The following is a 72,089-nucleotide window of genomic DNA, read 5'->3' as shown; positions in this document are numbered from 1 at the left end:
GAATAATATTTCCTGTCATCTATGTCTTTCCTTCCTCTTCCAGCAGTAGGTCCTCAGTCAAACTCTGCACTGGATCTTGTTTTTGAATCCAAACATCATCTATCAAAACTTTTTCAGCAATGCCTTTTCAGAGTCGTACAATCCTGTGTCATAAACTGCTGTATGACAGTTTGACTCATTCTGGACTTCCTGGATTGTATTGCATGTGTACTTGCAAGGGTCACACCCAGACCAACACAAAATTCTTAACCGCTGTACTATTATATTCGGTCTGAACACCTACTATAACAGAGATGGACTCTGAATCCCAACAATCTTCAATCCTCCTCTTTGCCGCAGGTCCATGAAGCACGACATTTGACATTCGTCCTTCAAAGTGTTCCCTCCACCTTCTAGCAAGACTGTATGGAAACATCCCTACATTCGGCCAGTGTTTCCCTTCTAGAACAGTTTGAGTCCTAACATTCCCTTATGAACCAAATTGGGCTTCCTAAATCTTTGCAAGTTATTACCATGACCTTTCCAAATTCCTGTTTCATTTCTGTATGTCTGAGACTACCACAAACTGTAACCTCTCTGGCCTATTGGCCTCTCTGGCCTTCTCTGTTGAAGTCTGGAGTTACAACTACTCAGAGGGCTAATTTGTTCAGCTTGACATCCTACACCAGCCATCACCTTCTGATTCCCCAACCTCTGTCCATACTGTATTTACAAAAAGTTGTTCAAAGTTAAGGGGTGAAATATTTCCCCAGCAGTCCCCAGCAGCTTTTACCAGCTAAACCCTAACACATATTTTGGGCATACCAAGCCGGTCTGACAGCCTCCTCTTCAATCTGATCCATCTCAACACCAGATAGAGATAAGCTGACATTCAAGCCCCTTCTCTTTAGCTGTGTCCATTAAAAATGCAACTAGGTCTGATGATACAACTACAAAGTTGCCCAGGGTGCACTTGTACTCTTTACCTATATGCGCCTCCTTGTGTTTGAACATGGTGATTTATGGACAGTCCCAAAAAAATGAACTGATTGATATTGCTGGCACAAAGTGGTATAACACACAACTGAGGGTCAGAACAGATTTCACACCCTTCCAGGTATCCCAGTTATTGTCGATGTCAGCAATATGTCTCCCAATGGGAAACCATCATTCAAGCTAAGATTCTGCATGTTTATTTTTCATCTTAAGGTTAACAATTCAAATATATAACATGTGTGAACAATAAATACATGAAAAAATACAAATTATGCCTTTAAAGGACAATATTGAACAAATATATTGGCCTAATCCTACTTTAAAGTGTCATCTCTGTAAGGCCCATCAAAGCTCATATAAAACGCTGTGCAGCTGTGTGTGTGTGTGTGTGTGTGTTGGTGTGTTCATGAGTTAATGTGTACTGAATTCCTAATCTGCCCCCCAGCCCAAGAGGTTAAGCTTAATGTGCGGTATATGTCGCTAAAGTTAAAATGTCTTTTAATGGTAGACATGCTGAATGGAAGGTTACTTAGGTAATCACAGTTGTCTGAGTAAAGAAAATAGCTTAAAACCCCTCTAAACCACATTTCAATCAAGTTTAACCATCCTAACAGCCCACTATCCAAGGAGTTACGGTCATATTGGACGATTTCGCACCTCACAATTTAAGTCCCTCGCTAAACTTAAGTGTCAGCGCAGGAAGTATTATGTCCCTTATGTAACAATGTGAAAAGTAGAAGTGTGGAGGTCAGGCTTGTGGATGGATGTGTAGCATGTCAGACTTCAGGCAGACTTTAATGCAGAAGACCAGCGTCCCATCACAATCCTGCAATTAACCTTCCCCTTTTTATCAACCTAAACCACATTCTGCCCTTAACCATGTCTTTTAGTAGTCTAACCCTAACCATAGTTTAGCCATGGCCTTACCATAGCCATGGCAATTTGTAATAACCACAATCTTTCCCTGTCCTTGACCCATGGTTGCCATTCATAGATATTGTGGAAAACAAGAATTTTAAAATAGTTGACATTGACTGTAATTCAGGGTTTCGCAGGATCGTCCAGTGTTAACATTTTTGTTTGGCTATATGGTTGATCAGGGACAGGCACAGACATCTGGAGGGACTACTGCTCTAACCTTGTGGTAGGGGCCTCATCTTAAATAGAATGATTAGAATCAGAATAACGTAACTTATACAGTATACTTTATTTTATGCTGCAAAAAAGCATTAAGACAACTGAACACTAGCGCAGCCAGTTTGTCTATATAAACTTAAATATAGGTCATAATTGCACAAATGACCTCTCTGGGAAAGTTTCTCAGAGAAGGGCAGTCTCTTTAATATTAATCATCTCTCTTTCTGTGTTAAAGGTCACATGACGCAAAGTGTAGTTACATTTCATGTTATTCTGTATATGTTAATAGTTTAACGCTATGAATTACTTTAATAATTACTGCTAAACAGCCTGCAGTCTAAAACAAATTTAAAGTTTTTAACTTAAATTTAACTAATTACGTTTTAAAAATAGAAATTCTGAAACTCGCAAGTTGAAATCGATGTTAGAAATTCGCATGGGGGAATGGAATTTGGAAATTTGAAAGTTGAAATCGATGTTGAGAATGCGAGGTGACGGTCCTTATAGGGGCCTTTACAGTTCGCACCTCACAATTTAAGCCGACAAAAAGGAACCGCCATGCGGTGGCAACCCTTAAATAGTACTCTGGGGACAGAAACACACGTTTCCTGGGTGAAAGTCTAGTGTTTTACCCCAGAACACAAACTCCACTCCCCTGTTCGAACGCCCTGTGTTTTATGACGGCAGTTAAGCTTAGGCACAGAAACGACTAGTTAAGATTAGACAAAAAGATTGTGGTTTGGATTAAAATACGGGTCATGTTACTTCCAGGACACAAATACATGTTTCCTGGTTGAAAGTCTTCGGTTTTTCCTGGGACACAAACTCCGCTCCCCCACTTAAAAGCCCTGCTTTTCATGACACACCCATCTACCCAAACCTCCTCCCTATGCCAACCAGAGCGATCGTATACAGCAGCAGTCAACGTGGTGCATACAGCAATAAATACATGGAAGACATACAAATTACAATGCATTACTTTTTGTAGCTATATGTACGAATGGTTCATGAGAAAAGCCTGTCTCTGGACATACTGTATGGAATAAATAGAATGGAGAACTGGGCAGGAAGAAAGGCATACATTTTTAGTCTAAATTAAAATGTCTATAAATGTCGAAGAGAACATAATACTTAATACTTCCTTGGTCCTGGATGGATACTTACTGTTCAAGTCTGCTTTTATGTGAAACTAATTTAAAACAAGTGCCTATCTTAGGCAGTTATCTTATGTGTATGCTTGTTGTTGTGTTGCATTTTGTGTAGTAAGTAATACATAGGAATGGTTAGGTTTTAAGTTGATAGAACTGATGAGTGGTTAACTGGATGATTTGTTTGACAGTTGTTGAAGAAGGAGAAAGGAGTATCAACAACGTAATCAATATTGTCATTATTTTCAATATCATCACAGCCATAATGGTTTGCGTTAACATTACGTTTGTTTTATCATGTTTTATATCGTTACATGTTGTTATATCATTTAAGGGCGACAATCAAACAAATCAGCTAGCCAGCTACTTGAAATGGTTTGAATATGTGGCAGCTAAAGTGGTCCACTTGGGAGAAATATGTAACCAAACAGAGAGGCTATTCTTCTCCAGAGCTCATTTGCATTTTCATTGGTGTAAGCAACTCTGCTTCACAAACTCTTCCCCTCACTTACACATACAGACACACATGCACGCACGCACAGTCACACACACACACACACACACACACACACACACACACACACACACACACACACACACACACACACACACACACACACACAGTGAGGGGTGTGCGTGGGCAGATAGAAAAAAGAAGAATCACTGATAAGCCAGTAGCCTGGCGGAGGGCATAGAGAGAGGAATGGCAGCAATGTCGGGCATTCACAACACTGTGTGGTGTCACCAAACAAAGCCTTCCCTTCTCCTGCCTGTCAAAGACACCATTGTGGCGTGAGGAGAGAGCCTTTATATCACACACACATTCCATGCATGCTCCCCCCCACCACACACACACACACACACTCACAAACACAAAAAAACCTACCATGTAAACCTACATATATACAGATAAAGATGCAAACCTGAAACCATTTATATGCTCTGTATTTTTACTTGCAAGATAACAATACATATACAGTACATGCATGCACAAATACAACATTCATGTGAACAGTAACAAACACAAAAACTACATTTGAACACGCACAAATGTGTACAAACGAAAAGGCACGTGTTGACAGGATGGAGACTTCCAGCAGAGAGGCTGGCATTCCCAGCATGGAGCCCCTGGTGAGAGTCACCTGTGATGGGGTGGGAGCGAGGGGAAGCTCCCCTGCTCATTGGAAGTCTGGGAAGTAAATGACAGCTGACACACTCACTGGGGGGCTGACAGTGAGAGTGTATGAAGGTTGTTCCTGTAAGAGAGAGGGAAGCTGACTGTGTGTGAGTGTGTTTGTGTGTGTGTGAGAGAGAGAGTGAGTGTGTTAGACTCTTCCTGTTGCTCTGACAAGCTCCTGACTGCTCCTGCCACCTCCACCTCAGCCACAAAGGACTCATGGGAAGGCAGACATGACAGGAGGGCGGGACTCCCATATGTCTCATGTCTGACTTTGCAGAGTGACTCTGCAAACACCTGTCAATCACTGTCGAGAACTACAGTACAGCTGGAATGTGCGTGCTTGTATGATTGAGATTTAACAGTAGTATAAATTAAATGGGATTTGAATGTTGAAGGCTTGGGGTGTGGGTGCATTAAAATGCGTAATGTGATAGTGTGTCTATTTTAGCAGAAAGAGAAAGAGCATTTGTGCTGATGTTGCAGAGCATTCAGTTTTTGTTTTATTTTAAGATTTTTTTCTTCATTACTGAAAGTTCGTGCCAAACGTTTAGTAGTTCATACTGATACTATTTTAGTTTGATAGATTGCTCTTAAGGTGAGGCATGTAGGAAGGATCATAGGTGGATAATGCTAACTTTATCTCATTAAAAGATATATTGTAGTGTGGGAGATGTGTGTGTGGAAAGGGGTGGGTGGGCAGCTGCTGACAGGTTGAGATTATTTGGGGCCGGCTCTCCTGTCAGCCTTGTAGAGAGCTTCCCAGCATGGGGGCTCACCATCACAGAGGAAGCTCCCAACTTCACTTCCCCATGTTACAGTGACAGGGCCTACCAGAGCTCTGGGCCTGGACAAGAAGTCCTGCTGGGGGGTGCTTTCTGGCTGCAGGGTGCCTGGTTAGATTGGTGGATAAAGACCCAGACAGTAGGGGCCGAGTACAAGGACAATAGAGGGACAGTAGAGGGACAGTAGGGGAGAGGGGAATTACCTGCCAATTAGGCAAAGTTAATGTGAAGAATGATGGATGTCAACCTGTCAGAACCCGGGAGGTGGGGGGATCAGCTGGATAAGTACCATGTTATCCCTCAGATTACACTCTACACTGACATGATCACACACACACACACACACACACACACACACACACACACACACACACACACACACACACACACACACACACACACACACACACAAGCACACCTTCAGTTTGAGATTGCACATCAATTACTTGCTATTTTAATTTACATGATTGATTCAAGACATTTACAATTATACATGTAATCTTGTGCTTGACCAAAAGCATGGTTTAAACAATACTATTTTGCAGGATAAATTAATTTTTTTCTTTGTTTTTTGTTTTTCTGCGGCCTCTTCATGGTCATTTTTGACACTATCAAACAGACAAAAGCACAACAGTCACCACCACAGTTGACAACAGTTGATATTTTTCAGTCATAAAATGGTTGTGTTTTCTCTTTGCAGGTGAAACAGCAGTTGGAAAATGAATTGCCTTCAGTCCAAGTTGATGTTTCATGAATAGTGGCAAAAATACACCAGACTCTAAATGTTTGCCTTCAAACACCACATCATGCCAGCTCTGGTTTAAATGCAAACACCCTACACTCAATTATCTGTAACAGTCTTAACTGCATTCTGTAATGCTGCACAGCTTGTGTCTCCACATATTCCTCAGGAAACCATCCTTTAGTTGTTTTGATACCCAAACCTGGTCTCAGTGACAGCTTTAAAGTAAAAAAAAAAAAAAAAGAAAAACAACGATCTGGGTCAATGGTCCAGGAATGCCCCTCTTTAGCTCTGGTATGTGTGGTATGGTCATTATGGTCAGCATGGGACAGTAGCAGCAGGTAGGGTCACGTAACACAAGCAGTGATGATTGACAAGCAGGTGGCAGAGCAAGGGTGTCCCCACTGCTGAGTAACTGTGTTTTCAGCTCATTTTCAACTGATATGACACTGGGTAACCACAATAGGAAATTCTTGACATTTTACAAATTCTAATTGAAATTGCATTGTATTGCAATCATTTTATTATTGTTATTGTCATCTTAATTAAGAATAAAAGTATATTTCCCTTTAGATTTGTTTCCAGCTTATTTCACAGCCATCAATATATGCACTGATTGTGATTTGTTTCTGAAATACAGTTAACATATTTTTGATTAATGTCGCTCCAATAGCATCAAAATAGTACAGTAATAATAGTAATGCCATCCCTCTTGATAAAATCCCTGAAAACAAGCAACAAGACAGTGATAGATCAATGCTAATAAAGCAATTTGAATTGAGAGAGATAGATAGAGATAGATGGTTGTATGTTTGTTCTTATGCTTTGGCAAAACAGATGTATTTTTTTTATCATGCCAATAAAGCAACATGAAATTGAAAATGAAATTGAAATTGAAAAAAATTGAGAGAGAGAGAGAGAGAGAGTGAGAGAGAGGGTTTAGGGAGATTTAAGTCTATATGTGGTTGTCAATGGTTGGGGAAAGCAAATGGAGCGACATATAGGGAAAAACTATATATAGAGACAGGCATACAGAGACCCAGGCATTAGTAGTAAACCACAAGTTTTGATGTTAGAATGACTTCCACTAGGATTTATTGGTAGAAAAGATGCCATTCAACCACAGTGACTTAGATTTAAGCCCCTATTGTGGTTGTTGCCCCATTGCAGGGTCCTTGGGAAATTGAGAAGGTGCTCTACTCCAACATGACCTCAGAGCTCCCTGTTGGTTGAAAAGAAAGAGGCTCATAAAAGCACCACACAACTCATGTCGGTTTGCCATTTATTCAGAACATTATTAATGGCTTGACTTGCTTTTGAGCATCAGCAAAACATTGTGCTAAGTGCTATGCACTTATTAAAAATGACCAGGATAAAATGGTAAAAGAAAGTAGAAATTAAAAGCTTCTGTCAAAATCTGTCGAACATGTTTTCCAAATAATTAGTGTTCTAGGCTGATACAAACCTTAAAAAGTGGATAATAAAATAAAATTTTACTTTTTGTAAATATGTAAACTGCAATGTAAATCTAAATGTGTCATAGACCACAGTTAAGTTAGACCAGTCGACCTATGAGAAGTTTTACGGAGCATTTCCCTGATTTTGAACGGAGTTGCTGTTGATCCACAACTACTTAGCTACTACTACTACTTAGCTTAGCTAGCTTCACTATACCTCTAAGCCCCATACAAAGAAATAACAACTTAATTGTCCCTTTAAGGAGCCACTAATCCACTGTCATAAAGCTTCCAGTGGAAAGTTTTAACATCCTATACAGTTTGAAACAAACCTCAAGAACAGCCTTTTTTCATCTTCGTAACATTGCCAAAATTAGGAATATCCTGTCTCAAAACGACGCTGAAAAACTAGTCCATGCATTTGTTACTTCCAGGCTGGACTATTGTAATTCCCTACTGTCAGGTTGCTCAAATAAGTCTCTTAAGACTCTCCAGCTGATCCAGAATGCTGCAGCGCGTGTTCTCACAAGAACTAAGAAAAGAGATCATATTTCTCCTGTATTAGCTTCTCTGCATTGGCTTCCTGTTGAATCCAGGATTGAGTTTAAAGTCCTTCTCTTGACCTACAAAGCTCTAAATGGTCTAGCACCATCGTATCTAGAAGAGCTCCTAATACCCTATTGTCCTACTAGAGCACTGCGCTCCCAGAATGCAGAGTTACTGGTGGTACCTAGAGTCTCTAAAAGTAGAATGGGAGCCAGAGCCTTCAGTTATCAGGCTCCTCTCCTATGGAACCAGCTCCCGATCTGGGTTCGGGGGGCAGAAACTGTCACCTCATTCAAGAATGAACTTAAAACTCTCCTATTTGATAAAGCTTATAGTTAGGGAGTGAGGAGTTGCAGTGTTCACCTAACTGGCCCAACTGCTTCTCTTCATAATTGTTAGATTAATAATACATAACAAAGTAGAGGGAGGCAGGCCAGCCAAGCCAGATCCGGCAGGGGAGAGTTCTAAGCCCGAAAAAGCTACCTCTCCTTATGACCTGTCTCTCTTAGTTACCTGTTATAGTTACGCTGTTATAGTCCTAGACTGCCGGGGGACTTCCTTCCTTTGACACACTGAGCTGCTCTCTCCTCTCCCTTTCTATTACTGTTTCTATTACTGTTACTATTACTATTTGTGTGCAGCCCGTCCCAGAAATGCTTGTTACTAATCCTAGCTTCTGGGGAGTTTACTCCCCGGAGTCCTTATGCTTTTTTTTTCCCCCAGCGTATTTCCTTGGAGAACGTTGGCACCAAGACCCTGGTTGCAGCTGTCGCCGTGGTCCTGCTGCACTCCCTGCTGAGCTCAGCGATGCCCTGCAATGTCCCGCTACATCCAGTCACTGTTCCATTATTAATGTGACTACTATCGCCACTGTTCATCACACCCAACCGACTCGTCAGACACACGCTACCAAGAGCCTGGGTCTGTCCGAGGTTTCTTCCCAAGAGGGAGTTTTTCCTCGCCACTGTCGCACTGCTTGCTCTTGAGGGAATTACTGGAATTGTTGGAATTGTTGGGGCTTTGTAAATTATAGAGTGTGGTCTAGACCTACTCTATCTGTAAAGTGTCTCGAGATAACTTATGTTATGATTTGATACTATAAATAAAATTGAATTGAAAATTGAATTGAAATGTTATGAATATTTTGTTGTCATGGCTTGGAGTGGGCTAACTACCACTGTAAATGTTGGCAATAAAAATAGTCTAATAGCTTCATTCCAGAAATACCGGTACTGAAGTATAAAAAAGTAATATGAGTTGAATCCCAGCTCCTCTAGATGCAGGCAGAGCTGTGGCAGAGCAGCCTACATTGGAGACAGAGCAGGGGAAACAGGTGTTGGTTGCTAAATGTGCTTTCAGTGAGCAGAGGAATGACAGCTATGTACTGGCCTCTGTGGTTGCTGGCACATTACCCAGAGTGGAGCTGACAGAAACAACCTACTGCTGCTGCTGCTGCTGCTACAACTCTGGCCTTTATGAATGGAGTGCCTTTCCCTATGATGGAAGCAAACAAAAGCAAGGAAAAAGTATGAAGTTATATTGTATGCTGTGTGTATTCATTTTTATTTCCCCAACCAAACAGAGCTCCATGCTCTTTTCTAGCTGTCTCGGTCCAAAATTGTACAACTCAAATGCCCAGTACAATCTCACTCTGCAGTGATATTTGGAGTCAGAACCTAATTAAGGTAAAATTCAAAAATTTTGAAATCTGGCAGTGGGAGGTATCATCATGTATCATGGCCGCTCTGTGTGTGGGCAGGCTGAGGAATGTGGCTGCTAGCCTGTGTTATGGGTGGATGTTCTTGGTGTACATTGTAAACAGGCATAAATGTTAATCTTTTTTTGTGAGTGTGTATTAAATTTTGATTTAACAGCCTGCCCTCACTTGTTGGAGGTCCAACAAACCTCATGCTTGCCACGCTCAGGATCATGGATCTGTGCAAATATTCCCTACCTTGTGCCATGTGAAACTACACATTTAAACACCAGCCCTGTTGAAACTGTTACAAATACCTATTTTTTTTTTTGCCTCTAGTCCTAGTTAAACATCCTGAAGTGATAAAAGTGAAGCCATTCTCAAAGAATTGTTCGGTGCATTCCTTTTTCTGTGAGACAACAACACAGTGAGCAGGGCTGAATGTTGGTTAGCTGTCTCACCAAACCGATACTGTCCACATTTATTAAATTCTATTACCTTTGTGAAAGGTGGTGAATGTCCTATTTATGTGATCTTGAGGAGGAAAGCCCCAGATAATGATTTTGGAAGAAATGGTTTAAATAAATATCTTTTTTATTTTGTTTACTTTGGGGCTCACAGTGTCCACTTTCTTCTTTGGATTGTACCAGGGGCGTCAGCCTGGGGGTAAAAAGAGGACTGAGTACCCAGGGCCCTCATGTGAGGAGGGCCCAAAAAGATTCTAGAATGAATAGCTGTGGATGCGGGGAGCGGCCGAAAGAAAATGCCTTTCTACAGGGCCCAGAATTTTGTGCTACGCCCCTGGATTGTACTAATGCACACCAATGTAGTTGTGCTCCAATAATGGATTCAACGGCTGCAAAGAAGAACTGGTCCATAAGATAGAGAAGAGAAAAAAAAGTGTGGTAACTTTTATTGTTCTAATGCTAATTTGCTAATAATACTGCTGTTCTCACTACTCTTCTCATGGGTGTTCCAGTCATTTTGTAACAAACAACCAGGTATCATTTAACAAAGAAGACTTTGCGAATCAAGCATAATCAGCAGGACTCTGCTCTCTGACACTCCCGGCATGCTTCATTAGGCTGCCCTGTTGACACAAACAGAGTGGTGAAAGCTGAGCCTTTCACTAATACCCCTAATACCCCTAATACTCGCACGAGGAGGGCAAATTAGCTCTAATTACTCCAGTGATTTGTAGGTGTGGAGCTGGCTCGTGGAAGTGAGAAAAAGATGTTTAAAGGGAAAAGGGAAAAAAAGGGAGGGAGAGGAGGGATTATGATTGCCATGTGCCTCTTTTACTCGCCTTTAGTGTCTCCTCTCCTCTCCTCTCCTCTCCTCTCCTCTCCTCTCCTCTCTGTCCTGATATCTGTATTTATATAGTTTTGTGTTCAGACAGCTGGTGTTGTGTTGCTGATTGTAAGACTAATCATCCGCTCAATTACTCTGGAATGTGTAGCTGGGCCGTGTTATGACTGATCAGCTTTCCCTCTCTGCCTCCCACTCTTTCTTTTCATCTCCTTTCATGGACTTTGACTCTCTCCAATTTGCTACTCTCCTTCAGCATCTGTTTTCTGTCTCCCGTTCTCTTGCTGTTTCTCCAGCACTCAATTCAATTCAATTCAATTCAATTCAGCCACAGATACACTGGATATTCCAATGGGACCTTACCAAAGCAAAAGGACCGTGTGAGGGCAAGATTACTTTGCTTCTTTTTGTAGCTGACATTATGGCTGAGATTGTTTGACTGTTTCTGTGAAGGGTCATTTGAAAACCACCTACAGCATTCTGGCTCTGCACTTTTTTGGCACAATGCCTTTAAATGAAAATAAAAGTTAAATTTTAACAATACAAAAGATTGGTAATTTAAATAAGTTAATTAATTCGTTTTTACCTCATACTGCATGTAAGCAGAGATACTGTACACAACACGGATGAGGCGGATGCAAAAAAGGACAGCCAATTAGAAACAAGTATTTGTCATGGCCATGGTATAAATAAGGACAACATGACAGGAAAGCACAACCCTAAAACATTATTCAATACTCTTTCATCATCTGATGCATTTTACACACACACACACACACATATATATATATATATATATATATATATATATATATATATATATATACTGTACATGTATCTGTTTATTGGAGCCAATAACATGGAGCGACGAAGGCTGAATCTGATGGTCTTACTCAGATATTTAACTTTTGCCTTAGTGTTCAGTAAAAAAACACTCTTCTTTCTTCCCATCCAGCTTTCCTCTGCACTACTTAAATAATAGAATAAAGAAATTACACACATGTAGGGGTTAGAGGGCAGCAATGAGAGGAGGTTTATAGTCCAAGCCAGTATCATGTAAGGTTTAAACAGGGCTCACCAGATCAGAAGAAAATGTGAATTCCAAGAAAATGAAAGAGAAAATACAACTATTTCCTCTCATTTCTGAAAATGAATGCAATTGTCTATTACAGAACAGAATCGATGGTTACAAAAGAGGCAATCATGGCAATGAGGAGATGAAGATCCAAAGCCACAGATTGGATCTGGGTTCATCCTGTTCTCATTTTCTGTCTTTTGTGCATGGAAACATGGTTGTGTGTGTGTGTGTGTGTGTGTGTGTGTGTGTGGGCTTGTAACTGGGTTTTTCTGACGTTTGCAAGAGTAAGACTGAGATTATGCTGCTGTATACTGCTGTATAGTATTAATTTGTGATTTAGAGTAGCTACATATGCATTCTTACATTATGACAATGTCAACAATTATTGCTTTGAATATCTTAAATATCCACACAAAGCATTGGCTATTTAAACTTTAATTGAAAGCAAATGCTACACATGCAACATTTCCTGCATCTCTGACTGCCCCATTTGTATCACATTTTTTTATAATTGACTTATTATTCACTTTTATATAGCTTGCAGCTCTGTATTGCTGTTTCTTAGTGTTCTTCCTGCAGTGGAAGTGCCTGTGGTGTTTCTCCAAGGCTGCCAGTGGGAGGCCTGTTAGCATATAAGTACACTACATGCTGATGCAGAAGCTACATGCTAATGCTTAGGCGCTCTGGAGGAGAGGAGAGGACCTACCTAGCTGGGAAGTTATCTCCCGATTTTTCGATTTCTCCCCTTGCCTGGCCTTTCTTGCTCTTCCTTTGTGAGCTCTGAGAATCTCTAATGTAATAAATACTGAGATGATTTCATACAGCAAATAATGAATAATACACAATTATAACGACGTGTTTGCTGACACATTTTCTGAATGAAAAAAATCTATGTACACGTTAACTGCAACCTATTATTTTGCCTTTCAAATGAACCCAAACAAAGCAAACGGCAGTATCATCACACATTAAAGGTCCCATGGCATGAAAATTTCACTTTATGAGGTTTTTCAACATTAATATGCGTTCCCCCAGCCTGCCTATGGTCCCCAATTGGCTTGAAATGGTGATAGGTGTAAACCGAGCCCTGGGTATCCTGCTCTGCCTTTGAGAAAATGAAAGCTCAGATGGGACGTTCTGGAATCTTGCTTGTTATGAGGTCATAACAAGCAAGGTTACCTCCCCTTTCTCTGCTTTGCCCGCCCAGAGAATTTGGCCAACCCAGAGAGAGACATGGCTTTCAAATGAGCAAAGTGAGCAAAGTGGCAGTTGGTCAAGGCCACACCCCCACCCTCCACCTTGCCCCTCCCTCTCTCCTCCTCAATAGCTACAGGCACAGAAATGGCACATCCTAAGGAAAGGTCATTGTGGGACTGGCTCTAGTGGCTGTAATTCTGCACCAAGGCTGAATTTCGGGAAAGAGACTTCAGATATAGTATGAGGGGACCACTAAGGCCTATAGAAAAGCATCCAAAGAGCACCATGTCATGGGACCTTTAACAACATGAGAGATACACCTACAACTACATAATTTTTGTTGCATTCTGTGTGGCAGACAGTAAGACATGCCCATGGAACAGTAAATGACAATAATAAGCAAAACTCACGTCAATTAATTCATGCTTACTCAGATTTTTCTTAGATAAGGGTGATCGCATGCTTTCAGTGGCTAAAGTTTGAATCAAGTTATGATTTTCAAATGTGTGTAAACATGGTCCTCATAAAAGGGCCTGACCTCTTACATGATGACATGACAAACATGAATAAGCAACTCATTGATTGCTTAAGTCTTTTCCCCCAGGACGTTGTTGTATTTCTGTGTCAGATAATGTTCATTCTGAGTGCTGTCCATCAATTCATACTTATAGTAATAAAGTAACTGACAGCAACTTACATCAAAGGGCTTCTGGCTGAGTGACACACCTGATGCGCATTGCCACTCAACACACCTGTCAGTCTTTTTCAATCAACCATCCTGCTTAAAGACTGATGGTTTCCTTATGTTTGCTGCCAGATTATTCCTATCCAGGTTATTCCTATCAAGTGGTAGAGAATCTAGGTTATGGTCTTTGTTTCAGTAACAGCCTATTTGTCTTTCTGTGTCACAGATCTCTAACCATGCCATCTGTAACCATCTCAACACCAGCTAACCACAGCTCACCTCCCTCCATCCTGTTCTTCAGGTCAAACCTTTGTAAATTGTTAATCATCTGTCTGTTGTGATCTGTATGCGCCTTGAGTCAATTACAAAAAGTAACATTTGTAGAAAGTTGTATTAAACAAAGGCTTAACAAATTTGCTGCTTACTTACAAAACTTTTGCGAAATAAGACTGAACCAAGCCTATATTGTTAGCTATATGAACAAATGAATAACAATGACTAGTCATTATTATCAATGACTGAATTGCACTTTATTGTTAGATTTCAGTAAATCTTATAATAATGTACAATGCAACCTGATCCAATAAGTGGAAGAGATTTTTTGTTAGTAACGAACAAGTATCATTTCTTACAAATGCAATCATTTCTGATTGTAAAATTAGCCTTATCCACTCTGGTTTCTCCACTTGCATTATGATTTGTTGATACTTTGGATGGAAATGCAGCTGCTGAGGTCCAGATCTGAAGTCCTGCTTTTTAGCGGATAAATGGGCAACGTGGGAGAGAAGGAGGCTGGAATGTTAGTGGGCTCCTACTGCTGATCATACCACCTGGTCAGACCACTCACAACTCACAACATACAACACACACACACACACACACACACACACACACACACACACACACACACACACACACACACACACACACACACAAACAGCTGTTCAGGATGGGTACAAATTATGCCGGTCCTGGCACTGGACCGAGGCGGAAATTAAATATGTATGTAAAGAAGCAGCTTTTTCTTCAGGACTCATACCAATGAACATTGTGATCAGTTTTTGAATTCTTGAAATTGCAGATTCAAATTCAAACACTGATCTCCAGGATGTGATTTTGTAAATTCAGTTTATGCATGATATATTTTACAACAGAATAAAACCAAACCAACATTAACCGCGGTACCTGACATCTGTCTTTCTGCGTGTGTCTTTGAATGTCTGAGTCTGCCACTCTCTGACAACCTTCCTGTCCAGACAGGAAATGCATTCTTTGGTGTGCGTTTCTCAGTGTGGGAGTATGCATGTTTTCACATGTGTGTTTGTGTGGAGACAGACATGTCTTGGTGTCTTACAGTAACTGTCTGTGGAATGTAACCCACTTCCCTTGGTACCATAACTCTGCTCCTGTCTGGTTTAACTGTGTTTGTACCTGAAACATTAAAGTTATTAAAGTAAGTACTGCAACAATCAATGATCTGTAATCTTATTTTTAGGAGGAACACAGCTCAGTAAAGCTGAAGATACGGTGATGAAAATTAAAAAGTCACCAGTTATTGGAGGATATCTGTGCTGTAACGAATTGGGACAAATCTTCACTTTTGCTAGTGATAACAATAACCGTTTAACAAACTGCTGTTTTCTTCAGGTATTACTAGGTCTGGTTTAATGCCACATCACGTTTGTGTCAGTCTGCTCTGATGTGTAGATAAGCGACTGATAAGAGTTAGTTATTGGAACTTATTTATTTTTTACAGTGAATGGCAAAACACTACCCGTCAGTGTTTGGTGTCTTACTAAAGGAAACTGACTTTTCCTGGTTTCACAAGAGAAAAATCACCCATCATTTAATGAGATAGGAAAGTTTTGCATGATGAGTTGCACAACACAGGTATGATTTTTGGAGCAGGGATTTAAATGAATTGAACACATTCTTTCTTACATTTTAAGTGATGTGCTCAATATCCTCTAGAAAACAAGAATTCTTTGGAAGTGAATATTTTGCTTGAGTTCTACATATGTTGGGGGTAAATTAGTGTCTGAAAAAGAACCTTCCCTTGCAAATACAGTTCAACAATTTATTACTTAAACATACAGTACCAATATTTACACTACACAATCCCTTAAGGCAAAAAAGTAAAGTAGCATTTAAGGCAAGAATTTTAGCAAAAGTCATCCAGCAAACAACATCTTAGCATGGGAAAACTGTACACACAAACATTTGCAGTCAACATTTACTGTACAAAATAAAAATGTGGATCAAAATCAAGCTCTTGAAACAGAACCACTTGGTCTCACATTGCATGAAAGAGAAATGGTGTTTTGTGCCAACAGATGAGATTCCTCCCTTTCTTAAAGCTAGTAGTCTGTTTTTATCGTTCTTCGAGGGCCTTGACCTGCAGCTAAAGCAGATCACTGTCATTGAAGTCCAAAGCCTGAGTTCATCTCCATAATAAGTTGTGTGGACAGTGCAGGAGTCATAGTCTTTAAGCTACAGTAAGCATCTACATTGTACATTACAGTGCTGGTGTTGCAGCCAAACATTGATAGAGCCACATAGTCGGTCCTTTTTGGTGTGAATTGACATTCCTTCTTATTGTCAGTACATCAGTTAGAACCAAACTGACGTCTTTGCTTTGGTTTGATCAAGAGCTGCAGGAGAGAAAGAGGTACAATTACTATTGTGCTTAGTGTCACTTACAGCACAAGTTAGAATAAAGTTTGACAAACGCTTGCAAGTCAATGTACACACTGTAGAATGTTTTTTGTATCTACCTGAGTCATACACCTCCAAGGATCCATGGAGGGACGCGGGAGTCCAGGTTACAGAGGCAGCCGTGACAGGGCTGTTGCGGCTGGGGTCCATCTCCGTCTTCACCCCCTCGCTGTGTGGGGAACTCCCTGCGCTGGCGCTTGGCTGGTTCTGGTTTCTAACACCAGGCAGCAGCAGAGGATTAAACCTGGGATCCAATGCTGGGCTGTGGGTCGGGTATGAATGGAGCATGTGGTGGTGGTGGTGCCGGGTGTGGATGTGAGGATGGGGGTGAGGATGGTAGACGTTGTGGACATTTGGGTAGCCGCTTGTGCTCTGGGGGTTCAGGCTGTAGGTCCAGCTATCGGGGAGGGCAGCCGGAGGCGGGAGGCTGGCCTGGGAGAGCACGTGGTCAGCCCACAGAGCTCCATCCGGATGGTTGAAGGAAACGGGGCTGGAGGAGAAGTCTGGATGGACTGAGACAGACACAGAGGGAAGGCAAGGACTGGCCTGGGATGGATAGGTGCTGTTCCACACTGAGCTGCTCTGACCCTCGGAGAGAGACCCACCATCTGAAACAAACCCGCCAAAAAGACATTATACTTCAGTACACTGCCACTAACAACTATTCCAGTGTCAATAATAATTACGATCAAATTCATATATTTTACTCTTGAGAACTATTTCAGATCAGTTGCCCCCCTCACCTTTCCATGAGGCAGATGGCTGAGTCACTCTGATCGGTTTGGTCTCGCTGTTGAAGGTGCTGGACTGACTGAGAGCCCGGGAGAAGTGCTCATCGACCACGTCACCGATGTCGCCTTGAAAGTAGGTGAACAAAACGCACCGGGAGCTCAAGTACTCTGCCTCTGCTGGTTGAGTACCATCCTTCAGCTCTGAATCGGGTGTGGATCTAAGACCTGATACGGTTCCTGGTGCTCCAGGACCTTGCCGGAGGCCCTGATCCCTGGAAAGCATAGCTTTTCCTCCTCCTTGTGGCTGCTCCATACACTCCTGCATCTTACTGTAAACACTCAGCCTCCTCTGGAGAGAGAGAGAGAGAGAGAGAGAGAGAGAGAGAGAGAGAGAGAGAGAGAGAGAAATTTACAGATCCAACCAGGAGTAAACTTGAGTTTGATAATATAGCAAATAAATGTCATTTTAGTAGAGGCTAAATATGGTTTTAGAGCAATACATTCCTATCTGTTTATTTTTATAGACACAATCAAATCATAAATAAATAATTTCAAAGTATCATACCAGTTATAATTTTTTTTTTTTTATCTGGGAGCAGCTTGGGAACTGTGTGTGAAAATGAGTTTCTTTTTTCCCATACTGCATTCCAACTATTTGTAAAGCTCAGTGTGCCTCATCCACATTCCTGAGTGACTGACCCGCTGTCATTACATCACCATTTGACCGCAGGATTAATAGTTCCGTGTCATTACGCCTGACCTGAGGTGAATACCGATCCTCAGGCTGGAATTTAATCATTCAAAACTGAAATTGAAGTTAAGAGGTGTATGTGTGAGGCTTAAAGAAATGTTGAGGTGGTGTCCTGAAGAGAAGTTAGCAAATATAGATAAACCCTATTAAGTAAAAAAAACAAAAAACGTAAGGAGATGGATTTTTTTTTTTTTAAGTCTACAAAATATTCTTTTGATTTTAGGACAGGTGACATTATCGAACTTTATGGTATCCCCAAAGTTAACATACATTGTTTTGTAGCCTAATACTTATTTTCTTTAGCATCATAACTAACTGTTAGGCTATCACAGTTAGTTATGCTGTTTAAGTTTTGGACACAAATAATTCACACTTCCACCCACCTCTTGAAATGTCCTCTACTCTTAAAAAAAACAAAAACAATCTCCACGTAATGTTACTTCAAAAGTTGTAGGCTATGTAGAATATCTCACCTGTTGTTGCTGGTGATGGTGGTTATAGTAGGTCGCCTTGTACGCCGCTGCAGGGAGGTAGTGCGCTCCATAGCTTTGGTGGTACATCACATCCAGGCAACTCATATCGACGGACCCGAGCGGTTAATGAGAAGAGAAAGTCAGAGGAGAGAAACGCGCACAACACAGCCGAGGGCGACTCTCCACTCCTAAACTTCAGACGGGCTGTATCCTCCGAGCCATCGGTGCTTCCATATATGCCCAAACGCATACAATAGCCATGTCGTCCAGTTTGCATACAGACAATGTGCCTCCCGCTGCGCGCTCCACCAGCACCACCCGGGGCCACAAAATGGATCAAAATGGTATGACACACACACACACACACACACACACACACACACACACACACACACACACACACACACACACACACACACACAAACACTGTATCCTAAAAAAGAAAAGAAAAAAAAAACTATTCTCTGACAAGTTTTTAGATCGCCTCTGATTGGGTAAGTAATCCTTTCCCTCCTTCTCTCTCTTTCTGTTTTGGAGGGGAGTTATATTTAGAGAGGGCTGGGGCCATTTACTCACGCCCACCAGGGAAGGGCCTGCATGGAGCAGTGGAGTTTAGCAAGGCACTAACACAGCCATGAGTCTAATGGTTCTATTCCCTCTGGTGGCACTTATTCATAAAAGTGCCATGCATTCATATAGCCTAATACTGTGGGTCATAGAAAGATCTCATAGTTCAGAGACCCCCATGTTTAGAGTTTAGGGCGGGGGCCAGGACTTTGCAGGAGTCCCTCTGCACAGACACCTATGTTTTTTTTAAACATCGCATTCATTCAGTAAACTACTCAATTATATTGGCTGTAGATTTTATACCCCATCGTGAATGTCTAAATGCTGTTTCAAAACTGCCTCCACAATTCCAGGAACAGAATTAATGACTTGTAAAATGTATTTATTTGTTGGCCTACAAACAATACATAGTCTAAAAGAAAATGCTGCAATCACACTTTAAAATATACAACAAGTTTTTAATTGTAAAATGCAAACTCCAACCTGGGTGGCTGCGTCCCCTTAAAGTAATACAATTGGCTACTTTGAATAGATTCAGAAGCAGATTGTATTACGTAAACCCTGTGTGAACAACGTCATCTGCAGGTCAACTTTGAGCAACAGGTGCTATTCAAAGCAGGTGCATTTTAGTATGTCACCTTTAAAAGAAGCATTTCAATATTTTACCCTTGAGATAGAGATAAAAGAGGGCTACAGTAAAAAGAAACAGATAGAAAACGTTTTTGGATTGAAAAGTATTAAGTACTAACCCTAACCCTATTGTGTGTGTGTGTGTGTGTGTGTGTGGACCATTGTTGACTGAATGAATGAAAGTTGCTCAAATCACTCATTCCTGCAATATTAGATCTTAAATATGTGCGTTTTCCCCTTCAATGGATAGCAGACAGTATGGAGACAAACCAGAGAGGAGGAGAGAGAAAGGGGTAAAACATGAAACAAAGATCCCCAGTTGAAATGTAATCATACACGTGGTATGTCCTTTAACCATTTGGCTGTCAGGACACCCTGATTACGGCAATGTAGGCTACATACTGTAACTGTTCCTTATCAGATTTCTTTGATTGGAGCTCCCTGACTGACTGACTGACTGACTGACTGACTGACTGACTGAGTTGAGCTGTTTGCTGCCACCTGTTGGTGATGCCTGTGACATGACATGGCTGTCAGTTTGATCCTTAAGGAGACCAACTGTACAGTACGCCACACATTCAAACCATCGGTAATAGAAGCAATTGACCCCAAGTAGGAGATGTTGATCTTTAGTGAATAGATTACTCTTTGAAATGAATGAAATATAATTAAGGACCGTTTGCTGATGATGATGTTTCAATTTCACAGAATGAATAAGAATCATGGGCAGGCAAATTTTATTTAGTATAAGTTGTTCAAATGATTTTAAAATGAAGATTAAACTCTTTTTTACCCATTAAAAAAAACAACTATAGCCTAACAATTTGATGTCACACATTCCATATGTGTTGCTATTATAGTGGCTTTGGATATACGTACATTTAGACATTGAGATTTTTTAATTCTCTTTTTTCACGTCATGTTTTCCCAGTTTCCCCTTAGTCCATTCACTACCGATTTTAAGTTTCTTCCAGTTAAGTTGAGTTGTAAATGTGAAATGAATCCAATTTGTGAATCTGTTATCATAAAGTAATTCAAATTAGGCAGATTATTCATAGTCTATTTCAAATGTCTATATGAGAAGTGATTCCCAAGCTACTTTGAAAACTATTACCATAGCTGTGCTAGTACACATGTACTGTACATATGGTATTGTCACTGTGTGGCTGTATTGTTTACCAGCTGGTTAATGGAACTTGCTCCATGGTTGCCACCAAGCATATCTAGGTTATGTACAGGCACATACAACACCAACAAGGTAGGGCTGGGCAATATATCAATATTATATTGACATCAATATGCTGTATAAGGCTAGATATCGTCATAAATTTTGGATATGGTAATATCGTGATATGACACAAGTGTTGTCCTTTCCTGGTTTTAAAGGCTGCATTACAGAAAATAGATGTCACTTTCTGAACTTATCAGACTTACTAGCTGTTTTATTATTTGCCTTTACCCACTTAGTCATTGTATCCACATTATTGATGATTATTTATCAAAATTCTCATTGTGTTAATATTTTGTGAAAGCACCAATAGACAACCCTAAAATATCGCCACAATATCGACATTGATGCATTTGGTCAAAAATATTGTGATATTTGATTTTCTCCATATCGCCCAGCTCTACAACAAGGCAATGTCAAAATCCACCTTAGAACTCTTCAGCATCTTTCTAGGATTACCTATTGCTTTCCATGTTCACCTTTCTTCCCTGTTCAGTGAGCATATTATACCAAAGTACTGTGGATTGATTTAACATTTAGCTAACCTCAGTGTTTACTAAGTATCAGGACTAGTCTTTGAAATGAAAAACTTTCTTTTGTAATGTGTAAGAGCTCTCTATTGGCAAGTTAAACTCTTAAGACTAAATGTCTTTAGCCCGACTATCATCCTTCGGCGCTTCGGTCTTCCTGCGGATAAGGGTTGCCTGGATGTTGGCATCACTCCACCCCCACGATCATCACCCCTGCCAGCAGTTTGTTAAGCTCTGCATCATTTTTGCCTGCTAACAAGATGTGATGAGGAGCAATGCACAGATTCTTGTTATCATGGCTGGCATTTCCTGCAAGCTCCATGACTTCAGTGCAGAGGTTTCTCCCAAAGAGCCTCAAGGTGCACTTAAGCACCAGTGCCACACGTTCAACATTGCCCTTCCTGAGCAGCCTATGGTTGCGGCCCTCTGAGAAAGCGATTCCACTGCCCATTTTGGCTCAGGTACATCTTTTTTTTTTTTTACCTGGCCAGAGATCTTCAGTCGGATTGAGTCAAGAGGTAAACTTGAATCCAGATTGCACAGTATGAGAAAAAGTGATCAAAAAATATGCCGGGTAATTACACTTTACACATTACACTGACTCACATCTCAAGCCAAAGAAGAACAGGTCATTAAAATAGCTGACATGAAAACATGCAGAACGTCAAGGCATGCTTACAAAGGGGATTTAAATATTTAAACACGAGTGCCAACTTCATTTTATAACACACAATTTCACCAATGACAAATGAGTCCCATCCCTGGCACCATTATTTTGCAGTTCAAATTGACACAGCAGATGGAAGCATATGTTCCCAGGGTTTCAATATCCTTTTAATAAGACACATTAAGGAGAGTTCCAAAAGGTTTAACGTTATCCAAATGTTGTTCCTTTCAGTCAAACGTTCAATGTATGTCCCGATATGTCAAAATCACAAACCTACAGCTTATATACACAGGGCCCTGGGAACATAGGGATGACCCCCAGCAGGCTGCTGCAAAGGCACACCGTAATTAGATCGATTATGACACCTGGCTTCCTGGCTGCTTGCTGTCACTAAGATATGGTCGTCTGATATGTAGAAACTGACCTTCCGTCTCACATTCAGTAAATTTTAATACATAACACTGCAAGTGAAGACTTTTGTCTCTGCTGTCAGATGGATTTTTTGCAGAAGTATAAAATGTGTTTTTATATGAGATAATTTGATCATACTGTATACGAACCCAGCGCTGTTGAGCTGCCATTAGTACTCTTTGAAGCCTCACCACACACACACACACACACACACACACACACACACACACACACACACACACACACACACACACACACACACACACACACACACACACACACACACACACTGTATACTGAAAACATTCACACAGCCCTCTCATTTCCATTCCCACACACCAACATCAACATCAATCCATCATGTACTGTATAGTCACACTCAAATGCCTTTCGGGCTTGTCTCAGTAGGAAAAGCACAGGTGTTACTAATAACATTTACGATGGCTCTGCTCTATTCAAGTGTCCCAGTAAGCCTTGACAGTGAGCCGGCATGCACAATAGCTGGACCCCGAAACTGAAGCAGCTAAAAGGAATTCAGTCATCACTAATTGTATTATTTACACCTGTGACATGTGAAAATGTCTTCTGTGGAAAAGGCCTTTTGGTCAATAAAACTCAGTCTGTCCGTTTTTCCAACATGAAGCTGTGGGACCCCACATGTAAGCTATTCACACAAAATACAGGCATTTAAAAAAAAATAAAAAAAAGTAAAAAGCTTAGGCAATATCATTTCTAGTCCATAGATCCATCTGAAAAGACAATGCATCTCTGCGTTTACAAATGAAAAGCAAAGAGGCTAAAAAACATTTGTTATTTAGGATATAGAATTGCTTCAATATCTAAATCAAAGCTATCTTTTTTTCTCTTCTCGTTCTCTCTCTCTCTCACCTTTCATCAGTGTGTTTGCCCCACTGTTAGATCTGGTGAAATGTAAATGCTGGCTGCCAGGTGCCACATCTGATGAGACCTTGGAGACAATGGCAAGTGCGAAACAGTCTCGCCATTTCCCCTCATGTTTCATTCACTTTGATTTCACAAAGGGAGCGTGTATTATTCAGTCGCAAGCTGATGGTGAGATTAGACATCTTGGAAGTGGGGCAGCATTCTGAAAGAAAAGTACTTCTACAGGAATTACAAAAAAACATTTGGAGTTTTGCTTATTTCAGAAGAGCTCAACTGTGCCCATCAAGGTCCATGATAAGAAAATGCTTCAATTAACATTTCCCAAATCTTTTCACATGATACACTCTCCATGCTGAATTTCCTCACTTTCAAAAATACAATAGTGTCCTCCAGAATTGAAATTGTATTTAAAGAATACTAATAGTAACAACAAATGCATGGTCAATTCACTGATCCATTCCACAATGAATAAGCAATTAAAAATCTATCACAACAAAGTTGGAAAACAGTGACCTGGCCAGATATTTAATTTAACCATCAATATCCGCCCCATACATCATTGAAATCGTACTGCCGCCTGCATGTCTTGACTGACACTTGCTCATTCTGACAGCACCAGCAGACAAAGAGACTGATTATCAAATTGTGCAGAGATGGCAGAGTTAGTCCGCATCTCCATCTAGTGTTTTCATAGAGGAAATCGTGTCCCTCGCTGCCTTCGCCTGCTGTGGAAGTGGGGCAGTGGAACACTCAGAGTGATGCCTGCAGACAGTGCAGGAAGTATCAACAGACAGATTTATAACGGTGTCGCATACACACATATGCACACGCTCGTGCAATCATGCACACTTGATAGTGCATATTACAACATGCAGATATACATGAGCTCTCTGACACAGACGCTGGACCTCAGGGGTTTTCCACTAAACATCTGGAGCAGCCTGTGCCGCTACTCCTCTGCTTCTTAATGAGGCACAGAGATGATTATTAGTGGATGTTTTCGAGGGGGAAAACGGAGGGAGGAGAAGGGAAGGGACAAAAAATTAAAGTGCAGTTGGAGAATTGTTTGCTTTTCCTGCTGTTAGAAACCCTTCAAAGAACAAAGTGCACCTCCAGTGCTAAAAGAAAGATCTAAAGAAAGTTCTCATGCCTCTCAACTTCCACTACTTTAGATCACAGACACATTTCAGAGGCACATTCTTCTCTGGGAGGAAGGAGGTTTTGGGGATACATCCCAAGAAACCAAAAAAAAAAAAAACAGGTCACAAGTGTTGTGGCCCAGATCTGAGTCTCAGAGGTAGAAGAAAGTTCGACCCTCCAAGTTTGGAGCCATTGACGCCGGCGCTTAAAACTATTTTTATGAAACATAAAGTACAACGCTTTTTGTCTCTTTCTCCAGAAAAAAAAGTGCAGCATCTTGCCAAATTAAAAGATCTACCTTTTTTTTCAACCTTACACTGCACTCCTGATGAGGCAGGTGCGAGATAACGCTGAGTGCTGTTGATGATGATATCTCACATTAAGCAGACTGCAGCATCATGAGTTTTGCACTGTGGTAGCTATCGTTCTGTTGCCCCGGGGAGAGTTTATAGAAACGCACACCTGCCTGAGCTGACTCTCTGGACCACCTAAAGATGATGATGATGATGATGATGATGATGATGATGATGATGATGATGATGATGATGATGATGATGATGATGGGATGATAATGACGATGATGATGAGGATGATAAGGTTTCTGTGCAGGCAAACAAATGAACACTGTACATGCGCTCCCTCACGTACATTTGGATACTCGAAAACCATTACCAATGTAGATTTTGTAGAATTTAGGCAGTTTTATTCCTGGAAAATCCTACAAAACAACATTTACAGTATTTTAGGGTTTTGATGATAAAGATAAGTTTAAAATTGTGGATGAAAACATTTTACAGTGGGTACCACCATACATTTCATATTTCATTGTCATATATCATTGTCATAAACCTCTGAGACTTTAAGTCACAGAAAATACATCTAAAAAAGACACTAATAGCTGACAACTGGTCAAACTCTTCTATTATTTCACACATACACACTTGCTATTTGTGTGCCTCTAAATTCAGTGTTTAATTCCATGCAGTTGCTACGTTAATGTAGTGTGTGTGAGAGATGGGGGAGGAGTGCAAACGTTAGAGTCTAATTAAAGAACCATTAGTGCATCTTCAAGTGCATGGAGTGATGCAATATCGGAGGACTTTTATTCACTGCCAAATTCAGAACAAAATCTCTGCTTACTATACAGTATATACAACAAGATTAGCTTCTAATTCACAACTAGAAGATGAGTCTTGATGTATAATTCAGTTAAAATGAGACACAAAACAACATGGTGGGATCATTAGCACTGTAGCACCAGTGTGTTTTCTAATGAGCGAAAGACATTTGTAAGTTAATGGAAATGGAATTTCCATGTTAAGCCAAAGGAAAAAACTGTTAACAAGGGCTTTTTTTTTGTCAAACAAAAGCGCCACACTTTCGCCTTCTCATTATCTCAGTGATTCCACATATTCAGTTTTAATTGCTCTAGCTATTATTGTGCATTTTATAAATGAAAATGGGAGGTTTAATTGCAAAGACTAGACAAAGAGAATTACTTCTTTCACAGCGTGCATGCTTGTGTGACTGACGGCCTCCGCCCATACTATCTGTCTGCTAACAAAGTGACCAGTGCAAATTAGGTTCCCTTAGAGTCACCATGCTGACCTTGCTTAAAAAAGCAGATAATTACTTAGTCCATCCTCCAGTTTTAACTCATATTCTGCATGTATAAAGATAAAGGAAACTGCCCAGGCTGCCCAGGCAGAAGTTAATGAGATGATGGAGACTCAAAGACAGGGTCATATTGATGGAGGGGGACTCCACTTGACAGATGTGTGCCCTCCTTGGAGGGTCGACCTGGGAGGATTTCTTCTTTTAAACAAAAGCTGGATGTGGATTTAAATGTTAAATCTGAAAATCCACAGCTAATTGGAAAAAAATATATACTTGCCATGCAGGGGATTTGGCTTCATACTCTGGATATGTGTGAAATTAAGCATACAGGTTTCTTTCCATACCATTTTACTTCATTACTTTTTTTCCCTACATTCTGACGTCTGGTTTAAACAATGACATGATGAATGCAGATTTGATTCATATTATCTGTGACGGTAATAAAATGCTCTCCAGGTATGAATAAATAACACAAAGGAATGAGTGGAGACATGGGAACCTTCTTTTGCTGTGCTGGCACCTTGAGCCAAAATATGGGACACGGCCAGCATTAGACTTTTTGGGGCCCTGGGTAAGATTTTGCTTTGGGGGCCAACCCTCCATATTTTGGTGCTCCAAGCTTTTTTCCACCTTTACAAAACTACTAATATCCCTCCATTGCAATGGTAATTGCTGAAAAACTTTTTTTTTTAATAATATATAAGTACTAAATTGAGAACATACAGTATATTGTTTACTTTGTCAAGTATGATTATGTGGGGAGATATCTTCAAAAGCCATTTTTGGCTTATAACCTCTTGTTCTTTTGTGTATTCACATGTGTATGTGCAAATGAACAAAAAAAGGAGCTCAGAACTACTATAGGCCTATATCCACTTATGTCTTTTGTGCTCTCTCTTGCAATAAAGTGTTGTGTTTGCTCTGTTTGTGCTCATATTTTCACATTCACACAAGGGCAAAAATTATGGTGTTTGAATTGTATGCCACCCAGCATTTTGCATGAATTAATCTCAAAGTACTATGCGTCCCCGGGAACGTGTCCAGTGTGTTTACGTTGAACGTAGTTGAATTCTTATTCTTTATTTTATAAAGGACAACACAAATTAATCAACATTTCTGTAAATGTATTAGTTTTTAACTGTATTACAGAATAAGAAGACCCTTCTTAATTTAACATTTAATTATTTATTACACAACACTAAAATAGAAACTGGTGTAAAAGGTGTAAAACTGCTAGATGAAGGTGATTCTCTGATCTTCCAGCTTGATGATTATCAAGTGACATAATATAACCTTACCTGCCTGTCCAGATGTCATTACAAATTACTTGTGATTCACATTAATCTCAATGCAAAACATTTTCATTTAATACAAATATTAATCTTGCTTTTCAGAATATGGCATTCAGATGTATTTGCATTATATTAAAAATACATCCATGTACCACATGCCAGAGACATGTTGTTTCTCAGCTATCTGATTGATAAAGCCTACTTTGTCTGTTTCCTCCCTCACACAACTCCCCAAACCTCGTCTGAGCTCGTCCTCTGTTGCCCTTCTAGTTCTAATAACTCTAATTCCCTCATGCTAATGGTGTGTCTGTGCCTCGGCCCCTGCTGGGACCACCAGCCTACTTCTTGTGGTCACAGTTTGGCCCCGGGGCAAGGAGGACTACAGACTGGAGAGACACAAGAGAGAGAGAGAGATAGAGAGAGAGAAAAGAGGGAAAAGGGGAGAAAGAGGGTTCCGCTTTGATGCATGTAGGGTCTACCCTCAGACAGATTGGCCTCCTCAGGCAAAAAGGACCTGTGGGTAAAAGAGGGTGTCATTGAACCGTGTGTGTGTGTGTGTGTGTGTGCCTCACTGAGTGTGACATCCAAAATTGGCGCCAGCAGCAGATTTGAACAATAATACCTCGCTGTTTGACCTCACAAAACCAACAACATGTCTACATGATGTGTGTGCCACAGTGTGTGTATGTGTGTCTGCACATATGTTCATATCAATAGGCCACACACCTGCATCTACATGCTAAATCTGACTTGTGTTAGGGGTGTGTGTGTGTGTGCTTCATGGGAGGCTGGGGAGGTTGTGGGTGGCAACGATGATGAGCAAACACTACAGGGGAGAATAATCCCTCATTACCCATAATTCCCTGATGTTGCACTGCGCCGGTGAGCGCGACTAGATTCGTCCCACGGGCAGAAATGAGTGGAGTCACTCACTCGATTTATTAGACCATCCCTAACTCCCTGCCCCCTGCCTCCCCCGCTGCTATCACCCTGTCTTCCTGCCTCCTAGCATCCCTCAGTCTCTATTCCGCTCTCTCAGCCACCTGCTGTCTTCCATATGTCCTAAATCCTCTTCACTACAGTACTAACACACTTTGTTTGAAAACTGATTCAAATCTGATGTTAGAGGTAATTCTTCTTAAAAATGTTACCATACATACAGTGTTGGACTAATCAATTCTATCAAACTGCATCATTTTAAAAGCACATACATTTTTTGGGAATAAGCTCAGGCCCTCTGTCAGGAATTATGGACAAGGGGACAATATTTTCCAAATTGGGCCCATCATCCAACCCACTCCAGCACCATAGACCTTTCCATGGGGCCCCCTGCACCTTGGATGGGGTCACGGAGGACAGAGGACCTGAATAAGCTTATTCATTTTCTTCCAGAGAGTTTGATGAGAAGGTCAATGCCACTCTTGACATGTCTGTCTGTTAAATTTGAGGCTATAGCCAGAAGCCTGTTAGCTTAGCTTATCGTCAAGACTGGAAACAGGGGGGTACAGCAAACCTGGCTCCATACGAAGGTATACAAAACCTTTGAATCTTACTGGTTATCATGCTCTCTTTCATTTAATCCGTACAAAAATCAATATGTAATTTACAGTAATTACTTATTTATTATGAAGTTGCGCAGTGACCTCCGGAACTCTTGTCATCACTTTGAGGTTGCTAGGCAACCAAACTTACTGTCTTACTGTCAACTGTGGCCGAGAAACACTCTGGCACATAACCAACCCTGTATGACTAAAACTTGTTTTTACAGTTTGGTTTTTGTGCAGATTAAACAAACAAAAAATATTATCTTATACTTTTCCCCCTGTCCCTGCACTTATCTTTGACTGTTGATTCCCTCTTTTCCTCTCTGTGAAGCTGCCCTCTATTCTCCTCTTCCTTTAATCACCCTGGTACTCTTTGTGTCCTCCCTGCCTCCTTCTATCCATCTCTCTCCATCTGGGTAGCAGTGAAGTATCCATCCATCAGAGAGAAGTATACTGTTGAAATCCCGTGCCTCCCATCACAGCCCCTTGTTTCTCTGTTTGCATACACACATATTTCAGCCTGCCTACATGTCAGGGGCACAGAGAAGAATGCAGCGTATGGTCATATCTTATATCCTATTATGATTCAGGATTTACGCGTGATAAATATGGGGAATGAGATATACATTCTGAGGAGGCCTGAGGGAGCTTAGTTGAAATTCTATTGCAAATGACAAAATAGAAAAGCATAAACAAATACATGGTTTTGCTGACATATGGGGCCGATATTGGCCGTCTATTGCTGTAAAAATGAGACAGAGTCAGGATTGTCTGTCTTTGTTGTGGTGGATATGATTGTGTCTGAATTTGATTTCTAATAAGCTAAAGCTAAAATAGACTAAAAAAGAGTCACATAAAGGTGCAAGAATATAACATGATTGGAAACAGAAAACCCTTGCCATTTTTTTTGTGGAGGTTAAGAATGAAAATGGCCCAATTGTTATTAGTTGTAAAATATCAGTCAGCTCTGTTTCTACCAAAAAAGGGCCTTCGCTAGCATTCTGCTGGGAGCACTTCTGATTAAAAGTTTATTTTGTGCATTTATTACTGACAACAATCGTTTTCACTCATACATCGCTGGACCCAACACTTGGCTTTATCATTGGATGTCCATGAATGGGTTTATCTGTGAAGAGGAGAAAAAACACAAGTGTTACAAGAATAACTCCACAACCATCAAATGAAAGGATCTGAGCCATTTTTTGATGATACCTTAAAGCTGAAAAGCTTGATGTGCTTTATGGCTGCGACTCCCACTGATTGTGCAGAGATCTCATTTCACACATGAACGTCTGTGTGTGTGTGTGTGTGTGAGTGTGTGTGTGTGTGTGTGTGTGCGCGTGTGTGTCCATACCCTCTGTAGTTAGTGCCTTAACATTACATTTCTGCTTTCCCCGGGCTACATCACAGAGAGGAGGAGATTATGAGATAGTTGGAGGAAGTGGAGAAAAAAAAGGGGAGAAAGTGATGCTGAAAGACTGTAAGTGAAAAAGATATGAGAGCCATTTATTTGCATTTTATTTCTTTGTTGTTTCATTCATAACTTTCATTGGTTGCACCTAACACAAAACATGTTGCACAAGTCACTATCTGTAAAGTGGACAAGTTTTGCAAAATATTAAATATTAAAGGCCCAATATATCCATCACAGGTAGAGTCCCAGATTTGAACAACATGTATTGATTTACATGCTCCTACTTTGTAGCAGCAAAGCAGACAGATACAGGCTTAGAACCTGCAGGCCCTCTGGGTGCTTGGGGCTGGAGTTATCACCACAGGGGCCCTCTGATGATGAGATCGTTTAGTGGGGGTCCCTGTAGTCCTCCACTGATTAGCGCCAACCATCTTCCCTAATAACCTTAACAAGAACAACGCCTCAGGACGACATGCTGATGCACACAAGCAAGTGCGCGCACACACACATACCTCCTTTGAGATAGAGAAAAGAGCTAAAGGCACCCCATCCTCCTCTCTTCCTCAAAGTCACCCCTCTCTCCTCTGCTCCAGCCATAACTTGGCATCTCTCACTATTTCTGGGCTGAGAACCCCCCCCCCCCACCACCACCACCACATTGCATCTTTTGTGCTACCTCCCACCGCTACCTCCAATACAGACACACACACATGCACCAAAATGAGTTGGTTATGGTTCAAGAGTCCCACCATCACACATAAAGTTGCTCTTAGCATCAACATGAAATAATACAATACGAATAAATGAATACACGCTGGAGTGCAGGGAAACCCTCGCCTCTCGGGATAAAGAGATGAGGAAGGAAATTGAGAAGAACAGAATATATGTTGCTGTGGAAGCCGTGGGGGTTATTTTGTAGACAGGAACTCCCTCTGTGTATTGTTTCCATACAGAAGTATACATATTTCTGTGCTATGACCAATATACTGATACAATGTTCTGCATTGACTGCTTGAATATACTACATGCAAAAAAAAAACACTTGAAAGACTGAATCGGGCCAAAAAATGGCTTCTTTTAAAACAAACATGCTCACATAATGTATAGTAATTGATGTGTATGTGGGAGTGTATTTGTAAATGAATGCTGAGGAATGAATGAAGGGTGTGATCATTTTAATGTTGGTTTTGGGATAAATGTGTTATTAAATTCATTTGTTGAAATCAGCCTGCCCAGGGACTACAGGTGGAAACTAGCACATGTGCTACAACCTGGTATAATGCATCTCTCCTGTCTAAGGTTAATGTACATTGTACGTTATCCCTGTTTAAATAAATAAAGAAAAGAAATGAAATGAAATGAAATGAAATGAAAGGAATGGAGAGCCAATTAAGACACCAGTTAGATTAAATATCCTGTTTATGTGAAATGTAAAATCCATGTCAACTCAATATAACTTAATTTGCTTGCAATAATGAGAAATGTACGGAAGTACATTGCGTTCAAAAAATTAAAATAAATTAGACATTATTATTAGACCATATCTCGTAATTATGAGAGTTACTATCTCATAATTACGAGATAAGATCTCGTAATTATGAGAAAATATGTCCTAATTATGAAATCAGGATTACTTCTGAGCTCAGGCTTTTATTTTGAAATTGTGTGTTTACTTCCGATTCCTTCTCACTGCACTCCGCTCATCCCTGTTTCTGCATCAGAATGCTGTAACATCTTAGCACAATGTTTAGTCGGTGTTAAGTGTATTTATCTGTGCCGCGGTAGTGCTGGTAAAGACTTGTTTTAGTAATTAGCCTGTTTGCTGGCTACTGAGCTACCTGGCTGGCCTTACTAGCTTGCTCTGTATTTTATTGTTGCTTTGAATGTTTCATCCACAGAGAAAAGTAAAAGGCTTAAACCAATCTGATGACTCTGTGCTCTTTTCACAGGCAAACAAGAGACAGCCCAGAGCCCCCGCTGTAAAACACCAGACTCAAGCGAACGGCAATACACAATCAATCAATCAATCAATCAATCAATCAATCAATCAATCAATCAATCAATCAACCAACACATTTATTAAAATACCACGTGTGTTTAACCCTTGTACTAATTATGCAAATATGTGCATAAATTAGCATTTTTCATCTAGTAATGATTAATATAGCATTACATCCGTCTACAGTAATTACAGCCTGTGTTTTCTAATTATAATAGAGCCATCTTGGTAGTGTTAAATGTGGTGTCTAATTACAGCATAATTTTGTGAGGGTAGAATAACGTCTAGCATATTTTTGATCTGGTATGGCATTGTATTTGATTTCTTATTATACTAATATCTTGTTAAATGGTGTCTAATTGTGTATTAGTTGGTTTCTAATACGATTATGTTTATATGGGGATGCCTAGGGTATAACTGTGTTGGTTTACTGTCTAATGAAGACCACATTATTTCAGTTTTGGTCTCGTGTGATACAAAGTACGGCTTATTATGGCTATTTACTGTAACATAAAGTGCCGCCAGTTAGGTGTGGTTATCAATTGTATTTAATCTGCTTATATTTTATTAAATATATTTATATTTATTATGGAAGTGTTCCTGCAAGAAGAGAGGGACGTCTCGCAGGTCAAACTTGGCTTTCCATCAGAAAAATTCTAACGACTTCAGATGCCTGCACAGTGTTGACATACTATTGCCAGCCACATTAAGCAACATTAATATATCCCAGTGTCTCATACCAAGCAGATTCAAAGCGATCTGCTTTGCCCACTGTCTTAGCCTAGGTTTGCGCGATTCAGAACTTTTCTCATAATTGGGATCTCTTAATTACGAGATCTTTTCTCATAATTATGAAATATTTTCTTGTAATTATGAGATAGGAACTCATAATTATGAGATAAGGTGTCTATTTTTTATTATTGTGAATACAATGCGCCTCCATACAATACCCTTTCGTTGAAAAGTCTTTGTAATGAACATTTTATTGTCAGTTCCTTGCCTTTATGCTGCATTCAGTTACCGCATGGAATATTGCCTACTCTTTGTTTCATGAACATGAATAAACAGGACAGTCGGACTCATAGACTAATGTCTCAATTTAAACATTTTGACTTTTTTTGTTTTTTGGTCATTTGGACAGTGGCCACTCTTCTATGACAGTAGGACTACCATTGGCTGGCTTTTCCTGTTCCACCCCTGTATGTGGATACATAGATCTCTGGGTTCAATCAAATACGTTGGTATTCGAGTGACATTCTTATGTAGTCCAGACATTCATAGGATTTACAATCCAAATTAACATAGACGGGTGACACTACCGTGTTGGCATTTTTTAATTAACTGGCATCGTTTTGACGAGTGAGACACACTTTTCTGATCATGATCGGGCATTTTACGAGGTACAATTGAAGGCAGCATAAGAGTCCTGCCGTGACGTCATATGTGGAGCATTTGAGTCAGTCAGCTGAGGGAGGAGGAACTCCGACAACAGAAAGTCAACCAGGAAACCGAAGCTGCTGAACTGACCCACCGCCCTGGTGTGACGGCCAAACGGCGGTATTAACGATAGGAATCACAGTATAACAGTACAGGATTAGCCTTTGGTATTTAAGGTGATACAAAGCAGCGACATGGCTTCCCTTTTCAAGAAGAAGACTGTGGATGGTAAGTTTACTCTGTGTGAAAAGCTAGCTAACTTGTTTGTAGCCCCAGCTGTACAGACTTCTGTGTTGTTCCCATCCTACATTAGCTATCCCCAGGTAACGCTAACTTGTGTAACCTGTTCTAGGTCTAGTTGAGTCACCAGTCACACTGCTGACTGAAGTCTGAAACCAGCGTTTAAGCGCCGCAAAACTTAATGTAGTTTATGTTTAGGTGAACATGCTATTTGTAACATAAATGACTAGCTAGGTTGCTGTAACAGTGTAACTCGGAAAAACAATATGTGGTGTTACTAGCTAGTTCGTTTAGGTTATTTTCAACTTATTGATCTAATCGTTAGCTAGCTATCTGTTAACGTTTGGTCCATATAGGAAGAAGGTGTCTGTATTGCTAACGTTACACAATAGCTAAGGTTAGGGTTAAGTCATTGTTTTCCAAGTCGAAACCGGGAAATATAAACCCCAGTTATCATAAAATGTGTGTCAAAACGTTGAATATGTAATGTCAAATAGATATTAGCAGTTATAACATTTGTTTTAACCTTTTTATATTCTATCATTGGTATTTATTTTTTCAAAATAATCCCAGGGCTACTCCACTTCAGTTCCATCTCTCACATTGTTTGTCTCGAGAAGCTAACGTAGCCTACATTACTGTCCATTTGTGTTTGACACGGACTCTAAGTAACCGCCTTGCTGTGCTGTGATAAAATAGCTACAATTGTATCACAAACTGCGAGATACAGTTCTCTAATGTCAAGGAAAGGCTGTTTTAAATATGATATTCTAATAGTTCTTCATAGTTGGATGTGGTCGTTTTAAACTGTAATATACAGTGATGTCAAAATTGTCAAAAGCCTTTCGATCTAAATAGTTCAGGATTTGTCTCCAGGCTAGGTAATTATCCTTACAAGGTCAAAATGGGGAACCAGCCTCTCTTTTATCAAATTTAATGAATCAATTATTCTATTTCAAATACTGATTATGTTGACTCCGAGGCCTGGATTTCCAAATGGAAAGCAGATTAAAGTTCAACTCCTGTGTACCCCAAACATACTTGTGTGGAGAATTCCAGAAAAATATCAAAGAATATTACCTGCATGTTTAAAAATAGGCTCTTTTGGTTAAGTCAGATCTTTTCACAGCTCCACCTACCTACTCCTCCCATCATTGTCATTCCAGTTTCACCCATACCGACCGTCTTTATACTGTACTTACTGTGCCGTGTTACCTCTACTCCACGCCAATCTGTTGACAGGGCTTCCCAGTTGTGACATTTTGCAGTCTTCATCCCATATTCTTGAATTTCTCTCATCTCTTGCTCTCTGTCCAGAGTTTTTTTTTCATTTTCCTAGGTAGGGTGGCTGTAGTGGTTTCTGAATATTTGGCGAATGGAGGGGTTAGATCACACATATTTGTAGGACGATATCCCTCCCACTTTGAGACGTTGGCGGCACGTCACCTTATACGTATACGTGCGCCATTTCCACAAGTGGTCCAGCGCACTGACGTGTCTTCACCAAGTTCATGATTGCTGAACTTTTTAGAAAGAATGAGCATTTTTAGCCAGTGGTTCACATTTTCCTCTTTATATCATAAAGCAACTTATGAATATGGAGCTAAATCAATTGTTTAGAAATGTATTGTTCAGTTCTTTAGAATTTTTTTTTTTTTTTAACTAATATGTCTAAACTCCCCATGTCTTCCCAGAGAACCTTTTTATTGTTTTTGTAATTCAGTGCTCATCTATAGACATCCTATTCGTCCTGGAAGAGGGATTCTTCCCTTTTTTTTTGCTCTTTTTTTAAGGTTTCTTACTTTATTTTGGGAGTTTATTTATCCTGAATCTTTACTGTATTTAATGCTTGTAGATTCATCGTGGATTTAAAATGTCTAACAATATATTGTACGTGTATTGAGCTGTATATTGCAGCATTCAAAAACACCACAGAATTTAGACTGAATCTGGTTTAAGTTATAAAGCTGTAATTTGTAAACTGTAGTTTTCTGTAGTGAGTGCCAAGTCTACAATAACGTGTTAACTGAAAGCGTCACAGCTGCAGCTCAGTTTGTTTTCTTCCTGAAGGTGTGTATGTGTGACAGTGTTTCCTGGGGTTGTCCCTCACTCAGCATGGATGAGAATGTGTGACTTCAGTGTCATACATTATCTCACATGATGCCACTTTGTGTGGGTGGTTTAGAGCTGACTCAATATTGGTGTGAGCTGTCCAAGCAATTCCGAACTTGGCAGTGTCCGTATGCATTCTCAACGTGCTGCTTGTCACCCCGAGGTATTTTAGCGTGCATGTGGGCGCATACTCAAACATGCTTACCATTAAGCCACTAAATGGATGCTTTAGATTTCCTGTCGTTGCAGCAGACCCAGACCCTGCCCTTTCTAACTGCATTGCAAAAAAACACAGTGTAGTCCAAATTAAAAAGATAATCATCTTGACAGATTTTTCAGTTCTTGTTTTTTCACCTATACTGCACTGAGAATAAAAATGATGAAATGTTAGAGGGCGGTCCATAATTAAACTAAATAGAAGAACAACAACGATTTTCTGTTCAGTTGCTGATGATGTCGGTCACTAGTGAGTGATGGCAGATATTGAGATAGGAGTTATCTTACCACCACTACACATAGCTCTATTATTGTCATTTTTTTGGGATGGTCACCACAGGGCAGAATTTTGAGTAGCCAAGTGTTTTAGCTCGACTTTCCTGTTGATATACAACTGATGGGAAATCATACATATTTGATAATCGTAAAAGTAATACGTGTAATTCAGGGATAATGTATTTGCATTTTGGTATCTGAAAAAGGGTTTAATAAATGTTCAGGTATTGTAGCTTTTACAAAGTAAGAACTAAGCTTTCTTTCTTTCTTTCTCCAAAGACATAATCAAGGAACAGTCTAAGGACCTGCGTGGCACTCAGAGGCAGATCACCAGGGACAGAGCAGCGCTGGAGAAGCAAGAGAAACAAATGGTGGACACACACACACACACACACACACACACACACACACACAAAAAAAAAAAAAAAAAAAAAAAAAAAAAAAAAAAAAAAAAAAAAAAAAAAAAAAAAAAAAAAAACAAAAACACACCCAAAGTCTGGGGACCCAAAGTATCTCTAAGCAAGGCATTTTCCATAGATTTCTAGATATTGCATCAATGCTTTATTAAGACCCCACTGCTCTCCCAACACATAGCTATCTGGGATTGAGCCTGATTGGCTATTGGGTCTAAATGAATAGACTAGAATGAGCTGGTGTGTGGTGCCTTTGCTTTAGGCAAGTCTCTCTCTCTCTCTCTCTCTCTCTCTCTCTCTCTCTCTCTCTCTCTCTCTCTCTCTCTCTCTCTCTCTCTCTCTCTCTCTCTCTCTCTCTCTCTCAAGCTATATTAACAGACACGCATAACATTTCCCCTCTCTGAGAGATGAAAGAAGCCGGCTGTGTCCTCTCCCCTCTGTTGTATTAAGTAAATATCATACAGGACATAATTACCTCCCTGGGGGGACCCGATTTTTATTTCTCATTAATGCTTTCCGCTAATTAGTCTAGTTTCTTTGTAATCTTTGTTGTACGTTTTGAATAAAAGATCATTTTGCTTAAAAAAAAATGGAAATGACCTATATTAACAGTTTTGCACAATCATCACTGTTCTTTGCCCCCCCACAGTGCATGCTACAAATGTGAGCGTAAGCACTTAAAAGTACATTTTAAGTCAAGTTGTTCATTTTCCATGTAGTTTTATAGGACTAACACATTTTAGGTAAATTCTAGACCATACATCCAAACAAAAGGTATCAAGTTGGATTAAATTTGGCTTCCTGAAACAAAAATGCATAAAAACACAAGTTTTGTAACAACATACGTAAAAATCCCATGATAGTTGGATTGAAGCTGCTGTTGGCAACACATTCTGTTGTTCAGAACAACCGTGATGGAAGAAGTATTCAGACCTTTTACTTAAGTAAAAGTACTAAAACCACACTGTAAAAATACTCTTACAACAAATCAAAGTCCTGCATTGAGGATGTTACTTAAAGGAACACGCCGATTTATTGGGAATTTAGCTTATTCACCGTAACCCCCAGAGTAAGACAAGTTGATACATACCCTTCTCATCTCTGTGCGTGCTGTAACGCTGTCTGACGGCTCCAGCATTAGTTTAGCCCAGCACAGATCCTGCAGGTAACTGGTTCCAGCTAGCCTATACTCGAATTGTGACAAAAGTGACAAAATAACGGCAACATGTTCATATTTACATGTTGCGATTTGTAGTCACAGCGTGTACAAAAAACAACGTAACATGAGACACAGCCATCTTCTATCCGTAAACAAACCGGGAACTATATTCTCAGACAGGCTTGCTGCGAGCATATCACTCCGCCCAAGTACTATATTCTTCCGCCTGAGTATATAGTTCCCGGTTTGTTTACGGTTAGAAGATGGCTGTGTCTCATGTTACGTTGTTTTTTTGTACACGCTATTGACCTACAAATCACAACATGTAAATAGGAACATGTTGGCGTTATTTTGTCATTTATTTGGAGCAGTAGGATTACTGGAACCATTCACCTGCATGTTCTGTGATGGGCTGATGCCGCTGAAGACGTCAGACAGCTTTACAGCACGCACCGAGATGAGAAGGGTATGTATCGACTTGTTTAACTCTGGGGGTTACGGTGAATAAGCTAAATTCCCAATAAGTCGGCGTGTTCCTTTTTAAATAAAAATATGTATGTATCATCAGGAAAATGTAGTTAAAGTATTACAAGTACTCAATGCAGAAAAATCCTCACATTTTAGAAACTGGAAAAAATCAAAACAGTTCTGTCAACCAACTGTGTTTCATGTTTATAATAAAACCTATTTTATAAACTACATGTGTTTTGTGTGCAAAAACCTTACTTTGTAAACTAACTAGTAACTAAAGCTGCCAGATGAATGTAGTGGAGTAAAAAGTACAATATTTCCCTCTGAAATGTAGCGGAGTAGAAAGAAGAAAATGGCATGAAAAGAAAAGACATGGGGCATGAAGTAAAGTCCAATGTACATTGTTACATTCCACCACTGCTGAACAATCTTTGTCTCTTGTTTAAACTTAAAGATTCCCAGTCTCTGTCAGGCAAAGTCTAACAACCTCACATTTGTGTGCTGCATTCTTCTATGAGAGCGCTATCCATCCATCACACCATCACCCCTTCACCCCCTCCTTCCTTTCTGACCGAGCAGTAAATAAGACATTAGGAGTTTCATATCAGCAGAAGTCCCACTGCTCTCATCTGTATCTTTTCCCCGTTAAAACATTCATAGGTGTGTGTCTGTGTGTCTGTGTGTCTGTGTGTCTGTGTGCCTGTGTGTGTGTGATGTCTATTGCTTCATCAAACATTAATAATTGATTGTTGTTTTCCTGAAGATGCTTTTAGCTCACACAACAAATGAACAACCCATGCTAGTGCTGTTGTACGTACTGTAGCAGTGCTGAGAGGCCTGGCTAGCTTACTGTAACCTGCAGCTCCACTCATGTCTCTTGGGAGGCTCACAAACACTCATGCCCTCACACAGGATCCCTGTGGGCATCACTGTATTTTCTGATGTTTACCAAGGCTAAAAGCACGTATTTGCTGCCAGTATGAAGAGCTGGTCCAGATGGCTTTATTTACTGTGTCTATATTTGCAAACACATTGGTCTCTCGGGAGCATTGCAGATATATTTCTGTTTGTTTATCAATGCGTAGTGTGCGTATGTATGCACAAGGCTGGGTGTGCGTATTGTACAGTAAAAGGAAATGATTTTGGCACTTTGCAGGTCATAAGATCGGTAGCAGAACAGAGATGTTATTTTCATAATACTGATTACACAATATACTCTCCTGATCTTTCAGTAGTGGAATGTCACTTAAGATGGCGAAAATGAATAATGGTCCTAAAATGTTCCTTCAAAACTGGCATCGGCTCATTCAGAACACTCCATGGCACAGGCTCCGGCCTTTTGGGTCAGTTGCCGTTGACAAGGATGCTGATTATTCCATCCTGACTCTCTTAAGATTGTAATGTGGCTTTGGATGTGGTTGAGCATGTCGTATTGCTGAAACCGATGGAATATTGGTGCTGCTCACTGACACTATAAAGTTCAAACAACATTACTTTGAAGAGAAACACATCTCTTGTGTATGGTAGCGGCTTCACTACGGCTAATCCGCAATATGGGCAGCCTCAAACTCTATTTTTCTTAATTTGTATGCTTATACACAGTAACATTATCTCGTATTGTCACTGTGAGATGAAAAAATGAATTAATTACCCATTAAACCAGGAGACAGGGCTCTCACTAATGTAATGGATTGGTTCCAGATAGTTACAATATACTTAAATTAGAATTTACTTTTTCTGTCATACAGTGCTGTAATATGGAACATGGACTCCATTCTTACAATTGTCCTTAATATTTTGTGTACAGTGTACTTGCACTAATTTGCAAAAATTAGCATACTGAAATTGACACACTATTCTCCTCTGCCCCCTTCAGGAGGCCGAAATCAAGAAAATGGCTAAGAGTGGCAACAAGGAGGCATGTAAGATTCTGGCCAAGCAGTTGGTCCAGCTGAGGAAGCAGAAGAACCGCACATACGCCGTCAGCTCTAAGGTTACCTCCATGTCGACTCAGACAAAAGTCATGAACTCCCAAATGAAGATGGCCGGCGCCATGTCTGCAACAGCCAAGGTAAGATCCTGGACCCTGTCCTTCAGGTCAACTGGTCTGAGGGCAGGTTTTAAAATGTTGAAACGGCCATTCAGACACTTGATAGCCATTACATTCAACGTACTGTGTTTGAGACGTTAGTTGTGTTTCTGTTTAGCATGTGAACTAGTTTCAGTGTTTAGTCATATCAATATTTTAGTGTTGTAATTAAAGCATTAATGTGGGATGTGTTCACGTTCAAAGCAAAGTCTGCTGGCGTCATTGCTAATGAAGTGTGAAAGGTGGTAATTGGCCAGGAGCGAGGTACTGTACAGAATCAGACTTTGCAAACATACACAGGTCAGATATAATTAGGCCTCAAATTAATGGAGTGTGATGAGGTGGGTGTGTGGCCGTTTCATAAAGAAAGAATGCGTTAATTGTTTTATGTCAGACGTACACAAAGTTTATTAAGACGCAGAATTTCCTGGGGAAAAAAGTTGCGGTGTCCATTCAAATGATTCAATCAATAGTGCAGCCCTTTCCTCTCACTCAGCTATGGGTTAGCATGATTTGAAGCGGTATGTCACCGTGAAGTGGAGACGGGGATATATCTAATGTGTTGTGTCAGGCTCAGCCGGAGAAGTACGCCACGTTTGTGCTGATCTTTCACAGGAAGGAAGGAGATGCATAATTTAGAATCAGTGTTTTTTAGTACTTCTACCATCCGGACCTGATAACGAATTCAGAGGGAGTCTTCTGAAGCCCTAGTTCCACCAAACTAATATTTCCTCGAGGCCCACGCTGATTTATAATGGGTGCATAAATCATCTTGAATTTGCTCCTTGGCAAACTGCCTTGTCCGTAATACGAAAGGTGATTTACCTTAGGTTCTCTAAATGACGACCACGTGACTCAAACTTAAATTTCAGCTTGATTTAGTTTTTCTTCCACATTGTTTTTTTTTTTTTTTTACCACCTGCATATGAAAAAAAATAAGGCAGTATGAGTCCGGCATAAAGGTTTTGCTTATTTGCTACATCCCTTCACTGCCATTTTTTGTTTCTTTTCTCAAGAGCAGCTCTTAACAGAATTCTGCTTAAAATCTCATTCCAATCTTTTATTTTAATCGTGTGTACAGACAATGCAAGCAGTGAATAAAAAAATGGATCCACAGAAGACACTGAAGACAATGCAGGACTTCCAGAAGGAGAACATGAAGATGGGCATGACCGAGGACATGAGTAAGGACTTATAAAACCCACGTGCACACACAAAGAGCTCTGGTATTTACAGGCTTGCCAAAACCAGATTGTTAGGATATATGTGGACGGTGTACGGAGTGATGGGTGTTGCAATCCGTGCTTTGACGAGGGAAAGAGAAAAGTATGATTGTGACAGTGATATAGAGGGGCTTATCCATTTTCAACACACCATCCTCCACACATGCATACATTTACTACTTTGATTTTTAGCTATCTCACTCTGAAGTCCAAACTGTGACTGAAAATCAATGTGTTAGATTGAACTGACCCGTCTGTCTTCATCTCCTCCCTCCCTGTCTCACTGTCCGTCCAGTCAATGACACTTTGGATGAGATCTTTGATGGATCTGACGATGAAGAGGAATCGCAGGACATTGTCAACCAGGTTCTGGATGAGATCGGCATTGAGATCTCAGGAAAGGTGAGAAATTCAAAAGATAGAGAAACTACCACTGACCTTATATATCCTACACACCTTAACTGTATACTACCTTCTGTTTGAAAACACTTTGCCTATGGGCAATGGCTTTTTAAATATATATATTTTTTTGTCTAAGTGTTATCACTATTCAGGTAGAAATGAGAAAATGTGAAAGCACATTTTACACCTGTAAATCATCCCCCCAGCTACATGAACTGAACAATAAGTGTTCCACATGGCTTTTACTCGACTGTTAAAATGTATTCCAGTTGCCACATGGTGGGGCTAGCCTTCAGCTCTTCTAACTCTTATGTACTGTAGTCAGTGGAACTGCCAGGCTGGCCACCTGCTGCATGTCTGGCTCCCCCTGGGGGCTTCATGAGTTATTACCTCTCATAACACAATGTGAAAACCCACAAATTGTTCCATAAACAAGCCCACAGCTGGAGAGAACAAACAGGCAAGAATCATAAAAACCTGCAAAACCTGTTTTTTTATTTAGGAGGGGTAATTATTTCCTGCTCAATCACAATAAAAGACAGAGGAAGGCAGAGCATTCCCTGAATGAGCTCAGATTGTGCACTTCCTTGGAAAAGAATAAAAGCTTTCTCAGTCAACCCTAAAGCTGAAAAGAAGTTACCAGACTTATAAACTATGGTATTTTGAGAGAAGCTAATGTAAGTAAATAAGCAGCCATATGTGTGTTATTGTCATATTCAGTGGAATTATGAGTCAATGTATAATGATTTTACGTATGGCAAAGAACAAATGCCGAAAAATGGCTTTAGTTTTTCAGCAAGGACAAAGGTAATTGAATTGAGATCCACATCATTTAATTATGCCTTTTGGTAATAAGTGCCAGATTGTCGTAACACTTTTATAAGCCTTAAGAATGTTGCAACACAGAACAAATTTGACTATTAACCAACAAACCTGGGAAGCCCTACTTTTAAAGGGAGTGATAAAGTGATTTCTTTTTGTTTTTACTTTGTTTTTCATGCAAATGAAGGATGATTGATGCTGTGAGGGGAAAAAAAAAAAATAATGAATCCTTGTGTAACTGACACCCACTTGCAGATAATAATTTAAAGAGACATCACAAAGTATTTAGCAGTATGATTGCTATTTGGACTTAATAGTTTTCCAATATAATGGAGAATAATTGTGATCAAATTTGAACCGGTCTTTTACATTAGGCTTTGGAGCGACAGTTGGCTGCAGCCAGTCTTACAAGTACCAGGCATTGCGATTGTGTGTGTCTGAAATTTGAATTGAGTTTGCCTGCTAATGGGATTTTTCTGCCCATGTGTTTTTCCAGATGGTGAGCGCTCCAGCTGCAGGAAAGAGCCTCCCCAGCGCCGCCTCATCCAAACAGGCCACCATCTCCGACGACGAGATCGAGCGACAGCTCCGAGCTCTGGGAGTGGACTAATTGTCCTCTCTGTATTAATGTTCACATTATAAACCATGTGCAACATTAATACGACTTGATACGGACTCTTTTAGACACATTGGTTTTTGTTATTGTTGAAATGCTACAGGTGTAACAAATGGTGTGTATGTGCACACACACACACACACACACACACACACACACACACACACACACACACACACACACACTAAGACATTCAAAGGCATGCAGGCAGACATGTATATTAACATGCACATACTCACACTTTCTTTGGCAGGTTGCCTTACAGATCATTAGGGGCAGAACGTCTGATCTATTTATGCGAAAATAATATTTATTATGAAACTGGAGTGGCCACAGCCTGAAGGTGGACCAATAATAGATGTTTGACCTTAAGAGCTCTTAACCACCTACGCTGTCGTTCACCACCCATCTCTGTCTTTATAAGGGCTACAGTATATGAGACCATGGGACTGGCTTTTACTCGTCTAATGTTTTGGTGGATCGGCTTTTACGTGGCTGAAGATGGATTGTCTTTCTCCAGCAAGTTTTAATGAGAAAAAACATGGTAATTAAAAAGAGTTTAGGGGTTGTCGGTAACCAGATGGAAATCTGTATTTCCTACTCGCGCCATTTACACGATTCACTTCCTCTGAGGCCAACTATCCTCTACTCCATGTGGATGTTCTTCATTGTGATGTGGGTCAAATATCCTGTGGTGTCAGAAATGGGACTCTTTACCATGCAAGTGACAGGGAGAAAAAGCCTCAACAACTGACCACTGTCTTCACACAAATGGCGACAGTGGTCAATTAGCTAATGAATTATCATGTTTTTAAAATCCTTACCATAGTTACAGGAGGTGATGTAACTCAGACAAACGTATGCATGTGAAATGTATAAGTGACTAGGGTGAGGCCTTTACTTCATCATAATGCATGAGATGGATTGATCATTTCATTTGCACGTCAGAAGATGTGATGCTGTACAGATTGTGTGAGAAAACGTAATCAAACACAAACTAGGACTAATGTAGGACTGGCATATTGAAGAGATTTGAATCGATTGTTTGATGCTACTGAGTAATCGGTTCTTTTTATGATTCTCGGTTGACCTGATTGTGTATCTTAAATTGGACATGGGGTTTACAGCGATTGTAGGATGGCACTGGTCCTGCAGTCCCTCCTCTCTTTCAGCTGCTGTGCAGTTACTGTCATATGTTTTAAGCTGCCTCGCTCACAAAAATACACACACACACACACACTACAGCAACAAAATGATGGAAGTGTTTGCTAAAATTACACTGTGATCCAAGAGATGTTTCTCTTCTTCAGAGCTGAAGCTGGCTCTTCTATACAGTCATCAGTGACAGGGATACAGTATATTAAGTCTTTGTTTTTCTCCCTCTGACCTTTTGTTCCCACATTGATTCCCATTGCCAAAAGAAATTGAAAATGTTTTCATTCTTGCATGCATCTGACATGTACGATACACAATTCATTGACTTTTTGTAAATCATTCTTCCCTCTACCTTTTCAACAGTCTATAGTTAGTGGAAACAAACACATTTCCACACTTTTTAAAAGGTGTATGTATACTCCTCTTTATTTGTTTGGTCATTGTAAAGTGACTGTTAAGGGTTTATGGCTTTTGTAATGAATAAAATTTCTTCAGGTACAGGTTGATGAACCTCTGTTATGTTTTTCTCTTTACAGGATTAACTACAAATGATTTAGGCTACATCTCTAGTGAATATTTTCAAATTCCATTTTTTTCTTTTAGTTATACAGATGTATTTTTATCACCGTACCATGTTATTGGCTCCAATTTTTTAATAGTTCTGCCAAGTTCTTGCAACTTGTTCCAGTTCCGTCACGAGCATCAATCTGCAAAGCATCTTAATACGTTTTCATATCGTACAGAAATAGAATAGATGCATTCAAATAAATGGGAAACACCAGCATGGTCACTGCAAAAGCATTATCTGTGATGTAAAGTGTGTGTGATTTGTACTAAGTAAGTAATTAACCGATGCAGATTGAAAAATAAAACAAAGTTCTATTGCCACAAGGTTCTCTGAATACATAAAAAGTAAAGTACCAAGAGTCAATTGTAAATTTAAGAGCAGTAGCTTTAAAGCATCTGTGAGACCGGCACTAAGTAACTTCTTAATAGTTTCATCCCGTTCGTCATATCGTCACTATAACTTTCCACCGCAGCGCCTCAGAAATGTGTCAGCAGCCGATGACCCTGCTGCGTTTATTTCCCCTGACAGCGCTCCGGGGAGACAGCTGTACATGAATCACGGTGGAAACGGCTTGTTCCTGAATTAAGATGTCTCCCAGCTTTATTTATGAATCCCAAGTGACACACCCGTGAATTGTACAATTCATGGTGTACATATAACCTGACTCTCTCTCCTAATGTATGTATTCATAGGGTCATAAGATGACATTAGTAAGAATGAGAGATGGTACGTGTAGCACGGCGGGAAAACACAGTTCTCCCTTATTGTCAGAAATGAATTAAACTGATTTACCTTTCCTTGCCTGGGAACTGAAAGACAATAGCTCAGTACAAGTATAGTTTTTTTTTGTACTAACCAGCTATGAATTTGGCACATTTACTGGATATTTTCAATCAAATGGAATGAAGGCATTTCATATCTACGATACATTCTTATGGCATATCATTTTCTGCACTATAAAAACGTGGCAGTCTACTTTCCATCGCTTCAACGCACCAATTAATGGTATCTGATGAACATAAAGGCCTGACAGGGAAGTTGTGTTTGCTTGTTTCTTCACTTTAATAAGACGTTTCACATCAGTCATCCCAACCAGGTCAGAGTCGTAACTGGCTGATGTTCTTTGTATGACACTTTGTCAAGGCAGTGACAGCAAAAGCATAACATCAACAAACATGAAAGATTAAATCGTTCTTACAACAGGGAAACAGCAGACCTCAGATCCATTTTCTGACAAAAATGTCAGGAAGTTTCACATATCCCTGAATTCAAACCATGAATCAAAGGTTGCACTGAGCAAAGTAGATAAACATAATAATAATAATGATAATAATAATATATAAATAAATAGGATGTTGTGAAACTTTAAATATATTACTTTTTTTGAGCATGGCTATATTAATTTAAATAAATCAAAAACAATTCACAAGACAGTTAATTAATGAGAGAGCATCAGCTCTAATCACAAATACACAAACAACTACAACACAAAACGTCCTGCAGTTAAATGCAGACAAATGTAAAACATTTAATCGACAATAAAGTTTCCCTTCTCTCTTAAAAAAAAGGGACGAAAGTTGAGCCAACATCTGTTTTTAGAAAGGCACAGGGCTGATCTAAACGAGTGCTCACCTGCACGCTGGTGCTGATAGATTACATTTAATTTGGTTTGCACAAGGCAAGGCACAGTGAAGAGCTAAATGTCAGGTCATGGTCGCTGCAGCGTCAAACCAGCAGATCATAAGTGGTTAATGAAAGCCGTTTATCTTCACAGTGTCAACTTAAAAAATAAATAAAAATAAACTGGCTTACTGAGCTGCTATTTGGCATTCATATACTTTTTTATCGTGGAGTTTTCTGGGACTTGTAAATTAAAATACTGTAAAGACATTTCTGTTCATGTAAATAAGAAAAAACAACAACATAAAAATGGCATTAAGAAAACCGCAGCACATTGCAAGAAGGTCAAGTTACAAGCTGACAATAACGCATGTTTTCTTAGAGTTGGAGTGTTCTCAGTTGTTTTTTTGGTCAGGCTGACCTTCACAGGATATAAGTTATCATCTCATTGTTAAAGCAATGCAATAGTTTCAAGTGCGTCAGCAGCTGCTTAATGCAGTGTGAGGGCAGTTTTTATTATTGGGTGTTCCCTGTCGATTAAATTCTGCCACTTAATGGTGGAGTGATTTCTGACAGACATTTGATTTAGAAATAACCCATTTTCACTGGCTGTGGTCACGAAGGAGGCTCCATCAGAATCGAGGTGAGCGACACTAGCTGAATATGTAACTATGTCATTGGTCGTTGTGTTTTACTCATCTGTACGATGCAGTGTGGGCTGAGTTTGGTCAAACAGGAGCTGAGGTTGAGGCTGGTTTTGACCCGTTTCTCTCTTTGGCGTCTGTTGCAGAACCAAACTCTGACCACCTCCTTCTCCAAATGGAGGCCTTTAGCTATCCGGGCTATTTCCTGGGAGGATGGCTTAATCTTTTCCACAAAGCTGTGCTCCAGAGCCTCCTTAGCTCCCAAGCTGCAGTGGGGAATAAGGGAAAGACAGGAGAAGATGAACTCTATGACACTAAAACGTCATTGTATGGTACGCATTGCATCTTTGCTCCTCATAGTTAATACCTGATAGTTGTTCTCCTTTTCCTCTTCCGCTCATTCATTCCTATTTTATCACTGTACAAGGCTGCAGGAAGGAAGAAGAATATGCTGTTACTGTTGTTACAGAGACGAGAAAATAACTCTGCTCACAGCTCACAGGTGTATGCACCATGTGATGAGGGGGGCACAAGTAGATATTGGTTATTTTTTTAAAGGGGTCATAAGGCAAGAAGGTTGGGAACCACTGTCCTAGACAATGTACAAGCCAGTGTTAGATCTTCATAATCATGCAAGGTGTCATGTCTATAATACGATGCATATCATTTTCTTACCAGTAGATCCTATCACACTGACTCAAAAGAGCACTTACAACTTTGATACACATTTTAGCGGTAAAGATTACACGAACAAATGCTCTAATTTGGGGTCGATGGAGTAGAGTGGATGTATGTGTGTGTGTGTGTGTGTGTGTGTGTGTGACTCACCACCAGCCAGCTCAGCTTCGTCAAGCCATTTAGCCAGAATGGCCTTGAGTTTGCAGGCGTTCTTAAAGCTCAGCTGTAGATTTTCAAAGCGGCAGATTGTGGTCTGGCTGAACTCTGAGCCGTGCACTGCAGCAAGAGCCTCGCCTACATTAGTCTGTGTGTAGCCTAGAGGTCACAATCAAACAGAAATACTTCATGGAATAACCACGAGCAGAGAAGCAGCAAGGCGAGCACAAACACACAACATAAACATTTGTGGTAATGTCTCTAATTGGTGCAGTTAGTGGATAGTGGGGTCATTTTCATCAACATCATGTTAGTGATAATACTCACCAAGTTTGATCCTCCGTATTTTGAAGTCATTGGCAAACATCTCCAACTCTCGTATCTGCGGGGAGTCCATGGCAGGGACATCTTCCGGGTCCCGCATGCTCTTCCCCTGGCCATCAGTTTTCATCTCTCCAATACTCGGGCCCCCGGGGGCCTCATCAGTGGAGAGGAGGGCCGGGGGCAGTGTGGAGAAACTATGGCTTAGTGCACACGAACCACTACTTAGACCATGGTCTGGAAACTTGTACAAGCAAGGAGTAAGAGACCCTAGAGAGAGAGAGAGGGATCAAGGTAGACCCTCAGTCTGTCAGAGGGATGCCGAAAGCAGCATGGCTCCTATTCCCACCTGTATCCTGACAGCATTTATTTCCACAGCACAAAAAAGCTAATAGTTTTTGTACACTCAGAATTTTTACAATAATAGCCAAAATATGATATATATATTTTTTTATAATAATAAATAATAAATAAAATGTCCACCCTGTCCTGAAACTAACCTATTGAGATCTTTTGCCCCATCATTTTGTAAATGAGAAAACCACTTACAAAAAGCTAATGTAGACCACGTAGCACACTGCACCGAGGCAGCTCCATTCACTGATAAAGACTTCATTTAATAATCAATTCAATTCAATTCAATTCAATTCAATTCAATTCAATTCAATTCAATTCAATTCAATTCAATTCAATTGGACAGGGAAAATAATCAAATTATTTGAATTATTTTCCCTGTCCCTTAACATAATGTATTCTAGATATTCTACTCTGCTTTTTACCTGTAATGTAACATTAACATTTACCCATTCACATTTTTTTTGCAGGTATTATCTCTGGCTTTAGTGTTAAGTGCCACACAACTCTGAGTTCACTTATTTGTTTTAAAAGGTCTCTATTCAGTAGAAAAAAACAAAAACAAACATTGCACGACCTTTCCAAACAGGTTTGTCATACTTATAACACGGCACTATAACCCTAATATTAACATTCAAGATTAGGCTCCATTATTTCTACAAGTGGTTGTTAATATTTAGTGGTTAGCTGCAGTGGAGTTTGTGGCTGCCAATATCTAGTTCTCCTACTGTTGTTAGTATTAATGGCAGATTACTGCCAGAGTAACAGATGGGTGGATGACTAATTGTAATTTGGAATATGATGCTTCTCAGTGCGTCAACTGCATTGATTCATTTTACTACTGTAGGAACAGACAATAGGTAATACAATTACAGGCAATTGTGATTAAAGTCTGACGGCAGCCTAACGTTGACTTCAGTCCACTCTGAACTATCCCAAGTTGCTGAAACTGTGCCTTCAATGAGCAATGCAACACTCCCCTCTTGTGTCAGGGAGATTGTACTGCAGCGCTAACCCTGTCCTACAACCATATGTCGTACAACTGATTTTACAGATCCAGTGATACGGGAGATACAAGACAGGAGGTTGCGGTGTGGTGACCATATGCTGCCAGTTTATCATGTACACCTGGCTGAAACTAATAGTCTAACACAACACCCCTGCAACAAATCCTACCTGAACTATAATGTTCAGTTTTTAACTTCATGAAGGCTGTAGTTTGTGTTGTTGTATTGTAGCTAACCTATTGTTGAGTTTCTATAGTGCTATACGGTTTCTAACATTTTGTATTTTGTTGAGATAACAACGTTGCCACAAAAGCTTCATCTGAAACTCGGATTGCTAAATATTGCCTACCAACAGCAGTGTTTGAGCCATTTTGGAGTCTCCCTGGAGGAATACACTGGCAGGAAATACTAACTGCACTAACCGCCCTCAAACCCCATTTACAAAATGGTTGCGTTTCCAAAAGTGGATTCCAAAATTGTTTGGATTTATACACCAGCTGGAGAGCAACGTGGCAGATTTTGCACTAAAACTGTATGCATCAGTGATTTTCTCTTATACCCAAGGTGTCAGGGAGAGGTTGGACTCTTTTATAATCTCTCGGAGGTAATATCTAGAGACAGTTGCCTATATAGTTCTCAAAGCCTTTTCCATAGAGCTTTACTGTCAGATGTCAGACTGGACAGCAAGCCCCATAAAAACACATGTGGGCTCAGTGGGCTTGTAAAAGCCCCTCATAACCCTTTGCCCTGAACCCTCCAGCAGCTATACATGTGCACCATCCTAAGAGTGTGGCAGCATCAGCAGCTTCATGTTGAGCAAAGATAGAAAGCAAACCAACTGGCAAGCACACTAACGCCATACTGTTGTCATTAATACACGTTTTCGCCCACCGAACAAGCTGAAAACACAGCATTGACCTTTTTCTATCAGCCTATAAAGAAGTCTTAGCAAACAGTTGCCCAGCAGATAGGGAGAATTTGTTTGGGGTTGTGTTTTGGTGAATGTAAGTCCATATTAAACTTTAATTTTAGCTCTGTTTTGGTCTTCTAACTGGCTCTTTGGCTGTGAAATGTGTATGCTATTTTGTGCTGGACAGGAAGCGTACAGTGGGTTTAACAGTTGCCTGCTGAAAACAAGGTGGATGAGATAAAGGAGGCTAAAAAGCTCCATATAGCTGAAAGGAACTCCAGAGTTGATAACTCCATGTGGTTTCATAAAGTGAAACCTTTCACATTACACTTAGTCATTTTAACCATTATGAAGAAATGGATTAGTGCAGCTTTAAAAATGACAAATTAAAGGGCCGATTTCTTCTGTGACCTTGTCTCATCCAGTTCACATAATTACAGAGTTTTGTGTAATGCTATTAACTCTGTTTCTGCCCTTTCCTCTCAAATATCCCTCTGCTGAGTGCTGTTGTTGACCACTGCGGTCCATACCATTTTATTAGACCCTTTACAGGAACCGATCGATGTCACCGGGTCTATACTCCAGTGGTTAAAATCAATCTTGTCTGTTTAAAGACAAGCAGCAATCTAATTTCCTCTGGAAATGTTAATTATTCTGTGCCAGCAGGGTTACATTTTACCTCATATTCTTTTTGGTCTATAATATCACCAACTTGGTTATATCAAACACAATTGTACTATCGATTTTTTTAACCATTACATTCATTTGATTTTATCTACTCTAGACGTTGGGAGGGTATGTGTGTCTTTCTAGTATGTGTACAGTAATAATTACTACTTTAAAGTGATTTCAGAGAAGAAGGGACAATGCTGTTATCGTAATTTTACTTGCATATTTATGTCTTTCGAACAGCAAAATCCAAACTGGTGCATTACAGTAATTATATTTGTCCTGAGAAATTAGGATTTGGTGCAAAATGTGAACGTCTGAGTTAAAGCCCCTGAAAATTCTTTAAAACAAATAAGCAACAATCCAAGTTATAGTGCATGCATCCTTTGTCCTTGTTTGATGTTATTTGATCAGATTTGATTGACAGCAGCCTGGCAACATGAGCATCACATCACATTTCCATTCCTGATTGGTGCTTAGAGCTATGTGACATCCCCAGAAGAGCCAAGACAAAAACAGAAACATAGAAATCTCTCTTCCAAATATACAAACTGTTTTAACTTTGCCAGAAAATGTTACAAGTGAAATTTAGGACCGTCACGACAATCGCTCGTAGTAAGAAGCAGATTGAGAACATATGTTTTCAGGGACTTAACCATTCAATACAACCTAGTTAGGTTGGCAGTATCAATAATTGTTCTGGCATGTTACCTTTAATATGAAATGTTGCAAACTTAGAAAGGCTATAATATCAATATAAGTAGGAGGAGCTCCTTTTTTTTTTAATTAAGCAACTGTTATTAATTACAAAAAACACATTCCTCGTTCAATCCATTTGGTGCTAAATGTTAACTGTCAAAAATATTTTTTGGCAGGTATAAAAAGGCTGATGACTGACTTGAATTTGATACAAGAATATTGTGGCATGAAAACCATTTCCCCCTATCAGTTTTCACATATCCACTTCTACATTTATGTTTCTGCTCTCTCTGCACAATCGGGAGAAAGTGGCAAGTCGTCTTTGACAGTTATGTTAAACGATCATTAGGTGAAGTAACCAAGTCTGAATATGATTTTAACTGGTAGCAAATTTAAGGGGATTGACTAAGTGTCTGCTCAATTTACTGTATTTAATTGCAGGGCAGGAGTGGGAATGATTTTGTGTGTGTTTGTGTGTGTGTGTGTGTGTGTCTGTGCATGCGCGTGTTTTTTGTGTTGTGTGTGTGTGTGTGTGTGTGTGTGTGTGTGTGTGTGTGTGTGTGATCATTACCTTGCAATGGGTTTGCACTGCCTACCATGTTGGGGTGAGGGACACCACATGTCTGCAGAATACGAGTCTGAGAAATACTGGCAGAGAGCATCTCCTGAGCTACAGAGAGAGAGAGAGAGAGAGAGAGAGAGAGAGAGAGAGAGAGAGAGAGAGAGAGAGAGAGAGAATCCTTTATTTTTTTACTGCACAATAATCATCATTCTCATTCAAATGATAATCGTTGTCAGCATAGGTCTTATCAATAAAGACATCATCCATCCACCCTCATCATTAGCACCATTTGCTTGATAAATAAATTAATAAAGATTATTTGACTATCAGAATTTTCAATGATTGATTGTCTTTCAATTGACTATTCATTACAGCCTTGCAATAGTTGTCACAAAACCATCACCACCACCACCACTCACCTGCCATCATGCCGTAGGTGGCCTGCTGGTTGCTGTAGTGACAGGGGGTGACTGGGTAATGTAGGCCGGGGGGGGCGTTGCCGAAGGAGGATGTGGACAGATGCATGTGGGAGCGCTTGGTGGGCTGACCCAGGGACAGTCCAGATGATACTGATGGAGAAAAATGTGGTTACAATCTGACAGGAGAACAAAAGATTAGTGTGTTTACTCGGATCTGATCTGAGTACAGGTCAGCTTTAAATACAGTTCAGACTAGCTAAAACTAGTTTGACCAATATGGGGTTTTGAATGCGATTATATTACATTTTGAAATTGAAACAGCTGCTATGTGTTGGCATAAGATGCAATAACATATTTACATCGTATTTGAAGTGTGTTCTTTAAGGTGGTTAAAGTGTCTCTGAACATTAAATGTAGGTTATAATACGCACAAAAACCTTCCAATGAAAGCCCATTAAAAGATAATATTTTACTTCAAAAATACAATGTAAATCACTTTGACTAGCTTAGTTTGCTCATGAAGAAAGTTCCATCACATCACGCAGAAAGAGAGAGAAAGATGGTAATGACTAAATGACTGAATATTTGAGTTTTTACCAAAGGCCAATATCACCACGTTACTCTGTTCTGTCTGCTAGTGCAGGTGGAACAGAGAGAGAGATGTGAGTACAGTCTGAGTTGAACACATTTACACTGGAGAGAAATAACAGCTACCGTCGATTTGGATGCTGGTACAGTTTTAAACTGCTCTGTAAATCCAGTCAAACGTGACAGATATCTTACAGAACCTTCCTAAAAAAGTGGTTTGAAAGGAACATATGAAGAGTAATAGCAAGCCAAACAAGATGCTTCTAAAACCAAGACTCCTCTTTAAAACCTTTGCTTTTGGGGATGTTCTTCTCTGCTAAGTGTATTTAAATATAGCTGAATATTGCTCTGGCCATGTCCTCGGATAATTACATAATTATTCATGTATTCATCCTTTTTATGCAGCTTGATATTCACTTTAAGCACTAATGTGCTGGGATGCACTCTAAGTTGGTACAGCACCACCAACACATATGTAGAGACTGTAGCTGTGTTCTCTGTGTTATGTTTGATGATCTAACCAAGGCTTATGAGGTCTTAAAATAAAAAGACTGTGCCACTGTTTAGGCCTGGGCGATAAAACAATCTTGAAACTGGATTGCGATAAAATTCCCGTTGGTAACGATGATAAGCTTTGGACATATTTACCCGAACTGACAGAGTCTGGTCTGCCATTTGTACTTGGATGCCGGACACGGCCACTTCCAATTATGAGCATTTGTCTGAGTTGCCGGTGTTGTGTCAAAGTGTGTTCCCCCGTTAAATAGTGTTTTCCTCCCTGAAGACATTGTTAATAAAAAGGGTTACACAACGTCAGTTGTATGGAAATTGTTCGGATTTCCGAAGTGACGATGAGATTAAGCCGGTCTGCAAAAATATGTTGGTGGTTGGTGCCAAGCAGGACACTTAACAGGTACCCTTCAATGACCACACCGAGAGTATTCAAAAAAGAGCAAAAATATAACCAGTGCTATTTCTTATTGCATATCGAAAGACACTTGATTACACACATACACTACACCTTTGTTTGGTTTTGTGCTACCTCTACAAACATTCAAGATGCTTTTTTGGCAGGAGTTGTATTTACATTTAATATGTTGCTAAAGTTTAAGTTTAAGTAGTTTTAGGTTATTTATAAAATCAAAAGAAATTTAGCCAAAACTGACTATTCAGTTTTCGCTTGTTTATTTTGCAGACACAAAAAAGGCAAACTTAAAGGTGCTCTAAGCGGTGTTGGGTGATGTCACTTCTTGTTGACGTTCAAAGTATTGTCAAATAAAACGGAGGCTAGCTCGCCCCTCCCTCCTCCTCACCCCGTCCCCTCCCCTCCCTTCCGCGCACTAACCCCCCCAACCCCCACCCCCAACTCCTTCTTGTCGGTTATTGGCTGGAACACTGTTTGTTATGTTTGGTGGTGCAGGTTGGCGCAGTTTGTTTTTGTTGCCGTTTGTGGAGCCAGGGCTGTCTACAGATACTGTTTTTTTTAACAGTGTGTTCAGGGGACAGGCAGCTAGCAGATAGTGAGGAGATGTTTGCTGTATGTGACAAAAAATGTTGTAGCCTAAAAAAACACGTGACATCGCTTAGAGCTCCTTTAATTGTGAAACGACTGTAAAGAGGGCTACGCTTAGTTTTCTTTTTCCAGTAGAGGGCGCTACTGCTCTGTTGCCCAGTGGGGCATCTCATAATGTGAATGTGTTATGTGTCATCAACAAAAACATTGTGCTGAATACTGTAATGGCATGTTTTTGTTATTTTATATGTTAATAAACTATTCTAAAGTGTAATGAAACCTCTGGTTTCTTCAGGCTAAACGATAAATCACGATCAAAATGGGAAGCTATATCGTGATCACATTTTTTGCCATATCGCCCAGCCCTACCACTGTTGACTCTACTGCTAACTGCCAATTCTACTTCTTTAATTGTTACAAATTGTACCTGTGTTTCCATTATTTAGGTGACCACTTCACATTTCGTTCATATACTCATTGGGAAGACAGAAAACAAACATAGGCCAGCAAAATTCCACAAGTACACAGTACTGTCTCAGCAGAGAAATCTATATGATATGTTTAACCTGTTGCTATATTAATGTATTGTATGACTCATGTTCTGCTTTATCTAATCCAGTCTATTCTATGCTATAACAATCAGCAGGCACTTAAACCCCCAGGAAGTTTTCTCCGCAACGCTCCATCGTGAAAAAGGCCTTGGGGAGCTTGCCATACTGATAACATATCCTCAAAGCAATTATCCACTAAGGAGAGACAGCTGGGCCAAACCAGCTGATTAGATACATTTACATAATTTGAGTTGGCTTTGAATAAATGTATTTTTCAATCCAATTCATCGTCCCCATTCCCTACAAACACAACTCTCTGTGTGTGTGTGTGTGTGTGTGTATGTGTGTGTGTGAAGGAAGGAGAAACTAGCCCTACACGAAATATCACTCACCTGCAGCACCCATGGGACTTCCTATATAGTCAATAGTGTAGTCACTATGAACACGAGCACTACCACTTTGTCATAGCACGAAAACAGCACAATGCCAACCCCCCTCTTCCTCACGAGGCTGAAGTGGAAGATTGAAGTAGTTGTTAGAGGCCTGACTTCCTGCAGCTGGGATTTAACATCACGACAAAACTATGTAGGTCATGGTCCATATCATTTAGGCCTTATGAACTCCCACTTACAGTACTTTGCAGTAAAAGCCTTATTTTTGACAAATTAAGCAAAGGTAAAGCACACAAGAGGAGAAATATAGAAAGAAAAAATATATATTTAACATTACAGCACAGAAGACCCAGTTTACCTGCAGAAACCATGCTGTGAGCATGGGAGCTGGCTGGCAGGCAGTCACCGGGAGAGGCGTGGTGCATGAGGATTGGCAAGGGTGAATCGCCTGAAAGTGGGGTGAAGGAGTCTGCGCTGAATGCCTGGCATGCCATTCTTCTCTGGCCTCTCTCGAATGGTCCCAGTGGTACACTGAAGTTTGACGTGATCCCTTAACTGGTTTCCTTTCTTTGCTTTGCCCTCTCTTGCTTTAATTGGTCTTGCCTCCCATCGTTGCTTTCCTTGTCCTGTGTCTTTTTTTTTCTCGTCCTCTTGAAATCTCTTCCCTTCCCTTCCTTTCTTGTGTCTTGTTATGGCCTGTCTTACCTCGTCTTGCCTTTTGTCTTTGTCTCGTCTTCTTTGGCCTTCTCTTGTTCTGCCTTGTCTTTTTCTAGCCGTGTCTTGTCGTCGTTCACTTCTTGTGTCGTCTTCCTTGCTTGTTCTTTTTCTCCCTAATTCAGCCAAGCACAGTTCTCCCTTCAGTCACTTGGGAATTTGCAGGTAGAAAACTGTGAACGGTTACCTTTTTCTCTCTAAGAGACATAGATGTCAGCACTTCAGCCAGAACTCAAAGATGAATAGCGATGAGGTTCCGGTTCAAGTTACTATCACTGATCTGTCTTCTCAAAGGTGTTTCTCAACTATCGAGCTTTCTCTCATTAAGGCCTCTGCAATGCATGTCCCTGTCTCTTTTTCTCTATTACAGATGCAGGTAAGCTAGTGTCTGTCATGCCCTCAGCATTTTGCCGCCCCTGTCTACTGCAGGTATTTATATCCCACCCACCTACAACTAACCACCCCTCTCTCTCGAGGCCCCCTATTTCCTATCGAGCTACTCACCCCCTCCACCTACCAATCCCATGTCAGCGCTGTTATTACTTGTGTTTGTCGTTCTCCTCATCCCGTTTCCAAATCCAGGATTAGGGTACAGAGCGGCTGAGAAACCAGATCCTCTCCTCTCCTCTCCCTCTCTCCCCCTCTCGCTATCTCTCTGTCCCTCTCCCTGATTGCAGGGTTGTGCTGTAGTTGCAGTGGGAAAGTAAAGTTAACCTTTAGAGTGCTCATTAAAATAACCAAGACTTAGTTTAGTTGTATGTGACAATACAGGAGTGATTATGGTGTGGCACGGAGCATTGCCCGGATGGTCTCAAATCAATTACTTTATTTTGCGTGTGTGTACCCTCAAGTGCGCTAAATGCAACTTGTTTTACCACAGACATTTAATTGCCTCGCAGGGGCCTTTAGGTGTAAACCTGGAGCATTATCTCAGAGTGAGCGGAAGAAAAAGTTAGTATTGTTTCCATATGGTGTCCATATTGTGTTGTATACAGAGCGCTCCAGGTAAAGACAACAGGTTTCATCTGGGAGGATAAAGGTTAATCTGAAGAGTGTGGCCACCATGTGCACTCTGTTGTGTCTGTTTGTGTTTGTGTTTGTCCTGGGCTCTGCTTCACTATTGTTGATGTAGGTGGACAGCAGGTGGAAAATAGCTTGTGGGTGGCCGGCACGATTCAACTTGCTTAAGCAGGCAGTGTAAATTTGGACTGGATGCACTCAGTCCTTTTGACAATGTCTCTCCTCAAAACAGATTTTTCAGTTTGGTTGCTGAGTTGATTCCTTCACTCAAACATGGTAATTGTGTTAAAATAAAAGAAAAAAAGCTTTTGACACATTCCCATATTGAAATAATCATAAAAGACATGTCTGTTAATTGTGGCTGGCATGTGTTGTAGGCATCAAAATCCAAATATAAATCCAAATGCTGATTGCAATTCTTCTCATCTCCCTTCAATCAGCAACCTTGATAGATGTGAGTCTTAAAATCAGTTGTTTGATTAAAGACATCACAACAAGACTGAGCACTGATAAAGAAAGTATTTGTGACAAATTGCAAAGCAAATGAAAATGGACTTTGACAAATCTCATTTCACCCGACCAGGTTTGAAATGAACAGACACCGAAGCCCTAACATTAAGAACACAACTGAATGTAATGGTTTGTGACAATGGACAAAAAAAAATCTCACCACCAGCACCAGTACTATCCTTAAAATACTTCTTTCTCTTCTTTTATTTCAGCCAACAACTCCCACTCAGGGTAAAGACCATCTTCCCAGCTGGCAAATGCAGGCTTATTTTTGCACAGACTGAACCACCGCTGTTATCAATCTGTAATATCAATCTGTATGCTGGTGTAACTCTCCCAAAATTTAGCAGCAGAGAATTAGACGATTCTTCAGCAATTTAGACTTTACATTAAAAGATCAGATTCATATTTTCTGATAATTGTTAAATGTGCAGATCAGCCTTTGTTTACAAAACAGCAAATGTAGCGACAACATAAATACAGGACAGTAGTTTAGATCTAACTTTAAAATATCACCTTTGGTTTTCATATCTGACTAATTTGTGTGTATTTTGATACACAGGTTGGATAATGGGTATTATCTCACCCTAATAGTTTATTTTGCTGCAGACAAGCATGTTTTATTGTTATTACAAGAAATATTGTCTCTAGTTGTATTTGAGATTGTTGTTGTCCCATGATGTTCCAAACTGCTTCAGAGGTGAGTCCACTAAATTCAGGAAGAAACACACAAACCCCTGCACATATTGGAACTGCAGTATCTGGGAACAAATGTCATGATATATTGAATTGTGACATTTAAAAAAACCTGCAAATGAAATTAGCTTGGATCAGACTCGTTTTGACTGAATGTGCTTTCAGACAAGAAAAAATAGGTAATCAAAGGGTGAGGGAGTGGAAATCAAACCTTTCCCATGGATAGATAAGTGCACACACACACATACACACACACACACACACACACACACACACACACACACACACACACACACACACACACACACACACACACACACACACACACACACACACACACACACACATACACAGACAGCCTACATTATACACATAAATAGCCTAAACTTAATTAGCGAAGAGACCATGAGTCAAAGGGGTTCTCTAAAAGCACCTGTCCTAGATCCCCCTCCTCCTCCTCCTCCTCCCTCCCTTTCACACAACACTTGATGAATTACAAACACACACACACACACACACACACACACACACACACACACACACACACACACACACAATGTTCCAATGTTGACAAATGGACTATTACTCTAATATCTTATACAGATGAAAAAACATGCTGTAACAAGCACAAAAACAGAAGTAACCAAGCACAGATATATTCCCTTCCCCACCACACACACACACACACACACACACACACACACACACACACACACACACACACACACACACACACACACACACACACACACACACACACACACACTCCAAAGACCAGTGATCCATCCACCGATGCAGTGGGAACAGACTGCAGTGACACATTCTCACAGGTATCACATCCGTACATACAGTGTACCAGGTGGACTGTGTGTATGTGTGAAAACGAGATGGCACATCTTAAGGGTTTAATCTGATGTGTAATGTAATTTGCCAACGTGTTTGTGTGTGTGTTTGTGTGTGTGTGTGTGTGTGTGTGTGTGTGTGTGTGTGTGTGGATGTGTGTGTGGGTGTGTGTGTTTGTGTGTGCTTTAAGACAATTACATGACCCGTTACACTGTATAAAGCCTGCTCATTAGTTTATCAGCATAGGAAATACACAGTGTTTGTGTGTGTGTGTGTGTGTGTGTGTGTGTGTGTGTTTTAGGCATCATTGTATCCAATGTTAGCAATATGTAGTATGTATGGCAAAAATAGAAAATTATCAAATACTGTGCATACAGGTCATCTCAAACCATGAAGGTAATCATTAGTAGCATAATTTCTGTAGCATAAAGACTGATCCCTGTGAAGAAAGCTGAACAACTCAATTGTGTACAATAATACAATTGATTATTTGATATTTAATTTAGTCTATTACAAAGTGTTACCATACATCTATAATTTTAACATCACAATGCTGATAAATGATTATAAGAAATTATTATTTAAATCAACCTTCACATTCCTTGGGTTTGCAGAGAAGTAAAAAGTTTGGACATGGCATTATTGAGTGGATTGCACCAAAGCTATAAACACACCTATAGTGAATATTAATATTTTAAGCAGCTGTGTGAAGCAAAACCTGTTTTCTAGACGTCAAAGATCTCTCTCAGCCGACAAACAGACTGCAGCTTCGTTCTGCTGACTATTTTCTGAGGTTTTTACTTAAGAAATAATTCCCACAGCTGAGTGTGTGTGTGTGCATTTTCTTTTAACAATACACACTGAATTTTGTTGATTGACCCTGCACCACTTTAGCAAATTCTTCAAATAAGCAACCTTTAATAAAAAATGATCAGCACACGGGTTTGTTCTACAAACCTTCACAAACACTGAAACAGAATTTTGCTAGAATGTTACTGTTTTTACCAAACAAACCACGAGAGAGGGGAAGCGGGCATGAAACTGAGAGCTGAAAATGGTGCGTTTGTTTTGTTTTTGAATTTCTGCACCGATGCATTATGCAGGGATGAACTCTGAGTGAGGTCTGTCGGATGCTTGAATACATCGTGGCAGAGGTCAGCACTCCTGATGAATATATGCACCACTCTGACCACCATCTGCCCTGAGCTGTCCCTGATTCACCAACCACACCACAAACACCGCCCGAACGCACCCGGGAGGGCTAATTTCATCAACATATTCAACAAACCTTGTTCGAACAGCAAAGGTTAACCATCCAGAGGAGGAAACAAGAGCGCGTTCTGAATCTGCTCTCCTTGTCTCTCACAGATTACTATCCCTCTTCATTAAGTAAATGTCACATCAAATATTTGCTGATTGAAAGACTTATCCCCACGTTAATTTTCAGCTCTCACTTTAGTATAAACGGACCACTTCACCTCGTTGTGAAGTGTTTGCGGTAATCTTCTGAGATCCTGTTTCTCAGGAAATTTTTTTGATTTCTTTTCTGTATTTTTCTCATATAAGAGCAAATACATTAATACAAAGTCAAGTAACATCCATCTGTCCCATAGAAAAGATGTTGCAGAGCAAAAGAATTGTATTATGCTCTCAAAAGCTCCTTTCAACAAGTTCTCATTGCCTTCTGCTGTACAAAAATAAATAAGATGTAAAGGCCTTTAACCCTTAGTTTTTTTTTTTCAAACAAGGCTAATGGTAGACATTTTGAATTGGCAACTAACCTTTAATCCACAATGTGTTCACCAAGTCGCATCTCTTCACCACTCACCAGGTTCCATACAAGGTTATACAAATTAATAAACCATCCAATTTACCATCACAGGTTTTCAAATGTCCGTGCAAACACCAACATACAAGGGTAAAATCAAACACATGCAACATCTAACATCTCCAACTGTATTATAGTAAAGGGTGAGGAATGGCTGCAGTAAAAAAAAAAAAGAAATAAAATGACAGCATAAACCTACTGTGAAATTCCAGCTGGGAACTCAGTTTCCTCCATTTCTCTTCAACCCGACAGCCACATATCAGCCACTGAGCTTCAGCCGTCAGCATACACTGTCCCTTTGTTCCTACTGGAAAGCTCACAGACATTATTGGACTTGCTTAATATATTTATTGCACAGCATGCTGCATGTTTAAAGAGACTTTTATTTTACAATCCATATACAATTGTGGCACCTGACAAGTTTCGGCTTCTGTCTTTACATAGTCAACAGTGCTGCTGCTGGCATACTGCGCTTTGTGACTCTGTTCTTGTCGCTTTTCTCCTCTGCTCCTTGCAGTGCTCACAGTCTGAAAGACAAATCAACTGAATAACAAAATGTTGAAAAGCATGGACAGGAAAAAGGGACAATCGACCAAATATAATTAAAAAGGAAAAGGATAAAAGAAATGACAATGAAAGTGGTGGCTGTATGGGGGTACTGTAACACTGCTTTATTCAGGACAATTTGAAGGTAGCACTTGTTGGTGTCTCAGCTCTGAAGTGGAAGTTGAATCCTTACAAAATCTGTCTTCCCAGACTTGTGTTGTGTACTTGCGTTGTTTTTCATTGTGAGAAATAGCTGTCTGAATACGTTAAGTTCATCATCATTAGAAAAACTACCTTGTCCCTGATGCACAGTGCCATCCTGTTAGAAAGGTTGTTATGTAAAACGTTTAAATAAAGTATAGAGTGGAACAAAGAACTTGGTAGGGAAAGCCTGTAAAAGGAGTGACGGAGTAAAAGAACGAGACATGTACAGTACATGATGTGCATGCTTATATGTATGTGATGTAATCAGATTAATTGAAGCGTTCTCTCCCACTGGCAAAGAAAAACAGAAAAAGAAATAGAATAAAGTCATACAGAATGGATGTAGACGGTAGCTAGGCAACAGGCATCTTGCTAGTAGTAGTTAAACGTTTTAGTGGTCACTACTTATTTTTTCATGTGTTTTTAAAAACCATATTCATTACTAAATCACATTAGTTGTTTGTAATAATCATCTTGAGTATACAGTGCACAGATCATATTACAGTAAGCAGAGATAACTAAGGATGTTAAGTTTCTGGATGGGAGGAGTCATTTGAACTGTTCTACCTGAAGCGGTGCGAAGGCTCATGGGAAATGTGTTGTGAACGGTTTCTGTCCTAGTTAAAGTGTGATTTTATAATGTTCTGTTAATGTTGGGTGTGCATTAATGTTATCTGGGTTTTAGTTTTGTATGGTTGATTTAGTGTTTATGTTTAGCTACATTTAATTGTTGCACCATGATGGAGACCCGGATGGGGACTGATGGGGTCTGGGCAGTGAAAGAAAATGTATGTATAGATTCATAACTAGGAGTTTTGTCTTGTGGGTGAAACATTCCACACAGAACAATACATTGGCATAATTCAATATTGTATGGTAATACAATAGTTATCCTTTCTCTTTAATTGAAAATTATATTGAATGCAGTGTGCTTAAAGTCATACTGTCATAAAGGAATAACAATATTTATATAAACATAATTTCTTTGATAGAAACAGGTCACGTAATGTTTTGTATTTGTAATGTTTCTTCACATGTTTAACTTGACATCTTATTTTAGACAACATGTCTCCAGAAAAAAATTAATTTACATTTACTAATGATTTTTAGTAATGACTACTAATGTAAACTGGATTTGTCTACTGCATCAACTTACCGCTCTGTGTTAACACAACTTGACCTGTTAAGTTTCACCTTGTGTTAGAACTTAGACGGTTTAAGGCAACGGGTTTCCACGGAAATTTCTAGTAAAGTCAACTAATTTGGAATAACAGTGCATGATATAGACTTTTAGTTTTGTTTATCACCTTTGTTGACACATTTGATCAATACAATTGGAGTTACTTTGAAGTTCATCAAAGGTTTTTATAGTTTAGAAGAGATTATAGTTTTTTTTAAATGGCAATTAAACCATTGGAAGCACTACTTTAATCAATGGAATGTGACAGGTTGTAAAAGAAAGTCATGCAAACACAGTCAAAACTTTTTTTATTTTCCCCAAACATAACAAAATTACTGCCATAAAAGCCAAAAGAATAACACTTTAAATATGTTTTTCTCTTGAACTCCAGAGCATAAATTAAATGTCAAAGCATAATGAAGGCCCCTTGTATCCCATTAAACGTAACCCTAAATAGCTCCAACTGATAATTAAATCAAGGCAAGTGACATTTAATTTAATTAAGTCACACAGCTTTGCATAGGCAGCACTATATAATACAATCCATACGCAAAACAAGTCAGACTATATAAAAAATCTAAATATAAGATTATTTCACTGTGTGCCTGTTTAGAAATAAAGTTTTTGCATTGCATAATATGCAATTTAATCAATAGCCTGACATTCACAAAATCGCGAGTAATGGAATATATATCTCTGCTGCCATTCGTTTTGCCACTTGAACTTCTAAACATGCTTAAATTAAGACAACATTGAAATGATCCTCGCACTTCCAGGGTGCTGCACATGTTTGTTTCTTTATTAAATATTCTGTCACTCCTTTTTCTATGTGCCCAATTTTTCTGCAGGCATAAGCGCTAAACTAAAGAAAAAAGGTTCAATCTGGTCTCATCTAGGCTAAATCAATACGGTCAATGTCATGCCTCATCTGACCACAAGGAGGCTATAGAACAACAAGCACTGAGAGAATCACAAAACAAGAGAAAAAAAAAAAAGACAGACAGAGAAAGGAATGGCGGGATGGAGAGTAGTCTTGTATAAAGTATTTGAAAGCAATACTTGAGTAAAAGTACAAGTTTCCTACCAGAAAAAGACTTGGGTAGAAGTTAAAGTCACCTTTTAGAACATGAAAGTTTCTGATATTAACTGTACTTAAGTATCAAAAGTATCTTTCTGATATTAAATGTACTTACTTATTAGAAGTAAAAGTAAAAGTTAAGAAAAACATTGATTATGACTTTACTGTGGCTTGAAAGCATAATATTCAGGGTTTCCACATCTTTTTTAAACATCAAATTCAGAGCCTGACATCAACAAAGACAGAAACAGAAACCGGAAAGAAAATAAAAATTGCGAGGAAGAATCTTTCACTCCAATGTACAAACACAATTTTTGCAAGTAACGATTAACAAAGATGCTTAGGGGGAAATGTAGTGAAGTAAAAGCATATATTTGATTTAGAAAATTGTAAAAAGTAAAAGTTTCCAGAAATATAAAAAATGAAGTACAGATACGTGAACATTCTACTTAAGTACAGTAACAAAGTATTTGTAGGCTACTACATTACAACACTGATGGAGAGCCACCCTCTGACCCTTCCCAAACCCAGATCTTACAGCTGTGTCCTTTCACCTCAGCTTCATGTTTTGTGTTTGCCACAGCTGCAAATTCAGCACCATTCTCGCTGCTATCGCTCCTGTCGACAGGCTCGTCTGCGTGCAGTACATTACACAGAGAAATTATAATTGGTCTTCGAGGGGAAAATCATTACATGGGATCAGGGTATTTGTTGTAGGCAGCCTCAAGCTAACTGTATTTCAGATGATGACAGGCTCCTGATGGTCTGACTGATAAGCTGGTTAACTTCATGTTGGGTTATTTATATATCTGGATCCACGCAGGCTTGTAACCTACTGACAGCTGTTCACATACAATAAAAGACAATGTCAACAAGAATCTAACTCAAATGGATGGAGTCTCTCTTCTGTCTGTCTGTATGCCTGGGTACAGCTCTCTATCTGTGGCTTACTACAGTACATTCAAAAACAGATGAAAAAAGAGAGACTGGAGATGTTACATTGCACACTCAAACTATTTCAAGCATCAGCAATTTAACTTTTGGAATGAACGCTTTTGTTCCCGGAAATTGCCTAGTCCCAAATTGCTAGCTGTTAGCAAATGACGCGAGATCTCTAGCATTGGGGACGCAACTATGTCATGGCAGCTGTATTGCTCAGGTCCCAAGGAAGCCCAGTGTTGAGTGTGAAGTTATTTGGATGAGCGGAGAAAGCAGCAATAGCAGAGGCCACGCAATCGACCCGTTCTGAATAGGCATTAGTTAAAGTGTAGATGAAGGCTCAAGAAGCTCTCAGGCATGTTTATCCCTCCCTGGCAGACAGCATTTCATACTAGTGTCTGATAGTTTCTGATGTATTGTAAAAAAAATGTTTACCTGTTTCATTTCATCTGTTGGTGATCATAAAGAGCCAGATATTTCTCTCAGGAGTAGGTGTACTGTTGAGCAAAATAGAGCTTCCATATCAAATCCATATTCATAACAGATCCATATCAACTTTACAAGGTGATAATGTGTCAATATGGTGTTTATACATTGTTCTGCTGCAACCAAGTGGCCATGTGTTTGTTATTATTACAAAATGTCAGCTTTTGTGCCTTTTATGTTTAACTGTTAAAGGTTTAATTTGCATTAACAGTTTGAGAACGTTTTTTTTTGGGACCTACAGAACCCTTACATATTTATAAATCGATTTTCTAATTCAAAAGTTAATCCTAACCAAGCAATAAACCAAGCCAATTTATTCGTTCTTGAAAAGTGTCAATAAAAGAACGAGCTCATATACTCCTATGGATGTACAGACTTATGACTGTGGATACTACAGCTACTACATTTGATCTTTGTCTTTTTTCAGATTTATGTTATGTGCCTTGTACTGTTTTTGTCCGTAAAATGTAAAAATTTCAATAAACACATGGTTTAAAAAAAAAAAAGAACGAGCTCATGATTTAGAAGAAACGGTCCCTCAGCCAGGGTCACTCTGGCCACAATTTCAATTCAATTCAATTCATTTTTATTTATAGTATCAAATCATAACAAAAGTTATCTCGAGACACTTTACAGATAGAGTAGGTCTAGACCACACTCTGTAATTTCCAAAACCCCAACAATTACAGTAATTCCATCAAGAGCAAGCATTAGCAGTGGCTATCGCGACAGTGGCAAGGAAAAACTCCCTTTTAGGAAGAAACCTCGGCAGACCCAGACTCTTGGTAGGCGGTGTCTGTCGGCGCTGGGGGGTGTGATGAACAGTGGCGTAATAGTCACATTAAAGGTCACAGTGACGTCGAAGGTTATCGTGGAAGTTCCGTCATAGCAGGGCACATCGCGTGTCATACTGAGTAGTGCTGTCCCCTATACGGATCCAGACTACTCTGTGCATAGGAACATCACAGCAGGGCGTTGTGGGATGTAGCGTGGCGCTGCAGAGCATGGGTGGATGCGGCGGATGCAGCAGGATGCAGCGGATGCAGCAGGATGCAGCGGATGCAGCAGGATGCAGCGGATGCAGCAGGATGCAGCGGGATGCAGCAGGATGCAGCAGGATGCGGCCGGTTTGCAGAGAATCACAGAGCATAGCTCTGCGAAGAAGAAACATAAGGACTCCGGGGAGTAAACTCCCCAGAGCTAGATTAGTAACAAGCAATTCTGGGACAGGATGCATACAGAAGTAACAAGTAGAGACGAGAGAGCAGCTCAGTGTGTCATAGGAAGGAAACAGCAACCCCTGCAGTCTAGAATTGTAATAGCATACCACAATGAAAGCAGACGAGTGGGCCGGGTTAGGTGGATGCTCAGTTCCTCACTCCCCTATAAAAACTAGCTTTTGTCAAAAGGGAGGGTTTTCGTTTACTCTTGAATGTGGTGGGTGTCCCCCCTCGAACCCAGACTGGAGGCTGGTTCCACAGGAGCGAGCCTTGATAGCTGAGAGCCCGGCCCAGTCTACTATCCAGAGACTCTAGGAACCACGGGTAGCCCGCATTCCGGGCGGAGTGCCTACGTAGTGGGACAATAAGGTACTAAGAGCTCTGCTACGTATGTTGCTGCTTGACCATTTAGAGCTTTCGTAAGTCAGGAGAGAAGATTTTAAATTCGTCCTAGACTTCACAGGAAGCCAATGCAGAGAAGCTAATACAGGGAAATATGATCTCGTTTCTCTCGGTTGTCTTCCGGTGCATTAGCTGGAGAGCCTTAAGGGACTTATTTGGGCAACACTGATAATAAGGAATTTGCAGTTAATCTAGATGTAAGTATGCATGCACTAGTTTTTTTCAGCACATTCCTGGTTTCAGTATCATTCTGAAATAGGATAAGGCTATTATTCTTGAGGTTTGTTTTAAATGGGCGTTGAAGGATATATCCTGATCAAAAATAACTCCCAAATTTCTGACCGCAGTGCTGGAGGCCAGGGCAATACCATCCAGAGTAGCTATATCTTTCGAAAACGAAGTTCGGCAGTGCGTTGGTCCTATCACAATAACTTCCGTTTTGTCTGAGTTTAACATCAGGAAGTTGTGGGTCATCCAGGATTTTATATCCTCAACACACGTTTGAAGTCTTGCTAACTGACCACTTTCATCTGGCTTAATTGACAGATATAATTGGGTATCGTCTGCGTAGCAGTGATAATTAATTGAGTGTTTCCTAATAATATGTCCTAGAGGAAGCATATATAAGGAAAATAGAATTGGTCCAAGCACTGAGCCTTGAGGAACGCCATGGCTAACTTTGGCGTGCTTGGAGGGTTTATCGTTAATGTTAACAAATTGGGATCGCTCAGAGAAATAAGACTTAAACCATTTTAGTGCAGTTCCTTTAATTCCGACTAAGTGTTCTAATCTCTGTAACAGGATTGTATGATCAATAGTGTCAAATGCAGCACTAAGATCTAGTAAAACAAGAATGGAGACAAGTCCTTTGTCTGCAGCTGTTAGAAGGTCGTTAGTAATTTTCACCAGTGCCGTCTCTGTGCTATGATTCTTTCTAAATCCTGATTGAAAATCATCAAATAAACTGTTGCTATGTAGAAAATCACATAACTGATTAGCAACCACCTTCTCAAGGATCTTGGATAGAAAGGGAAGGTTAGATATAGGTCTATAGTTTGCTAAGACCTCAGGATCCAGGGTCGGTTTTTTCAGAAGAGGTTTTATCACAGCTATTTTAAATGACTGCGGTACATAACCTGTTAATAAGGACATATTGATCATATCTAGTAGTGAAGTGTTTACCACGGCAACGCGCTTCTTTGAGTAGCCTCGTTGGGATGGGGTCCAAGAGACAGGTAGATGGCTTAGCTGAGGATATCTTTAACATTAATTGTTGAAGGTCTATAGGATAAAAGCAGTCTAAGTATATGTCCGGATTAGTCGTTCGTTCTAGCGGTCCTGTATTTAAAGATGAACTGTTAGAAGTTGAGGGCAAAAGGTGATTAATTTTATCTCTAATTGTTATAATTTTATCATTAAAGAAGCTCATGAAGTCATCACTACTCAGAGCTAGAGGAATAGATGGCTCAGTAGAGCTATGACTGTCTGTCAGCCTGGCTACAGTGCTGAAAAGAAACCTTGGGTGCCACATGGCATTCATTTAGAACCAGTGGGCCTAGAGGCCATGTGTGCCCCTGGCTGTCTTTGATGGTGCAATGGGATCAGATTAAACATGAAAGGATGACACTGACAGGCACTGGGTCTGCCACTGGTATATTAAACACCAGACAAGGCAGTGTGGTCGGACCTCTCTGGGTTTAATGTGCAGACTGTAGGGCTTGTCTGTAGTGACAGGAAGACAAAAAGCATAACATTTCAGTGGGCCTGTGGCCTTTCTCTGCTAAATTGAAAGAGCTGGTATGATGAAAGCAACATAGCAAGTAGATTAAAAGGAGCGATAATTACACAAATATCAGTAGAAAATGGGCAACACAATACAATTTGAAAACAATGAGTCTTCTCTCCCTTTTGTCAGTCTCTTTCTGTGTAATAAAGACCAGAGCTCAAGGGCTCAGAGATCAAACAGATGTGGTGATGAAAAGAGCAGGTCTCAGAGGGCTGATGGAGAAAGGAAGGGATGAGACACAGATCAGAGAGAAGGACCAAATGAAGGCTAATTTGTCCTGATGATCTACATGTAATGTAACTAAAAAGCTTCAAAGAGTAGCAGCGTAAATTTAAGATCATTGGTCAGATTATGTAATCATACACCGATCACCTCAACGTACCTCAAGAGCCTGTTCAATGGAGTGCATCTTATTCCTGAACATTTTACCTTTGAAGACGTTTTCCACCTCTGCAAAACTATTTATAAGGAACTGAGCTAACTCGTCGGTAGGCACTCAAGTTAACAGTTCATGTTTATGAGGGCCCTTCGGAACTTTAATATGATGAACATGTGGCTGTTGAAGGAATAATCCAATAATCATGCTAATCTTATATATATTTACTGTTGAAGCGTTAAGAGTTGTGTGTTAGACTAAGGGTTGGGTTGAGAGGCATAAAACCTCTTATTATTTAAGAATGTCTATTTCAACACAAAATGTTTCAGCTTGACCTTTAATTAAATATGTTCAAAAGAGGGTTAGATAAGATTGCAGAAAACCAGCTTTACTCCAAGGTCAGTTTGTTAGAAGTGTGGTGTAACTGTCAGCCGCGGTAAAAAACAGGAATATTAGGAGAGTGAATCATCGTTCCACCCTGGATACAGGAGAGATGAGCCGGTTACTGGGGTGATGACCTGCCTGGAGACTGGAGGAGCAGAGTCAGAAACGGGGTTCATATTCTGGAAGGGACTGGACGAACCTAAACTCTGTACAGCATTGTCTGATTGCTAGGACGAGTCTAGTCTTAAGATTGTGAAGCCGTATGCATACGTCTTGTAATTCTTGAAATACTGACTACTAAATTTGTGAAGCTGATCTCCATCGTCTCTGTGACGTTACTTTGTGTCTTCTGGTCTTACCATCAACGAATACGTCGGGGAAGAAAAGACATTAGAGATAATTAGAGTCAGATTTTAAGGGGCCTAAGGGCCCAGGAGGTTCAGAACTTATCTTCCTCTTCATTGTGTGAATGGAAATTTCATTAAACCCACGATTAATATGCTTCTATTATCTATTTACCCTTATGCCAGCCTTTACCTTCAAGTAGCAAACCTGCTTACTTCTTACTATGTCTTATTAGACTTTACACCAGCCTTCTTCAAAACCATTGAAGTGGATGGGAACAAGTTATTTAGAATATCTTTAGGTTTAAAATTGATATAAGCTATATCTGCCACTGACAATCTAAGGTTTTACACTAAGAATATAAAATCTTAATTTATTGGGTAACATTGAGGTAACAACTGCAATGTTATTGCAGTAGCAGTTATATATTTGTTCAGGTATGCTCTCTGGGGTTGTGATGTTTCCAACACTATTTGATTCTGTATCAACTGTTTGGGCTGAAGAACCATAGAATCTAAAGTACATCTAATAAAACTTTTGTACTATTTATCAATAGTGCAATCACATACTCAAAGGATTAATGCCACACTGACTGTCATGAGTAAAGTTTGTCCTTACTGCATCTCTAAAGGACATGTACTCACCTACTTTTTTCTGAGAAAAACTCCACTATGGGGGATAAACAATGCACTCTTTGGCTCAGTGAA

The 72,089-nt window shown here is 40.0% G+C and overlaps 3 protein-coding genes across 3 annotated transcripts; 1 reads left to right on the top strand and 2 right to left on the bottom strand.

The window, feature by feature from the left end:
- Positions 1 to 15,994: 15,994 nt before the first annotated feature.
- vgll3 (vestigial-like family member 3) lies at positions 15,995 to 19,012 on the bottom strand. Its single transcript, XM_039817132.1, has 4 exons — positions 18,602 to 19,012; positions 17,390 to 17,726; positions 16,706 to 17,254; positions 15,995 to 16,582 (listed from the first exon to the last, which is right to left on the bottom strand). The coding sequence occupies exons 1-4, from the start codon at positions 18,704 to 18,706 to the stop codon at positions 16,542 to 16,544; spliced, it is 1,032 nt and encodes a 343-aa protein (XP_039673066.1). The 5' UTR covers positions 18,707 to 19,012; the 3' UTR covers positions 15,995 to 16,541.
- Positions 19,013 to 34,001: 14,989 nt separating this feature from the next.
- On the top strand, positions 34,002 to 45,684 carry chmp2ba (charged multivesicular body protein 2Ba). Its single transcript, XM_039818493.1, has 6 exons — positions 34,002 to 34,208; positions 37,104 to 37,195; positions 40,744 to 40,938; positions 42,038 to 42,140; positions 42,475 to 42,581; positions 43,900 to 45,684. Exons 1-6 carry the CDS (start codon positions 34,175 to 34,177, stop codon positions 44,011 to 44,013), a joined length of 645 nt encoding a protein of 214 aa, XP_039674427.1. The 5' UTR covers positions 34,002 to 34,174; the 3' UTR covers positions 44,014 to 45,684.
- A 1,421-nt stretch (positions 45,685 to 47,105) lies between these two features.
- Positions 47,106 to 57,926, bottom strand: pou1f1 (POU class 1 homeobox 1). The gene is made up of 7 exons (XM_039818492.1): positions 57,184 to 57,926; positions 53,782 to 53,931; positions 53,372 to 53,470; positions 49,168 to 49,431; positions 48,835 to 48,999; positions 48,374 to 48,434; positions 47,106 to 48,272 (listed from the first exon to the last, which is right to left on the bottom strand). The coding sequence occupies exons 1-7, from the start codon at positions 57,317 to 57,319 to the stop codon at positions 48,032 to 48,034; spliced, it is 1,116 nt and encodes a 371-aa protein (XP_039674426.1). The 5' UTR covers positions 57,320 to 57,926; the 3' UTR covers positions 47,106 to 48,031.
- Between the last annotated feature and the right edge of the window lie 14,163 nt (positions 57,927 to 72,089).

This window comes from Perca fluviatilis, chromosome 12, assembly GCF_010015445.1.
Source record: "Perca fluviatilis chromosome 12, GENO_Pfluv_1.0, whole genome shotgun sequence".
NCBI lineage: Eukaryota > Metazoa > Chordata > Actinopteri > Perciformes > Percidae > Perca > Perca fluviatilis.
Note: the sequence above shows the minus strand (reverse complement) of the source record. Positions and strands in the feature narration are given on the sequence as shown.

What these genes read in the sequence shown, in the direction of transcription:
- vgll3 (XM_039817132.1), bottom strand. Translation starts at nt 18,706, where the DNA reads ATGAGTTGCCTGGATGTGATGTACCACCAAAGCTATGGAGCGCACTAC. An exon ending in ACCATCACCAGCAACAACAG is followed by an intron (nt 17,727 to 18,601) that starts GTGAGATATTCT and finishes CTCTCTCTCCAG; the next exon opens with AGGAGGCTGAGTGTTTACAG. An exon ending in GCCATCTGCCTCATGGAAAG is followed by an intron (nt 17,255 to 17,389) that starts GTGAGGGGGGCA and finishes GGTTTGTTTCAG; the next exon opens with ATGGTGGGTCTCTCTCCGAG.
- chmp2ba (XM_039818493.1), top strand. Translation starts at nt 34,175, where the DNA reads ATGGCTTCCCTTTTCAAGAAGAAGACTGTGGATG. An exon ending in CCATGTCTGCAACAGCCAAG is followed by an intron (nt 40,939 to 42,037) that starts GTAAGATCCTGG and finishes TCGTGTGTACAG; the next exon opens with ACAATGCAAGCAGTGAATAA. An exon ending in GCATTGAGATCTCAGGAAAG is followed by an intron (nt 42,582 to 43,899) that starts GTGAGAAATTCA and finishes GTGTTTTTCCAG; the next exon opens with ATGGTGAGCGCTCCAGCTGC.
- pou1f1 (XM_039818492.1), bottom strand. Translation starts at nt 57,319, where the DNA reads ATGGCATGCCAGGCATTCAGCGCAGACTCCTTCACCCCACTTTCAGGC. An exon ending in TCACAGCATGGTTTCTGCAG is followed by an intron (nt 53,932 to 57,183) that starts GTAAACTGGGTC and finishes TTTCTCCATCAG; the next exon opens with TATCATCTGGACTGTCCCTG. An exon ending in CGAAGCTGAGCTGGCTGGTG is followed by an intron (nt 48,435 to 48,834) that starts GTGAGTCACACA and finishes TCCTTCCTGCAG; the next exon opens with CCTTGTACAGTGATAAAATA.